Genomic DNA, 72,089 nt, shown 5'->3' with positions numbered 1-72,089 from the left:
GAAGGAAACAAGCAGTAATCAAGTTTGATCGCAAAGTGCGGTTTGATTAAACACGAGATAATCTTGAAGTGCATAAGGGGAATGGAATTTGATTGCAAAGTTGGCATGATTAGAATAAGTGCAAGTTGTCAGGACCTTCCTGGATAATAGGAAGTAGTTCATATACCCGAAAGTCAGGAGTCCGCCTAGAAAATAGAGACATATCATTCAGATTTTTAAGCAGTCAGGGGCCCGCCTGAAGAACGGAGGTGATACAATTCAAGTTTTTAGCTTCCCTTCAATCTCTTTGTTCATCTAGTAATCAGGAGTCCGCCTGAAGAATAGAGACATACAATTTAATTTTAGTAATCAGGAGTCCGCCTGAAGAATAGAGACATACAATTTAATTTTAGAAATTAGGAGTCCGCCTGGATAATGGAGGAGTAGTTTCAATTTTAGGTTCAAAAGTCAGGAGCCCGCCTGGAAAATGGAGGTGTTAAATATTTTAGCAGTCGAAATCAGGAGCCCGCCTGGAGAACAGAGGTGATATAATTCAATTTTAGTTTTCAATCAATCTCTTTGTTTATTTTGAAGACAGGAGCCCGCCTGAAGAATAGAGGCATGCGATTCAAGTTTCGGAAGTCAGGGAATCCGCCTGGAGAATAGAGTCAGGAGCCCGCCTGTATAACAGAGGAATACATACAGTTCAAGTTTTAGAAGTTAGGAGCCCGCCTGTACAACAGAGGAATACATACAGTTCAAGTTTTAGAAGTCAGGAGCCTGCCTATATAACAGAGGAATACATACAGTTCAAGTTTCAGAAGTTGGGAGTCCGCCTAAGGGAATGGCAATATGGATTTTTATCGAGAAAGAACAAGACAATGAGGCAACAAGGAAACACAAGACAACAAGGCAACAAGGAAGTACAAGAGCAAGTTTGAAGAATTTAGATAGGATTTTTGGTAATTCATAGAGCATAGTTGGTTTAGTTTCTTTTATCTTTGACAGGATGTAATAAGGGAGGTCAGCAAGCAGTAACAGCAGCAGTAACAGCAGCAAGCGCAGTGCAATCACAGTTCCTGGTAGTCCCAGCTACCAGACACTCCCGAACTATACTGACCTGATTCCTGTTTAGCCCAGGATATGTAGGCAACCTCCGAAGCAGGATGCGGTCAAACTTTTCAAAAATGCTTCGCACGGGATTTTCAAACGGGCAAAAATCGCTCGTATTTGCTCACTTGTCTTTGCCCGAAAACCTTTCGCGTTTCCGAGCAAAGAGGGGCAGCTGTGAGCACGTGATTTTTGCCCTATATATGAATAATTCCCAAAATTCCAACAAAATAATTTTTCTTTATTTTTACAATTCTTGTGAATTTTGGTGGCATTTTGTGTTAATTATTGGCATCTTATTTGTGCATGTTAATTCATATAAAACACAAAGAGTATGCATTTGCATTTAGGTTTTAATTTTTATATTTAGTATCAATTAAGGGATAATTTGTTTAGAACAAAAGCATGAAAATCACAAAAAATAGTTCACTTTTGCATTTTTAATGATTTTTATTGTGAATTTGTCACGAAATAGTTTTTGAACAATTTTAGGAATTAATTAGTCTTTGTTTTAAAACAATCAGGATTTCATGTTAGTTTTACATCTTTATAAAAATTATAAAAAATTATTATAAAAATTGTAAAAGCAAGAAAAGAAAATAAAAAGAAAATAAGATTAGAAATTTGGTCTTAATAAAAGACCCAAATTTGGGCCAAATTAAAGGAATTTCTCAGGCCCAAACGCCTCAAAATCATTGCAATTCAGTCCAGCCCAAGTCCCTACCCGGTTTGCCCCCCTTCTAAATCATTGCAAAATCATTGCAAACGCCTCAAAATCATTGCAATCATTGCAATCTCATCAATCCAACGGTCCGGATCTAACTAGGTTACCTGTATTTAAGTGTCCGAAACTTCCCCCCCCACCCCTATTTGCCTAGTCTTCCTTACCCCACCCTTCCCATCAACAAACCCTAGCCCGTGCCGCCATCAAACCCCTCGCCGGCGGTGAACACAACCTATGCCGTTCACTCCGAGGTTAACACCACATATCCCCCTCACCCTCCTCTTTCCATTGCACCCACTGGTCCACCTCGAACAAGGCCGGAACTCTTCGAATCTTAGTTTGAAGTTTTCCGGCCAAGTGACAAGTTCATCCAAATCAGTCCAAAATCACACCCCACAACCCCCGGCCCTTCCTCAACACTAATCCATGGTTGTTTTCCTTCAAATCACTGTGAAACGGCCCGAATCTTAGATCTAAGAATTTCTGGCCAAACCCTAAAACCAAATCCGTTTGATTTCGAACCGTAGTATCCTTAACCATGTGTTCTCTTGTAAGAACACATGGTTAGGGATGTTACGCGTCAAAAATCTGAAAGGATTCAGACGTTTCTGACTGGCCGGAGTCCTTTGTGCCTCTGTGAGTTTTACTGCTTCCTTTTGCTCGCACGTTTGAAGTGTTATTTACAGTTGTTTCATTAATTGTTCTGTTAAATTTATGATTTAATTGTATTAGTTTGAGTTCTGTTAATTACTGTTGATTCTGAGTTTGATATTTGGTTGAATGATTGTAAGTTCATGGTTTAAGAATTAGTTTAAGTTCACTTAATATTGATCATATTAGCTTAAGCTCAGTGTAATTTCCTTTAGCTTGATTGAGTTGGTATCATCGAACAAATTGGTTTTGTCAGTCTGATTAGTTAGTTTCTGAATGCTAATTAATTAATTTCAGTTAGTTTTAGATTTAAATTAGGGTATTGGTTATAGCTGTTAAGGGTGAGGGTAGGTTCAGTAACTTTGAGGGGTTTTTAGGGGTAATCTGGGTATGGAAAAGGGTAGTTCTGATGAGAATAGTAATATCAAGATATAGGGAATGGCACTATAGGTATTGTATGGGTAGAGGAATACCCTAGGGCCTTCTAGAATGGGGTACAAGTGTAGATTTTAATAAATGTAAGGCATTTACTTGTTTAGCAAGTTAGGAATAGAGGGACCAAACTGAAAATAGGGAGGGACTGATTGGAAAATCAGAACCTGATCTATTCCCTTTGGGGTTGCCTATAAAAGGGTATGAAATGCCTTGGGAAAGGGGGTTCTCTTTTTCTTCTGCCTTGAGCCCTGAGTTTCAATTTGAGTTTTCATTATGGCTTTTGATTTCAGTTAGCATTTTAATTCCAAAACTATTCAGAAAACAAAAACATCAAAAAAATGGAGAAATCCGAAACAACTTCACAGTTTCATTACTAGTTTTTGGACTTCAGCTGGGTTTTGGGGATAAGTAGTATCGCAGGTCTGTTTGGTTTCAGCTGTGAGGGTCAGGAGTATATTTGGAGTATGGGTTGAATTGATCTGTGGGGGCTGCATGTATTTCTGATTTTCAAAAGTGTTTTCTGGCCTGTCTTGTGGTATATATTGCTGAGTTTACTGCTGTTGTTGTTGCAAGTAGCTGACTCCTCTCCTTCTCTCTACTTACATTTCAATTTCTAGGTATTCATTCTGTAGCTCTCAAGTTTATGGAATTGAAGTAAACATGCTGTCTGAAGTTGATCTCTGAATTTTTCATGTTTTTTTGTTTAACTTAGTATATAAAACAGTTAGCTCACTCATGTCCTTTAGGTAATAGATTAATCCTGGTCTGGTTTGTATAATTGGGATTGATGAACTGTCAAGCATGAGTTTGATCATTTTAATTAGTATGTGGGCACTTTTGTATTTAGATTCATGTATGTAATCAGGGCTGTGGACTGTTTAGACTGTGCACTTCATGTTTATGCAATTGTAGTTTTCAGTTTGTTTAAGTTCCACAGTCTGCTGAAGTTAAGCTGCAAAGTTGTAATTGATTTTGAGTTCAATACGCATGACTGCTTTTAATTTTGGGCTAACATGAATTGTACAATCAATAGCCTCATACTGGGCCAGTTTTGGGCCTGGCGTACTAGCAGGTAGCCCAGATTTCTGGTTAGGTCATAAATCAAATTACGGCCTAGGTGCATTAAGGCTTGAGAAGTTAGTTAAATCAAAAGGTGCCCAAGGATTCGATCCCTGGGCTGTACGTGCAAGTTAAAATTTTGGGCCTGCCTTATACCCGACGCCTAGCGCTCTAAAGGCTTGTGCCTGCAGCATGTGCAATGGCATGATTTTGGGCCTTAGGGGCTCAGAGCCCATTTGCTTGGCATTTCTACCTGGATGTTCACATTCAAATTCAACAAAGTACTGGCTTTAATCAATTAGAACCCTTAAGTGCTTAGTAGCATAATTATCTCACCGTCTAAAGTTGGAAAGGTTGTGTTAGTGAATTTCACCATCCTCCTCAAAGTAACAATGCGTTAGAATCTTTAAGCGCGATTTTAATTATAATACCTTCTTAAAACTCGGGTGTGCATTGATGTGACCCAAATCTAAATCTCGACAAAGTCAAAATGTGTTGACAATCACGGGTGCATTGATTGTGACGTGGTTCGAAATGCGTTTTCACGACGTCGTAATTCTTGTAAAATAAATGATGATAGAAAAGAGGTTCACAAATTGAGACGAGCCTCACCGCACAAAAATAATTAAATGTGGGGCCCTCAATAAATAATTATCGAAATAGTTAGAATTTGGGATGGCCGTTTAGCGAACTTCATGGTTTTTTCCCCAAAATAATACTACGTTAGCATCTTTAGGCACGATTTAATTAAATTACGTTCTTAAATTCGGGTGCGCATTGATGCGACCCAAATCCAAATCTCTATGAAGTCGAAATGTGTCAACAACCACGGGCACATTGATTGCGACGGGGTTCAAAATGATTTTTCACGACATCGTAATTCTTATAAAATAAATAATGATAAAAAGCGGTTTACGAATAAAAGGCACATAAACTAGAATGTATTAAAATCAAATGAAATCAAATACAACATTTAAGCGACCGTGCTAGAACCACGGAGCTCGGGAATGCCTAACACCTTCTCCCGGGTTAACAAAATTCCTTACTCGGATTTCTGGTTCGCGGACTGATAACAGAGTCATGAATTTCCTCGGTTCGGGATTCAACCCGTGACTTGGGGCACCATTAATATCCCAAGTGGCGACTCTGAATAATTAATAATCAAATCCCGTTCCGATTGTCCTTTAATTGGAAAAACTCCTTTACGCTCCTCTTGCGGGGTGTAGGTAGAAAAAGGAGGTGTGACAGTGTGTACTGTTCGATTCTGATCATTAGCTATTGACTATATATGTTGTAATTCATATAGTCGATTGGATAAATGTCGTCAATTAGTTTTAACAGGTTGGGATGTTAGAAACCTGCAAATTGTTCAGTTTTAATGGTCTGTCAGTTTAATACTAATATACCACTAAGCTAATGAATAAAATAGGGATCAATAGTGGGAGTGATAATATGTTAAGTGCTTTTAGTGGCTGGAAATCAGAAATAGCATGGGGTTTAATTTTAAAAATAGAAATGGCCAGTTAAAAAACTGACAGGTTTTTGAATAAACTAGTGAAAAAGGTACTACTTGAGTTGGCTTAGTGACTTTACTAGTGGGAAATCAGTAAAAGCATGGGTTTAATGATAAAAAGGTAGAAATGCACATGAAGAAGGAATAAAACAGGCTGAAAGTGAAATGTTTGAATAAAAGAATGGCCAATTCTAGTCTTTAAATAGACTGGATTTTGGACAAGAAAGGGGGAGAGAGTGGACTGAATTTTGAAAAATCAGAATTTGAGAGTAAAAAAAGAAAAGAAAAGAAAAAGAGGCTGAACTTTTACTTTAATAATATCAGGCTGCTTTTCTTTGAGTGTTGTTCAAAAATCAGTAAACTACTATTGTCTTGTACCTGTCTCTCTTCTGCTTTGACTGTGATTGCATTTTGGTGTTGCTGGGTTTCAATCGGTTACTGGGTTATTCTACTGATCATTTACTGGATTCTGCTGGTTTTGCCGTGTTGCTGAACCTGTTGTTGCTGTGTATTTACACTACTGCTGCTTCTACTGATCTTCATCTTCTTTCCTTGCTTTCCAAATACCAGGTACACAAACTGATACACTGGTACATCTTGTAAGCTACTCGAAGCATGAATGCAAAAATGGGAAAGATTTGAAGCTGTAGTTTAATGTAGTCTTTTCTTTCTTTTACTGTCTGTACTTAGAACATTCTATGCGCTGCCCATGTAAACTCTGGTTATATACTGAATCTCGGTTGTATATATGTTAGCTAGTTGCCTTCACTAGAATCAGGTAGTTGTTGGTTATGTATAACATGGGCACTATCCTATAGCAGTTTAAGTTGTAAACTTCTTCCCCGTAGGCTTTTAGTTTAAAAGGACTAATAGTGTAGTTGTAACATTCTGCTAGTTCAATTTGTTCGATTAAACAGCATGTTCCGAATACACATCAAGCCTTAGGTTGATTACTCAATAGTTCAAACTATTTTAGTTAACAACTTGCTCATCTAAATTCGTAAAAACGGGTTTCATTAGGTATCACTTTCATTTCGGATTCTTAAAGTTTGAACATGTGTAGAATCATTTAGCTAAGCCCAACATCTGAATAAGGATGGCACAGGTCCAGTTTTACCCCTTATACATTGGACCTGGGCCCATAATTGTTAACCGACTGCCCTTATTGTATCGTTTTCAGATTTAACGACTCACTTTCGAAACTCAACTATAATAACTCGTGAGCATGTAAATAAGTTAGAACTCTTTTTCTTTCATTATAGAGATGAACGAAATAGAAAACATAGTCACTATAGGTCAATCCTTTTAAAATAAAAATGAGGCGTGCCTTGCCAAACAAAAATGCACAAGCTGCGGGGGCCTCTATACGTGTTTGTAAAGTTGCTTAGACTCCGGGACGGGCCGTTTAGCAAAGTTTCACGGCCTTGCCCAAAATAACGATACGCCAATCGCTTAGGGCGCGTCTTTAATAAAATTACTTCCCTAAGTATGGGTGTGCATTTATGCAACCCAAATCCAAATCTCAACAGAGTCGAAACGTGTCTATGACCACGGGTACATTGATTGTGACGAGCTTCGAGATACGTTTTCACGACGTTGCAATTCTATTAAAAAATAATAATAAAAGTGGTTTAAACTTAATAAAAGCACACAAGTTATAACATGTATTAAAATCAGATATTTAGCAATTATAACAATTTAAGCGACCGTGCTAGAACCACGTGATCCGTGGGTGCCTAACACCTTCCCTCGGGTCAACAGAATTCCTTACTTAGAATTTCTGGTTTGCAGACTTCATTTGGAAAGTCGAAAATTTCCTCGATTTGGGATTCAAGATAAACCGGTGACTTGGGACACCAAAAGCCAAACATTTCCCAAGTGGCAACTCTGAAATAAATAAATAATCCCATTTTCGAATAATGTCACTTAAAATGGAAAAACTACCTTACGCATTTATCTTTCGGGGCAGGTGCACAAAAAGGAGGTGTGACAGCTCTGGCGACTCTGCTGGGGATCGAACCCAGAACTTCGGTTCAGGGTTCAAGAATTCGAGCTTAGAATAACTATTATAGTTGGCTTGTTTTATCTGATTTTTACATGTTGAGCCTAATGTGCTAAATGCCGCTTTTACCGCTTTGATATTGTTTGGACTGTATATAATTTGCTACGAAACCTTCCTCTCTCTGAGTCTTCTAAATCATCTGGGAAGTGTGCACTCCGTGTGACTTCTTTTCTGTTAGAGTCTTATCCCAATATTAGAACGAGGTTCGGACAAGTTGCAAAGCCGGTGAAGCTTCTGTATTCCCGGTACGCTGCCCCCCTCGGCTCGAGCTGTCCGCTCGGGTAAGCCAGGTCTAGAACAATAAACCCAGGTTTTTAAACCTAGTATAACAAGCCTCATGCCGGATCCCTAGTAGGAACGTTTGTTTGCATCATGTGCATTTGACCTTGGAGACTCAACACAGGGGTTGGGTCTGTCTAGGACAGGTACCCAAATGAAAAAGACCATCCTGATGCATCTTACGTGCTATTTGCGCATTTGTTTGTTTCGGCTTGCATGTTGACCGGCTTTGTAGAACAAAAAAATCAAGAAAAAATAAGAAGAGAAAATCAAAATAAATAATAATAAAAATAAGTAATAATAATATAGGAATGAGAGGTAGGTATTTAGAGATTTCCGAAATCTCCAAATGAGCCAAATTTTTTAACTGCCATGTTCTGTCAAAACTGGCGAACTACACTAGTTTGATTCTCACCGAATGTGGGATACGTAGGCAACCCCCATCGGGTCCAACTTCATTTTTGTAAAAAATAGCCCAAAAAGAATAAAAAAAATTGTTTTGATTTGTAAATAAGAAGGTGGTGTCATTCTTGTCTAAAATAGTTGAATGTCCACAAAAGGGCGCCGGAAGGCCGTTTTTGCAAGAACAACCACTTTTAGTATTTTTTTTAGGTTTTGGCCGTTTAGCAAACACAGCCTTAAAATCTTCTTCCCCGAAGTGCTGAAAGTCCGTATTTGTAAAGCCAGATTTTTATGATTTTTTTTTAAAAAAAAATAAAAAATAGTGATAACCTTTTCTTGAGTCAAAATGAGTCATAACCTTTTAAATTAAATCACCCTAATAAATGTGCAGGATGAGCACAGATGAAAATGAACCCTTCTTAACTCTTGAAGAGATCCCCTTACAACTCCACATGTGGTGGAATGACCTAGGAAAAGGTAGCCGAGGAACTGTGATAAAAGTTTTGGGTGGTCTTGTCGGACTTTTTAACATCAAGCCAAGATTGGACGTGATTGAAGCCTTGATACCTTTTTGGGATCCGACTCGCAATGTGTTTCGCTTTTCTGATTTTGAGCTCACACCCACGCTAGAGGAAATTGCGGGTTACGCCGGCCTTAGCGGAAACTTTAGAAGTCGGTACCCGGTGTCACCGAGACCAGTATCTCCTCACAAGTTTCTGGATATGTTGAGTATTAGCCGGGATATTCAGGATGGGAATTTATCTGAAGGGTTTTGCACTTTCCAGTTCCTGTACCAACGCTATGGCGATCCCCAAGGTTTCGAAGCACCAAATACTGGTCTGACCCATGCCGGAAATAAAGATAAATGGGAGGCAAGGCGGGGTTTGGTTTTTATAGTAGCATTCTTGGGTGTTATAATATGTTCGCGAAAAGACGGCAACATAGAATAGGGCCTCGTGGGAATGGTTGATGTCGCAATCAAGAAAGCTAATGGAACATTAGTTCCCCTAATCTTATCTGAGATTTACTGAGCCTTGACCATCTGTCGAGAAGGGGGAAAATTCTTCCAAGGCTGCAACTTACTACTACAACTGTGGATACTGGAACATCTCTGCCACCGTGTCGGGTATATGAACTACGGCATGACCGGTTTAGATTGTATCAAAGAATTTGAAAGCCGAGTGGCGGGGGTTGAATTTCCAGAGGGTACCGAAGCTTGGTTTGCCCATTTGAGTTCTTTAACTTCGGATAAAATTGAGTGGACGTTTGGATGGCTCCCTGCCACCGAAGTCATATACATGTCAGCTAAAGTGTGCTACTTTCTCTTAATGGGCATCCGAAGCATTCAACCATATGCTCCTCACAAGGTTTTGCGCCAACTGGGAAGATTTCAAACCGTCCCCCATGACGAAGATTTGAGTATACATGTTGTCGAATTGGGCCCTAAGGCTGTATTTCCAGAAGGAGGAGTTCACCAAGTTTGGAATGAGTGCAGATTTCTCGAACCCAAGACTATGGTGCGGGATCTAGCTAGAGGTGAGGTGGACCCCAATTATATGGTTTGGTTTGGCAAAAGATTTCAAATTCCTCGAGAGCCCGAGAGACCTGCTAAGAGACCTCATGTCCAACAATTCACTAACGACTCGCAGGAGCAGTGGGGCTGGTTGGCAAAAGAAGAAAGTTATAGGGTTAAGATAAGTAAATTAGAGGGACAAATCAGGGACCTCAAATTTGGCCACAGTATCCAAGTTGTCACAGATGAAGGGGAAAAGAAAAAGCTAACTCAGGAAAACGAAGCTCTCAAGGCTCAAATCCATAAAATGAGAATAGCTGCTAGAAACCCGGAAAGAAGCTGGGCAGATGAAAGGCTTATAAGCGGTCTGAGAAAGAAGGTACTCGAGTGTCAAGATGACCTAGAAAAATCTTAGGCTAGTCTAGCAAAAGTCCGAGCACAGTTGGCAGATAATGCAGAAGGGCGGGCAGAGTTTGCGCGACAAATGAAAAGAAAATATGAGGGGACAATCGCCAACCTAAAGAGAAAGCTAATCACCCTTGAAAATGAGGTAGACAAACAGGCCAGGAATTTTAAAGCTGATAGGGAACATTGTTATGCTTTGATGGCCCAAATGGACAAAGATATCCAACAATTACGGAATCAAAATCATCATGACACTCAAGTGTTGGAAGCCCGGAGTCAGCAAATCGGGTGTTTACTTCAGGAAAAGGGTATTGTCCGAGAGAGGGTTAGAGCCATTGCCGACTACATCGTCATAAAATGTCACGCATGTGAGGATATGACTCAGACCACTTTCTTCGCTGCTGCAATGACATTTGTCAGCCAGATAATGAATAATTTGAAGCGGCTTCAAGGGGATCTTGCACGTAGGCCCGTGAGACCAAATGATGTCCCACGGGCCCCAGGAGTCGAAGCATTGATGTATTCATAATTTTTTCACTTATTGAGTCTGTATTTTGGAAATTATTTTATTCTATTGGTAGTTTTAAAATTCCAAGAAAATGAGTAATTTGAAGTCTTTTGTAATAGAGAGTTTAGGAGTTTTTATTAATGAAAATTTGAAAATTCTCAAAAATTGTTTATTTATTTTCCGCACTTGTTTTTCTTGAACTATGAAATAATCTGATTCACGCGGCGTAGTGATACGTAGGCAATCCTCATCGGATCCGGTCACGTTTTTGTAAATAATTTCAAATAAGAAAAAAAAAGTGGAAAGAAAAAGAAAATTGGGAAAATAAGCAGAGCCGGGATGAAACATGCAGCCGTTGCGAAACATGTAGAAACATATTTAACTGTATAGGTGCATCACACCCCAACGTGCGATTTCCTATGTGTTAATTGCTTCAAACTAACTGGTTTGTTGTCTTCCAATCCAGAGGTTCTATAGTAAGGTGGTTGGTTATGTGGTAGTCTGGCTTCACATTCATACTTCACAAGGTCAAAAGGAAGCGTTGAAATGTCTTCGGAAATTCCTCTACCAACAGTTCCTATTCCAGAGGATAGTCCGATCTCGGCCATCACAACTTCTGAGTCAGCAACGGTTGAGGAAAATAGAATTCTGCGTCTCTGCATGATGGAAATGTGGGACGCCTGGGTAGGGCTGTATTTTGTCCCGGGCCCGGGCCTTAGTGGGCCTAACGGGCCGGGCCTCGCGGTCCCGGGCTTCGTGGTCCCGGGCTCTGGCGGTCCCGGGCCTGGCGGTCCCGGTCTTCGTGGGCCTAATGGGTGGAACCGGCCCGTGACGGGCCTAAGCCCACATGGTCCTGTGCTTAACGGGCCGGGCTCGTGGGCTTCGCGGGCCTAGCGGGTTTTTTTTTTTTTTTTTAAAGACAATTTCTTGTAGTATCATGGCTATATTAATATGTAGTATATATGTATATCTAATTATTAAAGTGCTTGACGAAAAAGAAAATAACAAAACAATAGTAAAACACTAAATTGTCATGCATAAATATCACTTCTTGATATTATATTGTATCTTATGTATATATATTCTCTTATATATTTTCTTTTAGTATATATATTGTATCTTATGTATATATTGTAGCTTATAAATATATTTTCTTGTAGTATATATATTGTATATTATGTATATATTGTAGCATAATATATTTTCTTGTAGTATATTATATTGTATCTTATGTATATATATTCTCTTATATATTTTCTTGTAGTATATATATTGTATATTATGTATATATTGTAGCATAATATATTTTCTTGTAGTATATATATTGTATCTTATGTATATATATTCTCTTATATATTTTCTTGTAGTATATATATTGTATATTATGTATATATTGTAGCTTATAAATATATTTTCTTGTAGTATATATATTGTATATTATGTATATATTGTAGCATAATATATTTGCTTGTAGTATATTATATTGTATCTTATGTATATATATTCTCTTATATATTTGCTTGTAGTATATTATATTGTATCTTATGTATATATATTCTCTTATATATTTTCTTGTAGTATATATATTGTATCTTATGTATATATTGTAGCTTATAAATATATTTTCTTGTAGTATATATATTGTATATTATGTATATATTGTAGCATAATATATTTTCTTGTAGTATATTATATTGTATCTTATGTATATATATTCTCTTATATATTTTCTTGTAGTATATATATTGTATATTATGTATATATTGTAGCATAATATATTTTCTTGTAGTATATTATATTGTATCTTATGTATATATATTCTCTTATATATTTTCTTGTAGTATATATATTGTATCTTATGTATATATTGTATCTTATAAATATATTTTCTTGTAGTATATATATTGTATATTATGTATATATTGTAGCATATAAATAATTCTAAGTATAGACAAAGAAATATTGCGAAAAGAAGCTCATGGGTAGAAGCAATAAATTTTATTACCAAAAAATGACATATCTTTCTTAGTCATCCTTCCCCCAATGGAATGAGCACAACAAGGTACTAATACCACCATTAGAAGGAAAAAACTAAGGAAGATGTGCCAAAATACAAGTTACATATTATTCTATGTATTATCTCTAACAAATCTCATAAATCCTTCAAGGTTCGGAGGAGGTTGCGTTGGTGGTGGTGGAAAAGAAGCTTGTTCATCACCACTTCCGGGCGAAGCCGAATCCTCCGTAAGTTCCGCTATCATTTCTTCATAAGCTTCATCTATCGCCGGTTGTGCTTCTGCAATTCCAAAGTTTCTTCTTTCCGAGCGGATCCAATCTCTAAACAATACTGATTTTTCCAAGCTATCCCTCATAGACGCTCTATGATCACCTATTTGCAGTCTTGCTTGACTGAAAGCGCTCTCTGATGCAACAGTTGAAGCTTGAATTGATAAAATATCCCGAGCCATCCTTGCAAGAACAGGAAAATGTTTTTCCCTTGCCTTCCACCATTCCAAAAGATCAAAAGAGCCGTCTGGATTCTCCTTTTCAAGTCCCTGAGACAAATAAACTTGAAGCTCATTTAGATGTGAAGTTTCATCATAATTTTCACCTTGAGACCCCTGAACTCCGTCCAAGATTTAAGAGCTTTTAAGCCCGCAACTCTTTTAGAGGATTGTGAGCTAGACGAAGTAGGGGTTGGAATAGTTGGCCTAGCATGCTCTAAGGCAAGTTGATAAGCATTATAAACTGTTTGAGCGTTAATCTTAATTGAAGCTTTTGCATCTGCAAGTGTCGCAATTTCCTCATTTGAAAGATCTAAAGCCTTATAAATATTTGAATACCAAAAATGAGGACCTCCCAATTTCATTGTAGGATTTAGCATTGCAGCAAGACCATAAATAGGAGGGATAGGAAAAAAATATTTTTTAAACTTTTGTTTCATTTCATTTATAGCAAGTTCATAAATATCCCCACCCTCACTAAATTCAACAAACAAATCAGATAGTGCTGCAATATAAACTAAACAGTTTGAAATAGTAGGATAATATTGCCCAGAAAATGCATTTGTTGCAATTTGAAAATGTTCTAAAAAATCTAAAAGAATTTTAACATTAGTCCAATCTTGAGTGGTAAGCATTTCATCATCATCTTCACCACCTACCCGAGAATTAAACGTTGCATTAATTGGGTTTCTATATTCATATGCTACTACTAAACTTTCGTACATACAATTCCATCTAGTCGGGCAAGGTTTAGGAACCTTTCTTTCTCTAAGGCCATATTCATCACATTTTTTAAAATACTCTCTAAGTCTACTTCTACGGTTTGAATAAAAAAGCCAATTAAGAGCCATTCTAACCTTTTCAATTTCTATGTTTAATATTCGCATACCATCACCGACAATTAAATGATAAATATGACAAATACATCTAACATGGAAAATATTAGTAAATGCAGGATTTAGTGTTGTTGTAAGCATGCCTATAGCACTGGTGTTACTAGAAGCATTATCCATTGAAATTGCCATTATTTTATCGCTAAAGCAAAAATATCTACAAATATCTGCAACAGTGTTAGCTATAAATTTACCTGTGTGACGCGAATTAATTATTCTATATGCAATTATGCGTTTTTGCATTATCCATTCTTCATCTATCCAATGACTTGTAACAGTTAGGTAATCACAATCATTACCACTTCTACCAATATCAGTAGTAATAGAAATCCGATTAGGTATATGAGTAAATAAATAACGCAAATATTGTTCATATTCATGTTTGAATTTATAAATATCACTCTTAACTGTTGCGCGAGGCCAACCTTTATAAGTAGGATTAAACACTCTTCTAATATAATGAACCCAATTAGGATTAGAAGCAAAAGTATAAGGTAAGCACATAACAGTAATCATCTTTGCTAATTCTTCACGATCTCTATTTGGATCGTAATATAAAATACCTCCAGTGACAGTGTTAATTCCTGGTTGAACTAGATTTGAACCTGTACTAGGGTTAATCGCAGAATCTACACTTGTCCCCTCTAGATGCGCTTTCATTTGAAAAAATCTAGCCTTATCTCTAGGGTGTGTTTTTATGTGCCTAGTCAAACTACCTGTGCCGCTACGGTCTCCTACATATTTATGCGACATTAATTTCCCACAAGTTTTACACTTAGCCTTATTTTTTTCTCTTACTTGAGTAAAAAAATTCCAAACTAATGATGTTTCTAAGCGTTTAGCAGGTTCTCTATTAAAAGTAGGAGTTTCTACAGGTGGGTCGACCGGTGCATCACTTGGGTTATTAAGAGGACTAGTAGGTGTATCATCTAAATCCGGTGCTTGAGTTTCATCATCATCCTCATTTTCCTCATTATTTTCTAAGATGGTTTCATTAGGATAAAGAGCATTCATAATTTCATCATCTAATCTATCACCTGGTGCAACATTATGATAAAATTCACTATCGGTAAATTGAAAACAAGGGTGATCACTATCAAGAATTACGGAAGGAGGAGGACGTCTAGGTTGGCGACTACTTTCAACTTGCTTATCTTTTCTAGGTCGGGGAGCCGGGGGAAGGGTAGTTGGTTGGCCACTACTTTCACCGGTTTTATCTTTTCCTTTACCAAACATTTTTTTCAAAGTAAATGCCATATTAATTATAATTATGCAAACTAAACCACACAAAAATATATTATAAAAACGTAAGAGTTGAAACGAGTTTACCGGATTGCCGAACAACTTCTTGAAAATTGAAAATCGTTGAACACTTGAAAACTTCAATTCAACAACTTCACAATTTTTCACGAAATTTCAACAATAAATTAAGTAATTGTAGTAGAGAGATTGAGAGAGATTGAGAGATATTGAGAGATATTGATGAATTGGTGAATAAAAATGAAAGAATGAGGGGGTATTTATAGTTGAGAAATGGGGAAAAGTGTAATTATATAAAGTTTGGGGTTAAAATAAAGTTTGGGGGCCAAATGGCCATTTTTTTAACTTAAAAAACGGTCATATTTTCAGCCCAAACGGCTAGATTTTAAATATGGCCGTTTGATTTTTTTTTTTTTTTTTTTTTTTTTTAAAATAGCCGTTGGGCCCGCCAGGCCCGCCAGGACCGGCCCAGGCCCGCCTGCCGGTCCCGGGCCAAACGGTCCCGGGCTCGTGGGCTCAACCATGGAGACCAGCCCGTGACGGGCTCAGAGGCCCACCAAGACCGGCCCACCCAGGACCGGCCCACCAGGCCCACCAGGCCCGTTAGGACCGCGGGCCCGGTCCGGTCCGGTTCAGGCCCGGCCCACCGAGCAGCATTACGCCTGGGCCAATGGAAAAGAACCGCCAAGTGCGATCCCTGGATTCCCTGAGCTTTTCCCCAGGACAAATGAGACCTCCAAAATCCCCATAAGTTATCCAAATACCCCACTGGGATATCCCACCATTTTAGCCCACTTTGCTGGAACACCTTCTGAGTCTCGCCCCCAGGTTTTAGCTTCAAGCGCGGCTTCAAACATATTCACCGCGCCACCTTGTTCAGCTACGGCACAACCTGCTTTACCTAGGCCTAACTTTGATTCATCTTCCTTCACATTTCAAGCACCATCTTTCCATGTGGAACCTCCTCAGTTTCCTACTTATACTTACCCTCAACCACCCCAATTTGAGTTCCCTGCGGGGCAGGAAAGACCACCAAAACTCCCGAGCAAGAAGAGATTGTGAGGAAGATGAGGAGTATGGAACAGAGTCTCAAAAGCATAGAGGGTTTGAGCGGACAGAAAAGTGTATCCTAAGCCGATTTATGCATGTTCCCTCATGTGCACCTACCATTGGGATTCAAAACCCCAAAATTTGAGAAGTACGATGGCCATGGTGATCCTATTGCCCATCTCAAGAGATATTGCAATCAGCTGCGAGGAGCCGGTGGAAAGGAAGAACTACTCATGACCTATTTCAAAGAAAGTCTGGTTGGCTTCGCATCTGAGTGGTACATGGACCAAGATATATCCCGATGGCACATCTGGGACGATCTTGCTAGAGATTTCGTCAGGCAGTTCCAGTACAACATTGATATTGCTCCAGATAGGAACTCATTGACAAACTTGAAAAAGAAATCCTTAGAAAGCTTCCGAGAGTATGCAGTTAAATGGCGTGAGCAGGCATCCAGGGTAAAACCTCCGATGGATGAAGTTGAAATGGTCACAGTTTTCCTTTAAGCTCAGGAAGCTGACTACTTCCAGAATATGATGTCCGCAATGGGTAAACCGTTCGCTGAAGCTATCAAGATTGGTGAAATGGTTGAAAATGGGCTAAAAACTGATCGAATTCTAAGCCAATCCGCTATCAGAGGTACCTCCCAAGCCATTCAGGGTGGGTCTAGAGGAATAGCAAAGGGAAAGAAAAGGGAAGAAACATTCATGGCAGCGTCGGGTACAAGGAGAAACTATGCTCCCAGATCCCTTTTCTCTGAAAGGACCCCGCAACACTATTACCCTCACCAAGATTTGGCCTATACTCCTCATCCATACTCGGTCATGAATACTCAGCCTTATGTCCGGCCACAACAACAAGCCAACAGAAATCAAGCTCCATTTCCTAGAAACCAACCTCCTTACCAAACCCACTACAAACCCCGTCTTCCACAAAATAATTTCCACCCTCATGAACCGCCCAAGAGACCAAATTTCACACCAATTGGTGAAACCTACTCCAGTTTGTTACCGAAGCTTGTTCAAATGGGTCTGCTACAGCCTGTTCCTCAAACCAGGCAAAACCCAGCATCACCCGCTTACAGAGCCGGTACCCGATGCACCTAACACTCAGGGGCAAAAGGGCATGACATAGATGATTGCTGGACTCTGAAGAGAGCCGTGGAGAACTTGATAGAACAAAGGAAGATAGTGTTGAGGGATGAAGAGGTTCCCAATGTGACCAACAACCCACTTCCAGCCCACAACAACGGGCCGGTAATTGGAATGATTTGTGAGGATGAGGAATTTGACCCAGCATTGAAGGCCATCATTGCCATTGCTGGCAAAGAAAAGAAACCAAAAGTTTCCTCGAAGCAAGATAAAGGGGAGAAAAAGAAAGAAACTACCCCTCCAAAGTCAGAGAAGAACATGGAAGTTGAGACAGGGGCAACGCCTCTCAAAGATGTTGTTCTCTACGTTCCTCAAGGCCGTAAAGAAAAGCAGATGACATTGAGTCCTCCCAGGAGATTCGAGCTGAACAAAACAACCCAGATGTATGTGCCCAAGGGGGTTTATATGATGCGGGGGCCAATTAAACCATCAAGGCTGAATGAGCCCGTGGTTATTGGATGCGCGCCACAGAAGCCCATGAAAGATCCTACTACTGTGCTCTGGAACTACAACAAAACGGTGGTGACCTATAAAGGCGAAGAAATCCCAGGAAAAGTTCAAGAAAATAACCCTGTTGAAAAGTATTCCAATTTAGAAGAGGTAAACAACGCTACTAGAAAGCGCTTCCCACTTAAGAAGCCTGTGAGTGCCGAAGAAGCGGAGGTTTTCTTCCAAATCATGAAAATGGCAGATTATGAGGTGATTGACCAGCTTCAAAAATTTCCCGAACAAGTCTCCCTGTTGGCTTTGTTGATGAATTCTGCCGAACATCAGAAGGTATTGATCAAGACCCTTAACGAAGCATATGTGCCTGTTGACATTTCTGTAGAGCAGTTGGAGAGAATGGCGGAAAGATTTTTCGCAATCAACCAGATCACTTTCAGCAAAACTGATTTACCCTCAGAAGGGGCCGCACATAACAAAGCCTTGCACCTAACAGTCAAATGCGAAGGGCACTACGTGAAAAGGGTGATGTTGGACGGAGGCTCTGGAGTAGACATTTGCCCACTTTCAACTCTACAGCGCATGGAAATTGGGACCGAAATAATCCGACCTAACAATGTCTGTGTACCTGCCTTCATTGGCATCAAAAGGGACACAATTGGAGAAATCGATCTAATCCTGACCATCGGCCCAGTAGACTTTGAAGTAACCTTCCAGGTTCTAGACATGGACACATCTTACAACTTTATTTTGGGGAGACCATGGATTCATGCAGCAGGGGCTGTACCCTCCACTCTTCATCAGATGGTGAAGTTCGAGCATAAGGACCAAGAGATCGTGGTCCACGGAGAAGATGAGCAATCAATTTATCGGGACCCATCAGTCCCATGTCTTGAAGCAAGAGAGGGGAGTGAGCATATAGTTTATCAGGCTTTTGAAATTGTGGTTGCAGACCAGTACAAAGAAGGAAAACTTTGCCCCCAACCTTTCCTTTCTAATGCATCAATCATGGTGGCCAAAGAAATGATCCGACATGGCTTCAAAATATGGAAGGGACTTGGGAAATCATTGCAAGGGATAGTTGAACTTATCACCCTGCCCACCAGTGAAAAGTTCTTCGGGGTAGGCTTCCGACCCACTCCAGCTGATAGAAGATGGGCAAATGATAGAAAGAAAGATGGTTGGGTTTTGCCTCAGCCGGTTCCGTATCTTTACAGAACATTTGTCAAGCCAAAATACCAGAAGAAAGAAGAAGATGAGGCCTTTACTGCCGAAGAGATTGAGGAGATCTGTGGGGCAATGAGGAAGATACTATATGAAACCCACATGGTCCAGCTAGGGGAGGGCTCAAGCACCACTGAGGTGCTATATATGGGACCCAATGCCAAGCTGCAGAATTGGAAGGCTACCCCATTCCCAATCAGGCGGGAGTCCCGGTAGACCTGTCCTGCCACTTTTTCTACATCCCGAGTTATGTCAGGGTGTAACTCGGATGTTTTCTTTCTTTAGTTTCTTGTCTTTTAATTACCTATGTGAACCATGTTATCTTCAAAATTCAATGAAATGAAATTAATATTTCATCGTTCATCTCTCTTCATTCTTTCTGATTTTGTTACTTTTTCTTATTTCTTCCTTCAGTTCTAATAATGCAGCTTTAAATAACATGACATGCTTGCGGACTTCATGCCCAGATCCAAACACGCTGTCTAACTGCGAAATAATGAACCAAGAACCGGAATATGATGAAGAAGAGGCTTTTAAGGAAATAAATCGAGAATTGGAAAAATTTGAGAATAAACCTAAACCAAACTTAAATGAAACCGAGCTAGTTAATTTGGGTAGCTCGAAAGAGGTCAAAGAAACCAAGATAAGCATTCATACAGATGAAAGAACCAGGGATGCATTGATCCAACTTTTGTTTGAATTCAAAGATGTGTTTGCTTGGTCATACGATGACATGCCAGGATTAAGTGTCGATCTAGTGGTCCATAAATTGCCAACATACCCCGACTATTCCCCTATCCAGCAAAAAACAGAAGTTTAAAGTTGATATCAGTGACAAGATTAAAGAAGAGGTCACAAAACAATTGAAGGCGGGAGTGATCCGAGTGGTCCGATACACCACCTGGCTGGCTAATATAGTCCCTATGCCGAAGAAAGATGGGAAAATCCGGGTGTGCGTTGACTACCGAGATCTGAACAAAGCAAGACCCAAGGACAATTTTCCTTTACCAAACATCCACATCCTTGTTGTTAACTGCGCCAAACAGGAAATACAGTCTTTTGTGGATTGTTACGCAGGATACCACCAAGTGTTGATGGATGAAGAAGATGCAGAAAAGACAGCTTTTACCACACCTTGGGGCATTTACTGTTATAGAGTCATGCCATTTGGTTTGAAAAATTCCGGGGCAACCTACATGAGGGCCATGACTGCCATTTTTCATGATATGATGCACCAAGAGATAGAGGTGTATGTGGACGATGTAATCATTAAATCCAAAACCCAGGACGACCACGTTCGGGACTTGAGAAAATTCTTTGAGCGGTTGAGCAAATATGATTTGAAAATGAACCCAGCCAAATGTGCATTAGGAGTACCATCCGGCAAACTCTTGGGATTCATAGTCAGTCGGAGGGGCATCGAGTTAGATCCAACAAAGATAAAGTCTATTCGGGATTTGCCTCCTCCAAGAACCAAGAAAGATGTTATGAGTTTTTTGGGAAGATTGAATTACATCAGTCGTTTCATCGCTCAGTTGACCTCCACGTGTGAACCCATATTTAAGTTGTTAAAGAAAGATGCAACAATCAAATGGACAGCTGAATGTCAAGAAGCTTTTGATAAAATCAAGGAATATCTGTCGAATCCGCCGGTCTTGGTCCCACCTGAGCCAGGGAGGCCTCTGTTCTTGTACCTGACCGTCATGGAAAATTCTTTTGGTTGTGTCCTCGGGCAACATGACATGACCGGAAAGAAAGAGCATGCCATTTACTATCTGAGCAAGAAGTTTACTAGTTATGAAGCCAAGTACACTTTATTGGAAAGAACTTGTTGTGCTTTGACATGGGTCGCTCAGAAGCTGAGGCATTATTTGCAAGCTTACACTACCTACATCATAACCAGGTTGGATCCTTTAAAGTACATATTTCAGAAACCAATGCCCACTGGGAGATTAGCGAAGTGGCAGATCTTGCTCACGGAGTTTGACATAGTCTATGTCACTCGCACGACAATGAAAGCCCAGGTGTTAGCAGATCATTTGGCTGAGAACCCGATTGATGATGAGTACCAACCTTTGAGAACTTACTTCCCAGATAAAGAAGTAAATTCAGTTGAGGCGATATCTGAAGACGCTCATGCTTGGAAGATGTTTTTTGATGGGGCTGTATACATCAAAGGTGTAGGAATTGGGGAAATCTTGATCTCACCCACTGGTCAACACTATCCGGCTACAGCTAGGCTTCGTTTCTTTTGCACGAACAATACAGCTGAATATGAAGCCTGCATCATGGGCATGAATATGGCGATCGATCAAGATGTTGAAGATTTGTTGATTATGGGGGATTCTGATCTGATTATCCGGCAAGCCCAAGGTGAATGGGAAACTCGAGATGTCAAGCTTATTCCTTATCGGTAGCACGTGGAGGATCTCGACAAGCGATTCAAATCAATAGAGTTCAGGTATATCCCGCGGTGTCATAATGAACTAGCCGATGCACTTGCCACCTTAGCTTCAATGTTACCTTATCCAGGCAATGCCCACATCGATCCCTTGGAAATCTAAATTAGGGAAAGACGCGGTTACTGTAATGTAATCGAGGCGGGACCAAGTACCCAGCCATGGTACCATGATGTTAAGAGGTTCTTGAAAACACAAAAATACCCCGAACATGCTACTGGAGATCAAAAGAGAACTATTAGGCGGCATGCGAGTGGATTCTTTTTGAGCAGCGAGGTATTGTATAAAAGAACCCCAGATCTCAACTTGTTAAGATGTGTTGACGCCGAAGAAGCAGGAAGAATCATGCATGAAGTACACGCAGGAGTGTTGGACCTTATATGAACGGGTATGTCTTGGCAAAGAAAATCCTTCGAGCCAGCTATTATTGGATAACTATGGAGAAAGACTGCTTCAGCTTCGTCCGAAAATGTCATCAGTGTCAGGTGCATAGAGATCTGATTCATGTACCTCCAACAGAGCTACATCCTATATCGGCATCGTGGCCTTTTGTCTCCTAGGGTATGGATGTCATTGGTCCAATTGAGACGAAAGCTTCAAATGGGCACAGATTCATATTGGTCGCTATTGACTACTTCACAAAATGGGTCGAAGCTGTCACTCTCAAATCGGTCACTAAGAAAGCCGTGGTGGATTTTGTACATTCAAATCTTATCTGTCGTTTCGGTATTCATGCAACTATTATCTCAGATAATGCGGCAAACCTGAATAGTCACTTGATGGAGGATGTATGCGAACAGTTCAAAATAAAGCATAGGAACTCCACTCCTTATCGGCCCAAAGCCAATGGCGCTGTTGAAGCGGCAAACAAAAACATCAAGAAGATTTTGAGAAAGACAATCCAGAGTTCCAGACAGTGGCATGAACAGTTACCTTTTGCCTTGCTGGGATATCGCACTACAGTGCGCACATCAGTAGGCGCAACCCCATACTTGTTGGTTTATGGGACCGAGGCTGTGATACCGGCATAGGTAGAAATTCCTTCGCTCCGGACCATTGTCGAAGCAGAGATTGAAGATAGCGAATGGGTTAAGACTCGATTGGAGCAGTTGAACTTAATTGATGAAAAACGAATGGCTGCGGTCTGTCACGGGCAGTTGTACCAACAAAGAATAGCCCGTGCTTACAACAAGAAAGTGCGACCCAGGAATTTTGAAGTAGGTCAACTAGTGTTAAGGCGCATTCTTCCACATCACCAGGAAGTGAAAGGAAAATTTTCTCCTAATTGGAAAGGTCCGTACATCATCAGGAAGATATTACCAAGAGGAGCGTTATATCTGGGTGATATTGAAGGAAATGATCCTGAAACAGCTGTGAATGTGGATGCAGTCAAAAGGTACTATGTCTGAGTTTACTTCGGTGATGTCTTGGCACATTTGAGATGATGAAGGCTTTTATTCCCGCTACCTAGACACTATCAACATTTTTTTTATAAACCTTTTGAGCCGGTTACATTTCTTTAGCTAACTTCTTTGGAATCCAAAAACACCGTTGAACCCAAAAAAAACAAAAACAAAAAAACAAAAAAAAATGTTTTCTTGAACTACGTCTGACTTGATTCCGAAAGGATACGTAGGCAGCCTCTCTCTAGGGTTCAGTCATACCAAAATAAAAATCCAAATTCCCTCAAAAATGAAATTGGGGCAGATGTTGTAATGGTCCCGCGGTAATCCCGTTTGAATGGTTCCAAAGTTGTAAATCAATCCAAATCATTTTTTTTACCCAAATCCTTTCAAGTCCTTTAGATCAATCAATGAGAATGTTCAAGGATCAGAGGACACAGCTACTTGGATCTGATGCAATAAAAATGAGAGAAATAAAATGAGAGAGTCTTATTGGTGAAAACCCACACGGGCACCATAAGGCGACGGTGAGCAGAAAAACTGAAAATGAGAGAGCATGTTTAGTGAAAACTCGTAAAGAGTGCTATCAGGCGACGATGAGAAGAGAAATGAGAGAGGTCGATTGGCGAAAACCCGCAAAGGGCGCCGTCGATCGAAAAGAAGACACCCCCCACCACGGAAAGAGTCCTGGCCAGGTTTCTCGATTTGGAGATGTGGTTCACAATGAGTTGGATAGTTGGGAATATCGGGTATCCAGTCTAAGAAGCATGTTATGTCTATTGAAGTCTGCATGCACCCCAGATAAGTCCTTCTTTCCCCCAAAAGGGACGTTTCTCCTTAAATTAATTTTTTTTTCTTGTCCTTTCTTTACTTTTCCTTGAATCCTTTTCGGTCTAACTCTATTCCGAAACTAATACGAAGAAAAGGTGGCAAGATTGGTTTTATAGGGTTTTGATTAATAAAGCCAAGTTAAAAGAAAAGTACCCAGCCTTAGTGGGTGCATCAAGTCGATCCCAACTGGCCATGATAGCCGATGCTCTGAAATCAGAGTTATTGAAAATGAAAAGAAATCCAAAGTCAAATTCCCCTAGAAGCAGATTAAAATGAAAGGGCCAAAGCCATATACGGGTGAGCCGTCATGATAAATTTTGAAAGTTGAGTTTCCTCGGTTTTAGGAGAGAGACCAATCTTTAAGAAAAGCCAGCAAGCGGCAGAGGTTCTCGCCAAAAGAGTTGGGCCGAGATCAAGTGATCAAAAATAATGAAGGCCACAAAACCGACCACCGTTTCAAACTAACAATTGTTCTTTGTTTGAAAATTGAAACAGGTGCAATCCAAAGCAACAGTACAAGAAGCAGGTATAACCAAAATGGAAAAAGAAATGTGCAAGTGCTAGAAATAGCTTAGCAACAATAATCAACCCAAAAGGGAAGTCTCCTCCAAATTCTTTCCTGCATTTTTTTTACTAAAAAATGAATCGAAAGAAAATAGATAAGAAGAAAAAAAAATGGTAGTTTAGAAGCCCCAAAATCAATCTTTTACGCATTTTGCCAACATTAGGGCTCTAATCCCTGAGTTGAGCTTTTTTAGACATAGGGCCTCCATTCCCTAGTCGTCTTTACCAATATTAGGGCTCTAATCCCTAAGTTGAGATTTTAGACATAGGGCCTCCATTCCCTAGTCGCCTTTACCAATATTAGGGCTCCAATCCCTAAGTTGAGATTTTAGACATAGGGCCTCCATTCCCTAGTCGCCTTTACCAATATTAGGGCTCCAATCCCGAAGTTGAGATTTTAGACATAGGGCCTCCATTCCCTAGTCGCCTTTACCAATATTAGGGCTCCAATCCCTAAGTTGCGATTTTAGACATAGGGCCTCCATTCCCTAGTCGCCTTTACCAATATTAGTGTTTCAATCCCTAAGTTGAGATTTTAGACATATGACCTCCATTCCCTAGTCACCTTTACCAATATTAGGGCTCCAATCCTTGAGTCGAGAAATTTTCCTTAGCCAACATTAGGGCTCCAATCCCTGAGCTGAGCGACTTTCTTTAGCCGACATTGGGGCTTCAATCCCTGAGTTGAGCAATTTTCCTTTAGCCGACATTAGGGCTCCAATCCCTGAGTTGAGCAATTTTCCTTTAGCCTACATTAGGGCTCCAATCCCTGAGTTGAGCAATTTTCCTTTAACCGACATTAGGGATCCAATCCTTGAGTTGAGCTATTTTCTTTTAGCCAACATTAGGGCTCCAATCCCTGAGTTGAGCAAGTTTCCTTTAGCCGATATTAGGTCTCCAATCCCTGAGTTGAGCGATTTTTCTTTAGCCGACATTAGGGCTCCAATCCCTGAGTTGAGCAATTTTCCTTTAGCCGACATTAGGGCTCCAATCCCAGAGTTGAGCGATTTTCTTTTAGCCGACATTAGGGCTCCAATCCCTGAGTTGAGCAAGTTTCCTTTAGCCGACATTAGGGCTCCAATCCCTGAGTTGAGCAATTTTCTTTTAGCCAACATTAGGGCTCCAATCCCTGAGTTGAGCGATTTTCTTTTAGCCGACATTAGGGCTCCAATCCCTGAGTTGAGCAAGTTTCCTTTAGCCGACATTAGGGCTCCAATCCCTGAGTTACGCAATTTTTCTTTAGCCGACATTAGGGTTCCAAACCCTGAGTTGAGCAATTTTCCTTTAGCCAACATTAGGGCTCCAATCCCTGAGTTGAGCAAGTTTCCTTTAGCCGACATTAGGGCTTCAATCCCTGAATTGAGAGATTTTTCTTTAGCCGACATTAGGGCTCCAATCCCAGAGTTGAGCGGTTTTCCCTTTTTAGCCAATATTAGGGCTCCAATCCCTGAGTTGAGCGTTTTGCCTTTTGCAAATATTAGGGCTCCAATCCCTGAGTTGCGCCTTTTAGACTTGAGGTTTCCAATCCCCTCATCAATTCTGTAGATTTTTATGGCAATTAACTCACAAAATTTTCCTAGTGAAACTGGGGCAGAAAAATTTCGTTCGTTTGTTTGTTTTGTTGTCTGAGCAAGTTTGACCTCGAGGGACAGGGATCGAGATGACCTATGGGTTGAGTCTCAATCCAGAATAAAGAAAGGAAGAAAAGAACAAAAAAGAAGATGAGCCCAAATACTGGAGCAAACAAGTGCAGATCGCTCAAAATCTGATTGAAGTCACGAGCTCCGCAATTCCCGCTTCACTCAATGCTGCAGAAATAAACAAGCGCCTACAATTTGCGAGCATCAAGATTCAGATCGAAGTCTACAAGCAGAATCAGCTAAACTCAAGATCAAGTTGCGAAAGAATTATAGATAGGAATCTTGTAACTAGTAGTTAATAGGCATAGCTAGCTTAGCTTTGATTTTTCGTTTTAATGTAATAAGGAGGTCGGTGAGTAGTAGTAGCAGCAGCAACAACAGTAACAGTAAACTCGCAGCGTCATGGTAGTCTCAGCTACCAAAACTTCCCGAACTACATTGACCTGATTCCTGTTTAGCCCAGGATATGTAGGAAACCTCTGAAGCAAAGGTTCGGTCAAATCTTTCAAAAAAAATGCTTCACACGGAGTATTCCAACGGGAAAAAATCGCTCGTATCCGCTCACTTTATCGGGGAAGCTGTGAGCATGTGATTTTTGCTTCACGGAAATTACTCCAAAAGAAATCGAAAAAAACAAAACAAGTTACCTTTGGGTACAATTTTGAGAATTTACGTGACATTTTGGTAATTATTTTGTCCGTAAATGTTTACCTTGTTGTAGTTAATTAAAAAATACAAAAATACAGGTCGCATGCATATTTAGGATTTAATTGTGCATTTAGGAATTAATTAAACCATAATTTGGTTTTGAAGGGGAAAATCACAAAAATATGCATTTTTATTCTATCTGTCGTCATTGTGTGATTTTATTTTAACTAAATGTTTTAATTTGTGTGTTAATTATTGTTGAAAGTTAATTAATATTTGTGTAGTTTAATTTTGGTTTTAATTTAATTAGGAATTTTTGTTTAAATTAAAAGAATGAAAAGGGAAGAAAATACCGGATTTGGGCCAAAAATTCAATTGAAAATCAGGCCCAATCCATTACATTGACCTAGTCCATGACATGGGCTTCCAAACGACGTCGTTTAGGTGTATTTGATCTGAGCCGTTCATCTCACTTCATCTAACGGCTCCAGGCTTTCCCAGATACCCGACCCATTTCACCCAAAGACCGACCCAGTCTCCACGCGAGACCAAACGACGTCGTCCCCTTAAGTGAAAAGATCAAGGTCGTTGATCATCAATGATCCAACGGCCAAAATTTAACTCCCCCGTCCCGTATATAAACCCTCATCTCTCACCCCACGCCCCCGTAACCAAACACCCCCATGCACCCCTTCGTCTCTATCAACTCAGAGACGAAACCAATCAGCAAACCCTAGCCGCCGTTGAACCCCTAAGCCTGAAACCCGGCGGAAACGATGCCGGTGACCACCAAATTAACACCCCTAGTGCACCTTGACCCCCTGGACACGAATCTATAAACCGTTTGGCTCGAATCAACCTATATCATCTCGAATCTTCATCTGAAGATTCGAGCCAAACCTCAACCTATACTAACCAACCCCAAATTCACACCAGTTACTCCCCTGACCTCCCTCGTGACCAAACCAAGCCTGGTTTGGTTCGAATAGAACCAGAAAAGCTCAAACCCCTAATCGAAGCCCCAAGAACCCTAGAAATCCAAGAACAAGGAATTTGTCCAAATTAGCAGAGGGTGTGGGGTCTAATAGACCTTAGTCGAAGTGTTCTCCGTTGAGAACACTTGATTAAGGTCCATTCGACCACAAAAAGGTCGAGTTTGAGTTCAGACTTGGGTCATCTAGTTTATTTGAGGTATTCTTTTTCCCTTTCTGTTTGTTCTATTTTTTGTTTGTTTTGTTATCCGTTTGTGTGGTTAGAATGATTTTATTTCCAATTTATGTGCTTTTTTCTTTTTCTTCTCCAAATCAGACCTTTTATTTGGTCGAAATTTTCGTCTGTTCGTTGTTAAGTGTATGTGTTAAACTATATAATCGATTGGAATGAGTTTTGTCGATTAATTAGGGTAATTCCATGTTTTGTCAGTACAACTTGAATCACCTGTGTGTACTGTTCGATTCTGATCATTAGCTATTGACTGTATATGTTGTAATTCATATAGTCGATTGGATAAATGTCGTCAATTAGTTTTAACAGGTTGGGATGTTAGAAACCTGCAAATTGTTCAGTTTTAATGGTCTGTCAGTTTAATACTAATATACCACTAAGCTAATGAATAAAATAGGGATCAATAGTGGGAGTGATAATATGTTAAGTGCCTTTAGTGGCTGGAAATCAGAAATAACATGGGGTTTAATTTTAAAAATAGAAATGGCCAGTTAAAAGACTGACAGGTTTTTGAATTAACTAGTGAAAAAGGTACTACTTGAGTTGGCTTAGTGACTTTACTAGTGGGAAATCAGTAACAGCATGGGTTTAATGATAAAAAGGTAGAAATGCACATGAGGAGGGAATAAAACAGGCTGACAGTGAAATGTTTGAATAAAAGAATGGCCAATTCTAGTCTTTAAATAGACTGGATTTTGGACAAGAGGGGGGGAGAGAGTGGACTGAATTTTGAAAAATCAGAATTTGAGAGCAAAAAAAAAAAAGAGGCTGAACTTTTACTTTAATAATATCAGGCTGCTTTTCTTTGAGTGTTGTTCAAAAATCAGTAAACTACTATTGTCTTGTACCTGTCTCTTTTCTGCTTTGACTGTGATTGCATTTTGGTGTTGCTGGGTTTCAATCGGTTACTGGGTTATTCTACTGATCATTTACTGGATTCTGCTGGTTTTGCCGTGTTGTTGAACCTGTTGTTGCTGTGTATTTACACTACTGCTGCTTCTACTGATCTTCATCTTCTTTCCTTGCTTTCCAAATACCAGGTACATAAACCGATACACTGGTACATCTTGTAAGCTACTCGAAGCATGAATGCAAAAATGGGAAAGATTTGAAGCTGTAGTTTAATGTAGTCTTTTCTTTCTTTTACTGTCTGTACTTAGAACATTCTATGCGCTGCCCATGTAAACTCTGGTTATATACTGAATCTCGGTTGTATATATGTTAGCTAGTTGCCTTCACTAGAATCAGGTAGTTGTTGGTTATGTATAACATGGGCACTATCCTATAGCAGTTTAAGTTGTAAACTTCTTCCCCGTAGGCTTTTAGTTTAAAAGGACTAATAGTGTAGTTGTAACATTCTTCTAGTTCAATTTGTTCGATTAAACAGCATGTTCCGAATACACATCAAGCCTTAGGTTGATTACTCAATAGTTCAAACTATTTTAGTTAACAACTTGCTCATCTAAATTCGTAAAAACGGGTTTCATTAGGTATCACTTTAATTTCGGATTCTTAAAGTTTGAACATGTGTAGAATCATTTAGCTAAGCCCAACATCTGAATAAGGATGGCATAGGTCCAGTTTTACCCCTTATACATTGGACCTGGGCCCATAATTGTTAACCGACTGCCCTTATTGTATCGTTTTCAGATTTAACGACTAACTTTCGAAACTCAACTATAATAACTCATGAGCATGTAAATAAGTTAGAACTCTTTTTCTTTCATTATAGAGACGAACGAAATAGAAAACATAGTCACTATAGGTCAATCCTTTTAAAATAAAAATGAGGCGTGCCTTTCCAAACAAAAATGCACAAGCTGCGGGGTCCTCTATACGTGTTTGTAAAGTTGCTTAGACTCCGGGACGGGCCGTTTAGCAAAGTTTCACGGCCTTGCCCAAAATAACGATACGCCAATCGCTTAGGGCGCGTCTTTAATAAAATTACTTCCCTAAGTATGGGTGTGCATTTATGCAACCCAAATCCAAATCTCAACAGAGTCGAAACGTGTCTATGACCACGGGTACATTGATTGTGACGAGCTTCGAGATACGTTTTCACGACGTTGCAATTCTATTAAAAAATAATAATAAAAGTGGTTTAAACTTAATAAAAGCACACAAGTTATAACATGTATTAAAATCAGATATTTAGCAATTATAACAATTTAAGCGACCGTGCTAGAACCACGTGATCCGTGGGTGCCTAACACCTTCCCTCGGGTCAACAGAATTCCTTACTTAGAATTTCTGGTTCGCAGACTTCATTTGGAAAGTCGAAAATTTCCTCGATTTGGGATTCAAGATAAACCGGTGACTTGGGACACCAAAAGCCAAACATTTCCCAAGTGGCAACTCTGAAATAAATAAATAATCCCATTTTCGAATAATGTCACTTAAAATGGAAAAACTCCCTCACGCATTTATCCTTCGGGGCAGGTGCGCAAAAAGGAGGTGTGACAGCTCTGGCGACTCTGCTAGGGATCGAACCCAGAACTTCGGTTCAGGGTTCAAGAATTCGAGCTTAGAATAACTATTATAGTTGGCTTGTTTTATCTGATTTTTACATGTTGAGCCTAATGTGCTAAATGCCGCTTTTACCGCTTTGATATTGTTTGGACTGTATATAATTTGCTACGAAACCTTCCTCTCTCTGAGTCTTCTAAATCATCTGGGAAGTGTGCACTCCGTGTGACTTCTTTTCTGTTAGAGTCTTATCCCAATATTAGAACGAGGTTCGGACAAGTTGCAAAGCCGGTGAAGCTTCTGTATTACCGGTACGCTGCCCCCCTCGGCTCGAGCTGTCTGCTCGGGTAAGTAGGTCTAGAACAATAAACCCAGGTTTTTAAACCTAGTATAACAAGCCTCATGCCGGATCCCTAGTAGGAACGTTTGTTTGCATCATGTGCATTTGACCTTGGAGACTCAACACAGGGGTTGGGTCTGTCTAGGACAGGTACCCAAATGAAAAAGACCATCCTGATGCATCTTACGTGCTATTTGCGCATTTGTTTGTTTCGGCTTGCATGTTGACCGACTTTCTAGAACAAAAAAATCAAGAAAAAAGAAGAAGAGAAAATCAAAATAAATAATAATAAAAATAAGTAATAATAATATAGGAATGAGAGATAGGTATTTAGAGATTTCCGAAATCTCCAAATGAGCCAAATTTTTTAACTGCCATGTTCTGTCAAAACTGGCGAACTATGCTAGTTTGATTATCACCGAATGTGGGATACGTAGGCAACCCCCATCGGGTCCAGCTTCATTTTTGTAAAAAATAGCCCAAAAAGAATAAAAAAATTTGTTTTGATTTGTAAATAAGAAGGTGGTGTCATTCTTGTCTAAAATAGTTGAATGTCCACAAAAGGGCGCCGGAAGGCCGTTTTTGCAAGAACAACCACTTTTAGTATTTTTTTTTTAGGTTTTGGCCGTTTAGCAAACACAGCCTTAAAGTCTTCTTCCCCGAAGTGCTGAAAGGCCGTATTTGCAAAGCCAGATTTTTATGAATTTTTTTTTAAAAAAAATAAAAAATAGTGATAACCTTTTCTTGAGTCAAAATGAGTCATAACCTTTTAAATTAAATCACCCTAATAAATGTGCAGGATGAGCACAGATGAAAATGAACCCTTCGCAACTCTTGAAGAGATCCCCTTACAACTCCACATGTGGTAGAATGACCTAGGAAAAGGTAGCCGAGGAACTGTGATAAAAGTTTTGGGTGGTCATGTCGGACTGTTTAACATCAAGCCAAGATTGGACGTGATTGAAGCCTTGATACCTTTTTGGGATCTGACTCGCAATGTGTTTCGCTTTTCTGATTTTGAGCTCACACCCACGCTAGAGGAAATTGCGGGTTACGCCGGCCTTAGCGGAAACTTTAGAAGTCGGTACCCGGTGTCACCGAGACCAGTATCTCCTCACAAGTTTCTAGATATGTTGAGTATTAGCCGAGATATTCAGGATGAGAATTTGAATTTGACCGGTTTAGATTGCATCAAAGAATTTGAAAGCCGAGTGGCGGGGGTTGAATTTCCAGAGGGTACCGAAGTTTGGTTTGCTCGTTTGAGTTCTTTAACTTCGGATAAAATTGAGTGGACGTTTTGATGGCTCCCTGCCACCGAAGTCATATACATGTCAGCTAAAGTGTACTACTTTCTCTTAATGGGCATCCGAAGCATTCAACCATATGCTCATCACAGGGTTTTGCGCCAACTGGGAAGATTTCAAACCGTCCCCCATGATGAAGATTTGAGTATACATGTTGTCGAATTGGGCCCTAAGGCTGTATATCCAGAAGGAGGAGTTCGCCAAGTTTGGAATGAGTGCAGATTTCTCGAACCTAAGACTATGGTGCGGGATCTAGCTAGAGGTGAGGTGGACCCCAATTATATTGTTTGGTTTGGCAAAAGATTTCAAATTCGTCGAGAGCCCGAGAGACCTGCTAAGAGACCTCATGTCCAGCAATTCACTAATGACTCGCAGAAGCAGTGGGGCTGGTTGGCAAAAGAAGAAAGTTATAGGGTTAAGATAAGTAAATTAGAGGGACAAATTAGGGACCTCAAATTTGGCCACAGTATCCAAGTTGCCGCAGATGAAGGGGAAAAGAAAAAGCTAACTCAGGAAAACGAAGCTCTCAAGGCTCAAATCCATAAAATGAGAATAGCTACTAGAAACCCGGAAAGAAGCCGGGCAGATGAAAGGCTTATAAGCGGTCTGAGAAAGAAGGTACTCGAGTGTCAAGATGACCTAGAAAAATCTGAGGCTGGTCTAGCAAAAGTCCGAGCACAGTTGGCAGATAATGCAGAAGGGTCGGCAGAGTTTGCGCGACAAATGAAAAGAAAATATGAGGGGACAATCGCCAACCTAAAGAGAAAGCTAATCACCCTTGAAAATGAGGTGGACAAACAGGCCAGGAATTTTAAAGGCGATAGGGAACATTGTTATGCTTTTATGGCCCAAATGGACAAAGATATCCAAAAATTACGGAATCAAAATCATCATGACACTCAAGTGTTGGAAGCCCGGAGTCAGCAAATCGGGCGTTTACTTCAAGAAAAGGGTATTGTCCGAGAGAGGGTTAGAGCCATTGCCGACTACATCGTACTGAAATGTCACGCATGTGAGGGTATGACTCAGACCACTTTCTTCGCTGCTGCAACGACATTTGTCAGCCAGATAATAAATTATTTGAAGCGGCTTCAAGGGGATCTTGCACGTAGGCCCGTGAGACCAAATGATGTCCCACGGGCCCCAGGAGTCGAAGCATTGATGTATTCATAATTTTTTCACTTATTGAGTCTGTATTTTGGAAATTATTTTAGTCTGTTGGTAGTTTTAAAATTCCAAGAAAATGAGTAATTTGAAGTCTTTTGTAATAGGGAGTTTAGGAGTTTTTATTAATGAAAATTTGAAAATTCTCAAAAATTATTTATTTATTTTTCGCATTTGTTTTTCTTGAACTACGTAATTATCTGATTCACACGGCGTCGTGATACGTAGGCAATCCTCATCGGATCCGGTCACATTTTTGTAAATAATTTCAAATAAGAAAAAAAAGTGGAAAGAAAAAGAAAATTGGGAAAATAAGCAGAGCCGGGATGAAACATGCAGCCATTGCGAAACATGTAGAAACATATTTAACTGTATAGGTGCATCACACTCCAACATGCGATTTCCTATGTGTTAATTGCTTCAAACTAACTGGTTTGTTGTCTTCTAATCCAGAGGTTCTATAGTAAGGTGGTTGGTTTTGTGGTAGTCTGGCTTCACAATCATACTTCACAAGGTCAAAAGGAAGCATTGAAATGTCTTCGGAAATTCCTCTGCCAACAGTTCCTATTCCAGAGGATAGTCTGATCTCGGCTATCACAACTTCTGAGTCAGCAACGGCTGAGGAAAATAGAATTCTGCATCTCCGCATGATGGAAATGTGGGACGCCTGGGCCAATGGAAAAGAACCGCCAAGTGCGATCCCTGGATTCCCTGAGCTTTTCCCCAGGACAAGTGGGACCTCCAAAATCCCCATAAGTTATCCAAATACCCCACTGGCATATCCCACCATTTCAGCCCACTTTGTTGGAACACCTTCTGAGTCTCGCCCCCAGGTTTTAGCTTCAAGCGCGGCTTCAAACATATTCACCGCGCCACCTTGTTCAGCTACGACACAACCTGTTTTACCCAGGCCTAACTTTGATTCATCTTCCTTCACATTTCAAGCATCATCTTTCCAAGTGGAACCTCCTCAGTTTCCTACTTATACTTACCCTCAACCACCCCAATTTGAGTTTGCTGCGGGGCAGGAAAGACCACCAAAACTCTCGAGCAAGAAGAGATTGTGAGGAAGATGAGGAGTATGGAACAGAGTCTCAAAAGCATACAGGGTTTGAGCGGACAAAAAAGTGTATCCTATGCCGATTTATGCATGTTCCCTCATGTGCACCTACCATTGGGATTCAAAACCCCAAAATTTGAGAAGTACGATGGCCATGGTGATCCTATTTCTCATCTCAAGAGATATTGCAATCAGCTGTGAGGAGTCGGTGGAAAGGAAGAACTACTCATGGCCTATTTCGGAGAAAGTCTGGTTGGCATCGCATCTGAGTGGTACATGGACCAGGATATATCCCGCTGGCACATCTGGGACGATCTTGCTAGAGATTTCGTCATGCAGTTCCAGTACAACATTGATATTGCTCCAGATAGGAACTCATTGACAAACTTGAAAAAGAAATCCTCAGAAAGCTTCCGAGAGTATGCAGTTAAATGGCGTGAGTAGGCATCCAGGGTAAAGCCTCCGATGGATGAAGTTGAAATGGTCACAATTTTCCTTCAAGCTCAGGAAGCTGACTACTTCCAGAATATGATGTCCGCAATGGGTAAACTGTTCGCTGAAGCTATCAAGATTGGTGAAATGGTTGAAAATGGGCTAAAAATGGGTCGAATTCTAAGCCAATCCGCTATCAGAGCTACCTCCCAAGCCATTCAGGGTGGGTCTAGAGGAATAGCAAAGGGAAAGAAAAGGGAAGAAACATTCATGGCAGCGTCGGGTACAAGGAGAAACTATGCTCCCAGATCCCTTTTCTCTGAAAGGACCCCGCAACACTATTACCCTCACCAAGATTTGGCCTATACTCCTCATCCATACTCGGTCATGAATACTCAGCCTTATGTCCGGCCACAACAACAAGCCAACAGAAATCAAGCTCCATTTCCTAGAAACCAACCTCCTTACCAAACCCACTACAACCCTCGTCCTCCACAAAATAATTTCCACCCTCATGAACTGCCCAAGAGACCAAATTTCACACCAATTGGTGAAACCTACTCCAGTTTGTTACCGAAGCTTGTTCAAATAGGTCTGCTACAGCCTGTTCGTCAAACCAGGAAAAACCCAGCATCACCCGCTTATAGAGCCGGTACCCGATGTGCCTATCACTCAGGGGCAGAAGGGCATGACACGGATGATTGCTGGACTCTGAAGAGAGCCGTACAGAACTTGATAGAACAAAGGAAGATAGTGTTGAGGGATGAAGAGGTTCCCAATGTGACCAACAACCTACTTCCAGCCCACAACAACGGGCCGGTAATTGGAATGATTTGTGAGGATGAGGAATTTGACCCAGCATTGAAGGTCATCATTGCCATTGCTGACAAAGAAAAGAAACCAAAAGTTGCCTCGAAGCAAGATAAAGGGGAGAAAAAGAAAGAAAATACCCCTCCAAAGTCAGAGGAGAACATGGAAGTTGAGACAGGGGCAACGCCTCTCAAAGATGTTGTTCTCTACATCCCTCAAGGTCGTAAAGAAAAGCAGATGACATTAAGTCCTCCCACGAGATTCGAGCTGAACAAAACAACCCAGATGTATGTGCTCAATGGGGTTTATGTGATGCAGGGGCCAATTAAACCATCAAGGCTGAATGAACCCGTGGTTATTGGATGCGCGCCACAGAAGCCCATGAAAGATCCTACTGTTGTGCCCTGAAACTACAACAAAATGGTGGTGACCTATAAAGGCGAAGAAATCCCAGGAAAAGTTCAAGAAAATAACCCTGTTGAAAAGTATTCCAATTTAGAAGAGGTAAACAACGCTACTAGAAAGCGCTTCACACTTAAGAAGCCTGTGAGTGCCGAAGAAGCAGAGGTTTTCTTCCAAAACATGAAAATGGCAGATTATGAGGTGATTGACCAGCTTCGAAAATTTCCCGAACAAGTCTCCCTGTTGGCTTTGTTGATGAATTTCGCCGAACATCAGAAGGTATTGATCAAGACCCTTAACGAAGCATATGTGCCTGTTGACATTTCTGTAGAGCAGTTGGAGAGAATGGCGGAAAGATTTTTCGCAATCAACCAGATCACTTTTAGCAAAACTGATTTACCCTCAGAAGGGGCCGCACATAACAAAGCCTTGCACCTAACAGTCAAATATGAAGGGCACTACGTGAAAAGGCTGATGTTGGACGGAGGCTCTGGAGTAGACATTTGCCCACTTTCAACTCTACAGCGCATGGAAATTGGGACCGAAATAATCTGACCCAACAATGTCTGTGTACGTGCCTTTGATGGCATCAAAAGGGACACAATTGGAGAAATCGATCTAATCCTGACCATCGGCCCAGTAGAATTTGAAGTAACCTTCCAGGTTCTAGATATGGACACATCTTACAACTTTCTTTTGGGGAGACCATGGATTTATGCAGCAGAGGCTGTACCCTCCACTCTTTATCAGATGGTAAAGTTCGAGCATAAGGACCAAGAGATCGTGGTCCACGGAGAAGATGAGCAATCAATTTATCGGGACCCATCAGTCCCATGTCTTGAAGCAAGAGAGGGGAGTGAGCACATAGTTTATCAGGCTTTTGAAATTGTGGTTGCAGACCAGTACAAAGAAGGAAAACTTTGCCCCCAACCTTTCCTTTCTAATGCATCAATCATGGTGGCCAAAGAAATGATCCGACATGGCTTCAAACTAGGGAAGGGACTTGGGAAATCATTGCAAGGGATAGTTGAACTTATCACCCTGCCCACCAGTGAAAAGTTCTTCGGGGTAGGCTTCCGACCCACTCCAGCTGATAGAAGATGGGCAAATGATAGAAAGAAATATGGTTGGGTTTTGCCTCAGCCGGTTCTGTATCTTTACAGAACATTTGTCAAGCCAAAATACCAGAAGAAAGAAGAAGATGAGGCATTTACTGCCGAAGAGATTGAGGAGATTTGTGGGGCAATGAGGAAGATACTATATGAAACCCACATGGTCCAACCAGGGGAGGGCTCAAGCACCGCTGAGGTGCTATATATGGGACCCAATGACAAGCTGCAGAATTGGAAGGCTACCCCATTCCCAATCAGGCGGGAGTCCCGGTAGACCTGTCCTGCAACTTTTTCTGCATCCCGAGTTATGTCAGGGTGTAACTCGGATGTTTTCTTTCTTTAGTTTCTTGTCTTTTAATTACCAATGTGAACCCTGTTATCTTCAAAATTCAATGAAATGAAATTAATATTTCATCGTTCATCTCTCTTCATTCTTTCTGATTTCGTTACTTTTTCTTATTTCTTCCTTCAGTTCTAATAATGCGGATTTAAATAACATGACATGCTTGTGGACTTCATGCCCAGATCCAAACACGCTGTCTAACTGCGAAATAATGAACCAAGAACCGGAATATTATGAAGAAGAGGGTTTTAAGGAAATAAATCGAGAATTGGAACAATTTGAGAATAAACCTAAGCCAAACTTAAATGAAACCGAGCCAGTTAATTTGGGTAGCTCGAAAGAGGTCAAAGAAACCAAGATAAGCATTCATACAGATGAAAGAACCAGGGACGCATTGATCCAACTTTTGTTTGAATTCAAAGATGTGTTTGCTTGGTCATACGATGACATGCCAGGATTAAGTGTCGATCTAGTGGTCCATAAATTGCTAACATACCCCGACTATTCCCTTATCCAGCAAAAACAGAAGAAGTTCAAAGTTGATATCAGTGACAAGATTAAAGAAGAGGTCACAAAACAATTGAAGGCGGGAGTGATCCGAGTAGTCCGATACACCACCTGGCTGGCTAATATAGTCCCTATGCCGAAGAAAGATGGGAAAATCCGGGTGTGTGTTGACTACCGAGATCTGAACAAAGCAAGACCCAAGGACAATTTTCCTTTACCAAACATCCACATCCTTGTTGTTAACTACGCCAAACATGAAATACGGTCTTTTGTGGATTGTTACGTAGGATACCACCAAGTGTTGATGGATGAAGAAGATGCAGAAAAGACAGCTTTTACCACACCTTGGGGCACTTACTATTATAGAGTCATGCCATTTGGTTTGAAAAATGCCGGAGCAACCTACATGAGGGCCATGACTGCCATTTTTCATGATATGATGCACCAAGAGATAGAGGTGTATGTGGACGATGTAATCATTAAATCCAAAACCCAGGACGACCACATTCGGGACATGAGAAAATTCTTTGAGTGGTTGCGCATATATGATTTGAAACTGAACCCAGCCAAATGTGCATTTGGAGTACCATCCGGCAAACTCTTGGGATTCATAGTCAGTCGGAGGGGCATCGAGTTAGATCCAACAAAGATAAAGTCTATTCGGGATTTGCCTCCTCCAAGAACCAAGAAAGATGTTATGAGTTTTTTGGGAAGATTGAATTACATCAGTCGTTTCATCGCTCAGTTGACCTCCACGTGTGAACCCATATTTAAGTTGTTAAAGAAAGATGCAGCAATCAAATGGACAGCTGAATGTCGAGAAGCTTTTGATAAAATCAAGGAATATCTGTCGAATCCGCCAGTCTTGGTGCCACCTGAGCTAGGGAGGCCTCTGTTCTTGTACCTGACCGTCTTGGAAAATTCTTTTGGTTGTGTCCTCGGGCAACATGACGTGACCGGAAAGAAGGAGCAGGCCATTTACTATCTGAGCAAGAAGTTTACTAGTTATGAAGCCAAGTACACTTTATTGGAAAGAACTTGTTGTGCTTTGACATGGGTCGCTCAGAAGCTGAGGCATTATTTGCAAGCTTACACTACCTACCTCATAACCAGGTTGGATCCTTTAAAGTACATATTTCAGAAACCAATGCCCACTAGGAGATTAGCGAAGTGGCAGATCTTGCTCACAGAGTTTGACATAGTCTATGTCACTCGCACGGCAATGAAAGCCCAGGCATTAGCAGATCATTTGGCTGAGAACCCGATTGATGATGAGTACCAACCTTTGAGAACTTACTTCCCAGATAAAGAAGTAAATTCAGTTGAGGCGATATCTGAAGACGCTCATGCTTGGAAGATGTTTTTTGATGGGGCTGTATACATCAAAGGTGTAGGAATTGGGGAAATCTTGATCTCACCCACTGGTCAACACTATCCGGCTACAGCTAGGCTTCGTTTCTTTTGCACGAACAATATAGCTGAATATGAAGCCTGCATCATGGGCATGAATATGGCGATCGATCAAGATGTTGAAGATTTGTTGATTATGGGGGATTCTGATCTGATTATCCGGAAAGCCCAGGGTGAATGGGAAACTCGAGATGTCAAGCTTATTCCTTACCGGCAGCACGTGGAGGATCTCAGCAAGCGATTCAAATCAATAGAGTTCAGGTATATCCCGCGGTGTCACAATGAGCTAGCCGATGCACTTGCCACCTTAGCTTCAATGTTACCTTATCCAGGTAATGCCCACATCGATCCCTTGGAAATCCAAATTAGGGAAAGACACGGTTACTGTAATGTAATCGAGGCGGGACCAATTACCCAGCTGTGGTACCATGATGTTAAGAGGTTCTTGAAAACACAAGAATACCCCGAACATTCCACTGGAGATCGAAAGAGAACTATTAGGCGGCATGCGAGTGGATTCTTTTTGAGCGGCGAGGTATTGTATAAAAGAACGCCGGATCTCAACTTGTTAAGATGTGTTGACGCCGAAGAAGCAGGAAGAATCATGCATGAAGTACACGCATGAGTGTTGGACCTTATATGAACGGGTATGTCTTGGCGAAGAAAATCCTTCGATCCGGGTATTATTGGATAACTATGGAGAAAGACTGCTTCAGCTTCATCCGGAAATGTCATCAGTGTCAGGTGCATGGAGATCTGATTCATGCACCTCCAACAGAGCTACATCCTATGTCGGCATCGTGGCCTTTTGTCGCCTTGGGTATGGATGTCATTGGTCTGATTGAGCCGAAAGCTTCAAATGGGCACAAATTCATATTGGTCGCTATTGACTACTTCATAAAATGGGTCGAAGCTGTCACTCTCAAATCGGTCACTAAGAAAGCCGTGGTGGATTTAGTACATTCAAATTTTATCTGTCGTTTCGGTATTCCTGCAACTATCATCACAGATAATGCGGCAAACCTGAATAGTCACTTGATGGAGGATGTATTCGAACAGTTCAAAATAACGCATAGGAACTCCACTCCTTATCATCCCAAAGCCAATGGCGTTGTTGAAGCGGCAAACAAAAACATCAAGAAGATTTTGAGAAAGACAATCCAGAGTTCCAGACAGTGGCATGAACAGTTACCTTTTGCCTTGCTGGGATATCGCACTACAGTGCGCACATCAGTAGGCACAACCCCATACTTGTTGGTTTATGGGACCGAGGCTGTGATACCGACAAAGGTAGAAATTCCTTCGCTCCGGACCATTGTCGAAGCAGAGATTGAAGATAGCGAGTGGGTTAAGACTCGATTGGAGCAGTTGACCTTAATTGACGAAAAATGAATGGCTGCGGTCTGTCACGGGCAGTTGTACCAACAAAGAATGGCCCGTGCTTACAACAAGAAAGTGCAACCCAGGAATTTTGAAGTAGGTCAACTAGTGTTAAGGCGCATTCTTCCACATCACCAGGAAGCGAAAGGAAAATTTTCTCCTAATTGAAAAGGTCCATACATCATCAGGAAGATATTGCCAAGAGGAGCGTTATATCTGGGTGACATTGAAGGAAATGATCCTGAAACAACTGTGAATGCGGATGCAGTCAAAATGTACTATGTCTGAGTTTACTTCGGTGATGTCTTGGAACATTTGAGATGATGAAGGCTTTTATTCCCGCTACCCAGACACTATCAACTTTTTTTTACAAACCTTTTGAGCCGGTTACATTTCTTTAGCTAACTTCTTTGGAATCAAAAAACACCGTTGAACCCAAAAAAACAAAAAAAATGTTTTCCTGAACTACGTCTGACTTGATTCCGAAAGGATACGTAGGCAGCCTCTCTCTGGGGTTCAGTCACACCAAAATAAAAATCCAAATTCCCTCAAAAATGAAACTGGGGCAGATGTTGTAATGGTCCCGCGGTAATCCCGTTTGAATGGTTCCAAAGTTGTAAATCAATCCAAATCATTTTTTTTACCCAAATCCTTTCAAGTCCTTTAGATCAATCAATGAGAATGTTCAAGGATCAGAGGACACAGCTACTTGGATCCGATGCAATAAAAATGAGAGAAATAAAATGAGAGAGTCTTATTGGTGAAAACCCACACGGGCACCATAAGGCGACGGTGAGCAGAAAAACTGAAAATGAGAGAGCCTGTTTAGTGAAAACTCATAAATTGTGCTATCAGGCGACGGTGAGACGAGAAATTAGAGAGGTCGATTGGCAAAAACCCGCAAAGGGCGCCGTCGATCGAAAAGAAGACACCCCCACCACTTAAAGAGTCCTGGCCAGGTTTCTCGATTTGGAGATGTGGTTCACAATGAGTTGGATAGTTGTGCATATCGGGTATCCAGTCCAAGAAGTATGTCATGTCTATTGAAGTCTCCATGCACCCCAGATAAATCCTTCTTTCCCCCAAAAGGGACGCTTCCCCTTAAATTCATTTTTTTTCTTGTCATTTCTTTACTTTTCCTTGAATCCCTTTCGGTCTAACTCTATTCCGAAACAAATACGAAGAAAAGGTGGCAAGATTGGTTTTACAGGGTTTTGATTAATAAAGCCAAGTCCAAAGAAAAGTACCCAGCCTCAGTGGGTACATCAAGTCGATCCCAACTGGCCATGATAGCTGATGCTCTGAAATCAGAGTTATTGAAAATGAAAAAAAAATCCAAAGTCAAAAGCCTCTAGAAGCAGATTAAAATGAAAGGGCCAAAGCCATATACGGGTGAGCCGTCATGATAAATTTTGAAAGTTGAGTTTCCTCGGTTTAAGGAGAGAGACCAATCTTTAAGAAAAGCCAACAAGTGGCAGAGGTTCTCGCCAAAAGAGTTGGGCCGAGATCAAGTGATCAAAAATAATGAAGGCCACAAAACCGACCACCGTTTCAAACTAACAATTGTTCTTTGTTTGAAAATTGAAACAGGTGCAATCCAAAGCAACAGTGCAAGAAGCAGGTGTAACCAAAATGGAAAAAGAAATGTGCAAGCGCTAGAAATAGCTTAGCAACAATAATCAACCCAAAAGGGAAGTCTCCTCCAAATTCTTTCCTGCATTTTTTTACTAAAAAATGAATTGAAAGAAAATAGATAAGAAGAAAAAAAAAGGTAGTTTAGAAGCCCCAAAATCAATCTTTTACCTTTTTGCCAACATTAGGACTCCAATCCCTGAGTTGAGATTTTTTAGACATAGGGCCTCCATTCCCTAGTCGCCTTTACCAATATTAGGGCTCCAATCCCTAAGTTGAGATTTTAGACATAGGGCCTCCATTCCCTAGTCGCCTTTACCAATATTAGGGCTCCAATCCTTAAGTCGAGAAATTTTCCTTAGCCAACATTAGGGCTCCAATCCCTGAGTTGAGCGACTTTCTTTAGCCGACATTGGGGCTCCAATCCCTGAGTTGAGCAATTTTCCTTTAGCCGACATTAGGGCTCCAATCCCTGAGTTGAGCAATTTTTCTTTAGCCGACATTAGGGCTCTAATCCCTGAGTTGAGCAAGTTTCCTTTAGCCGACATTAGGGCTCCAATCCCTGAGTTGAGCGATTTTTCTTTAGCCGACATTAGGGCTCCAATCCCTGAGTTGAGCAATTTTCCTTTGGCCGACATTAGGGCTCCAATCCCTGAGTTGAGCGATTTTCTTTTAGCCGACATTAGGTCTCCAATCCTTGAGTTGAGCAAGTTTCCTTTAGCCGACATTAGGGCTCCAATCCCTGAGTTGAGCAATTTTCTTTTAGCCGACATTAGGGCTCCAATCCCTGAGTTGAGCAATTTTCCTTTAGCCGACATTAGGGCTCCAATCCCTGAGTTGAGCAATTTTCTTTTAGCCGACATTAGGGCTCCAATCCCTGAGTTGAGCAATTTTCATTTAGCCGACATTAGGGCTCCAATCCCTGAGTTGAGCAATTTTCTTTTAGCCGACATTAGGGCTCCAATCCCTGAGTTGAGCAATTCTCCTTTAGCCGACATTAGGGCTCCAATCCCTGAGTTGAGCAATTCTCTTTTAGCCGACATTAGGGCTCCAATCCCTAAGTTGAGCAATTTTCTTTTAGCCGACATTAGGGCTCCAATCCCTGAGTTGAGCAATTTTCCTTTAGCCGACATTAGGGCTCCAATCCCTGAGTTGAGCGATTTTCTTTTAGCTGACATTAGGGCTCCAATCCCTGAGTTGAGCGAGTTTCCTTTAGCCGACATTAAGGCTCCAATCCCTGAGTTGAGCAAGTTTTCTTTAGCCGACATTAGGGCTCCAATCCCCGAATTGAACGATTTTTCTTTAGCCGACATTAGGGCTCCAATCCTAGAGTTGAGCGGTTTTCCCTTTTTAGCCAATATTAGGGCTCCAATACCTGAGTTGAGCGTTTTTCCTTTTGCAAACATTAGGGCTCCAATCCCTGAGTTGCGCCTTTTAGACTTGAGGTTTCCAATCCCCTCATTAATTCTGTAGATTTTTATGGCAATTAAATCACGAAATTTTCCTAGTGAAACTGGGGCAGAAAAATTTTGTTCGTTTGTTTGTTTTGTTGTCTGAGCAAGTTTGACCTCGAGGCACAGGGATCGAGATGACCTACGGGTTGAGTCTCAATCCAGAATAAAGAAAGGAAGAAAAGAACAAAAAAGAAGATGAGCCCAAATGCTGGAGCAAACAAGTGCAGATCGCTCAAAATCTAATTGAAGTCACGAGCTCCGCCAATCCCGCTTCACTCAATGCTGCAGAAATAAACAAGCACCTACAACTTGCGAGCATCAAGATTCAGATCGAAGTCTACAAGCAGAATCAGCTAAGACTCAAGATCAAGTTGCGAAAGAATTATAGATAGGAATCTTGTAACTAGTAGTTGATAGGCATAACTAGCTTAGCTTTGATTTTTCTTTTTAATGTAATAAGGAGGTCGGTGAGTAGTAGCAGCAGCAGCAACATCAGTAACAGTAAAGTCGCAGCGTTATGGTAGTCCCAGCTACCAAAACTTCCCGAACTACATTGACCTGATTCCTGTTTAGCCTAGGATATGTAGGAAACCTCTGAAGCAAAGGTTCGGTCAAATATTTCAAAAAAAAAAATGCTTCACACGGAGTATTCCAACGAGCAAAAATCGCTCGTATCCGCTCACTTTATCTTTGCACGAAAACTCTTTGCGTTTTCGGACAAAGAGGGGAAGCTGTGAGCACGTGATTTTTGCTTCACGGAAATTACTCCAAAAGAAATCGAAAAAAACAAAACAAGTTACCTTTGGGTACAATTTTGAGAATTTACGTGACATTTTGGTAATTGTTTTGTCCGTAAATATTTACCTTGTTGTAGTTAATTAAAAAATACAAAAATACAGGTCGCATGCATATTTAGGATTTAATTGTGCATTTAGGAATTAATTAAACCATAATTTGGTTTTGAAGGGGAAAATCACAAAAATATGCATTTTTATTCTATCTGTCATCATTGTGTGATTTTATTTTAACTAAACGTTTTAGTTTGTGTGTTAATCATTGTTGAATGTTAATTAATATTTGTGTAGTTTAATTTTGGTTTTAATTTAATTAGGAATTTTTGTTTAAATTAAAAGAATGAAAAGGGAAGAAAATACCGGATTTGGGCCAAAAATTCAATTGAAAATCAGGCCCAATCCATTACATTGACCCAGTCCACGACCTGGGCTTCCAAACGACGTCGTTTAGGTGTATTTGATCTGAGCCATTCATCTCACTTCATCTAACGGCTCCAGGCTTTCCCAGATACCCGACCCATTTAACCCAAAGACCGACCCAGTCTCCACGCGAGACCAAATGACGTCGTCCCCTTAAGTGAAAAGATCAAGGCCGTTGATCATCAATGATCCAACGGCCAAAATTTAACTCCCCCGTCCCGTATATAAACCCTCATCTCTCACCCCACGCCCCCGTAACCAAACACCCCATGCACCCCTTCGTCTCTATCAACTCAGAGACGAAACCAATCAGCAAACCCTAGCCGCCGTTGAACCCCTAAGCCTGAAACCAGGCGGCAACGATGCCGGTGACCACCAAATTAACACCCCTAGTGCACCTTGACCCCCTGGACACGAATCTACAAACCGTTTGGCTCGAATCAACCTACATCGTCTCGAATCTTCATCTGAAGATTTGAGCCAAACCTCAACCTATACTAACCGACCCCAAATTCACACCAGTTACTCCCCTAACCTCCCTCGTGACCAAACCAAACCTGGTTTGGTTCGAATCGAACCAGAAAAGCTCGAACCCCTAATCTAAGCCCCAAGAACCCTAGAAATCCAAGAACCAGGAATTTGTCCAAATTAGCAGAGGGTGTGGGGTTTAATATACCTTAGTCAAAGTGTTCTCTGTTGAGAACACTTGATTAAGGTCCATTCGACCTCAAAAAGGTCGAGTCTGAGTTCGGACCTGGGTCATCTAGTTTATTTGAGGTATTTTTTTCCCTTTCTGTTTGTTCTATTTTTTGTTTGTTTTGTTATTCGTTTGTGTGGTTAGAATGATTTTATTTCCAATTTCTGTGCTTTGTTCTTCTTCTTCTCCAAATCAGACATTTTATTTGGTCGAAATTTTCGTCTGTTCGTTGTTAAGTGTATGTGTTAAACTATATAATCGATTGGAATGAGTTTGGTCGATTAATTAGTTTCCAGGGTAATTCCCTGTTTTGTCAGTACAACTTGAATCACCTGTGTGTACTATTCGATTCTGATCATTAGCTATTGACTATATATGTTGTAATTCATATAGTCGATTGAATAAATGTCGTCAATTAGTTTTAACAGGTTGGGATGTTAGAAACCTACAAATTGTTCAATTTTAATGGTCTGTCAGTTTAATACTAATATACCACTAAGCTAATGAATAAAATAGGGATCAATAGTGGGAGTGATAATATGTTAAGTGCCTTTAGTGGCTGGAAATCAGAAATAGCATGGGGTTTAATTTTAAAAATAGAAATGGCCAGTTAAAAGACTGACAGGTTTTTGAATTAACTAGTGAAAAAGGTACTACTTGAGTTGGCTTAGTGACTTTACTAGTGGGAAATCAGTAACAGCATGGGTTTAATGATAAAAAGGTAGAAATGCACATGAGGAGGGAATAAAACAGGCTGAAAGTGAAATGTTTGAATAAAAGAATGGCCAATTCTAGTCTTTAAATAGACTGGATTTTGGACAAGAGAGGGGGAGAGAGTGGACTGAATTTTGAAAAATCAGAATTTGAGAGCAAAAAAAGAAAGAAAGAAAAAGAGGCTGAACTTTTACTTTAATAATATCAGGCTGCTTTTCTTTGAGTGTTGTTCAAAAATCAGTATAGAAGAATTTTTGGTTTTATTCAAGTTGGAGTAAGGATTTGCCTGCAATTGTTTATGTTTCATAAAAATTTTGATCTTTACTTCATTTTGTTTAGTATGTTTGTGAGTGTATTTCTATGCTTCAGTCCCTTTTTAGTAGAAATTTAGTATTAGATTTTAGAGAATATTTTCCCTTTAGCAGTAAATATTTGAATAAAATACGTGATGCCTAGTGTTGTGCTTCTCTTTTAAGTGGAATGATGTGTTCTATCTTGTTGTAAAGCTATCCTAGATGAAAAGTTTTATTGCTGTTGAAAATGACATTGTCGGTACTAGTTAAATCTCTCTTGCAACTAGTGTGTTACTTGGCTTAAAAGTTGTGTTTTAGCTACAACTAGTCTCAATTAGTAAATATCACTATTACAACCTGTAAGACTTCTCTCAATGGGCGAACATCTAATAATTAGACTATGACAACTAGTAAGATTATCTTAATGTAATTTGCGGTTGTTGGCTTACATTTTTATTTTAGCTTTTCACTGTAAGTGCTATATTAAATTTTTGGTCTTTATTGGACTGAAGAGGTACAAATTGCTTAATGTGTTAGTAAGTTTAAAAAAATTGTTTAATGTAATATTTAGCTAGTTTTTCTCGACTTCTCTAACTTTTAGTGAACTAGTCTAGAATGTATTGGTTTACTTTTAGAATTCTTTACTGTTACTTTTTATTGCATTCAACTTCTGGAGTATTTGTGGATAACCAAACAAAGTGAGAACTAGAAACTTTATTTTCTATCAACCCTTTTTTAGTTTTAATTTTATAAATTCAGTTAATAATTGTTAACTCTAGCTAAATGTTCTGGTATGAATGTACTCCTAATGGACCAGAGAAATTGTTAAGGAGTAATAAGTACACTAGTTGATGAGTGTTAAATAGAAGAATTGTGTGTTATGTCTATTTTAACAATTAATTTGTATCTTATCTCATTCTAGTGATTTACTTTTAGTTTTAGTTTCTTAAATGCATCAGTTTTTCTGGATAATTAATCTTAACTTCTTGTGGCTCATGACACTTTGTTTCTTACATAAATCTATATTACAGTTATATAATTCCTAAAAGGTTATGTGCATCTTACAGTACTTTCATTATCCTATATTTATTTTCTAATTTGATTCTTATGTAACCTCCAAGGTTATGGCACCTAGTAATCAGTGGATGCAACTTGTTGATAATCGACTTGATGAAGCCTACTTAAATGAGGTGCAAAGTTTTTTGGATTACGTATTTAAAAGAACAGGAGAAATGTGTGAAATACCATGTCCATGTATCAAATGTTGTAACACAACTTTAGGAACACGTCAGATTGTAGATGCACACTTGAAAGTATATGGAATAATTCAAAATTATACTTTTTTGTATCATCATGGAGAAGTTTTTGGTGAGCCTCAATCGGAATGTGAAGATGAAGATGAAGATGACAATGAAGTAGAGGAGTGTGAGAGTAATGATGAAATACGAGAAATTTTGAGTGATTTATATCCAAATATTGATGGAGGCACTACGGACATTGGTTCTGGTGATTTACTTGAAGAAAAATCGAATATTGAAGCAAAAAAATTTTACGGCTTATTGAAGGATTTTGAGCAACCACTATATCAGAATTCTAAATATTCAAAGCTTTCTACTTTGATTAAATTGCTTCACATAAAAAGTATTGGTCATTGAAGTAATGAGTCATTTACAATGTTATTAAAAATGTTAAAGGATGAGTTATTGCTTTATGGAGTTATTATTGTCTGCATCTACAAAGAAAAACTCATTTGTTCCTAGGAAAGAGCAGATGCAAACTAAGACTTCATTTTCTCCACCCACTGATCAAGTTATGCAAATAGTTGAAACATGTATGGTTTGACAATTTTATGATTGTAAATTTACTTGAGATATACAATATTTTTAGATATTACTAAATCGTGCAATGCAGGTTTAGGTACTACTGAAAAGGTAAAAAAATTCGAGGAAGGAACAAGTGTAAAGAAGTTGCATCACTTGAAGTTGGGGATAAGTTAAAAGTAACATTTTACAATAATCGAACTGTTGGAAAGAATAGCACTCTATTTTTTAGGCACTTGGGAATAATAGTTCGTGATCGTAATATGTACCCATTGGGAGTATCATCACGGGATGATATTAAGATGAAAAGTTAAATCACATGTGGGCAGCTATTGAGGTAATAAATGTGTCCAATTTACTTATAAGCTATTTGCTACAACCCAATATACATTTTCAAAACCTTACAATTTTTATTTTGCTAAAGTAGTTTTATGATTTTCTTTTCTATGTTCTATCAAACCTGAAGGTTTTATCATTTCTTTGCTAAAGTTCTTATGATATGTTTAAATTATTGTAGGATAAATTTGAGAGCGATGGCCAAGATATTCATCACAATCATATTTTGGGATGGATGAAAGAATTGTGGAACAAATAGAGAGGACAATTGCATGCAAAGTACGTGAAGGGTAAACCAATCCAAGAGGCTCTTAAGCATATACCAAAGGGGGTAGACAAGAAACAATGGGAGTGGTTGGTAAAAGAACATTTTTGTAGAGAAAGTTTTCAGGCAAAAAGCAACAGGAATGCAGCAAACAGAGCTAAGTTGAAGATGCCTCATCATATCGGTAGCAAGCCTATTAGAGAAATTATTTATCTAAAGGTATTATAATATCTGCTCTTTTTGTTTTTCAAATATTGAGAAGGCATTATTTGACATTTTTACTTTAATGTGAAGGGCAGAAAGGATGGCAATCCACCAGATTTGGCAACTATTTTTTTTGAGACTCGCAAGAAGAACAACAAGCTTGTTAAATCTGAGACAATTATAAAACATGTGTGTTTCATCAATTAAGCATGTAAAAACTTTTAGTTGTTAGTTCTAATGGGAGTTTTTCTTAAAATATTTTGAAGGCTCAAATCCAAGAGTTGGTGCAGTCCAAACCATCTCTTCCTAATATATAGATTGTGAAAAAATACTTTGGACCTCAAACTCGTAGTCATGTATTTGGTTTTGGGGGTGGAGTAAAAGCAAAAGACTCAAAAGATGGTGGTTCCTCAAAGGACGAATTAAGATCCGAATTACGTTCGGCTCTAGACCAAAACGAGTCATTGAAGGATCAGTTGTCTACTGTAGAAAATGAGGTGAAAGAACTGAAGGAACTAAAAGAATTTTTCTTGAGCCAACAGTCTAATGTCCAGCCTCCGGTGGCTCAACACGCTAATGTCCAGCCTTCGGCATCACCAATTAGGAGAATGACCATTGATGAACATACCAAGTTAGTAACAACTTACTCATTTCAAATATCATTTAGTTAGTAAATATTTGAATGCAATACCTGATGTCTATCATCGTGTGTCACAACCCCAAATTGGACCCGGTCGTGATGGCGCCTCTCATGAAGACAAGGCCAGCCAATACAATTCCCAAATTTATTTTTAACAATTTTAATAAGTCAATTTAAGTCATTGATAAGAAATAAATCCCAAAATTTAGCGAAATAGAACAAGTGCGGAAATAGATACAGCCCGACATCGGGGTGTCACAAGTCACGAGCATCTACTAAGGTTTAAATACAATAGAAAATCTAAAATTTTACTAGATGCAGTCTAATGAAATCAAGAGGGAGAAAAGCAATGCTGCTAACATCGGGAAGCTATCAGCTAAAACATACCTGAATCTACACACAAGGTGCAGGGAGTAATGTGAGTACTCCGACTCAGTGAGTAATAAAGATAAATGAAAGCTGAGCAGTAAGAAATCACGTAAATCACGTCAATACGCTACAACAAATACAGGATATTTCCAACACAGTACATAAATCATTTACTTCATAAATCATGCTTAGTTTAGGTGAAAACCTTTTAAAAACAATTTTCAACAGTTTCAAATGAGTGATAAAGCAGTGAGTAAACATAATAGAAACAAAAAAAGCCATTCGGCAAAACATGTACCATAAACCGCCCCTCGGGCATAATATCAACATAACCAGCCCCTCAGGGTACCTCATAATCACTCGTAATCATCCCATCAGGCATAACATAAATCAAGAACAACCCCTTGGACAATAACATGGAACAACATCAGCCCCTCGGGCTATATCACATAACACTCTAGGTACCCGCGCTCATTGGAGGTGTACAAACTCCGGGAGGGGCCCCTTACGGCCCAAGCGCAATAACAAGTCAACTCGTGGCATAATCAATAGGCTCTCGGCCTTATATCAACAAGCCACCTCGTGGGGTACAATCTCAGCTCTCGGCCTCGTAATCATAAATCAGTATATCACTGTTGCGGTATGCAGCCAAAAGGTATCCTTACGACACATGTCATTGGCCTTACTCAGTCAGAATCTCAGAAACCACTTGGGCAACAGTAAAACATGACGCTCAGCCCAAAATATCATTTAATGAGTTAAAATAGAGTAAACATGGTTGAGCTTTGAAAACGGTATAATATAGAATGAATACAAATATTAAAACCAAAACCCTGAAGAAATAGCAGTAAAATCCCCTAAGGGTCCAAATAGTTGGCACGAGGCCCAAATATGGCATTCAGCCCAAAACATGATGATAACAAATAGTCTTCAATCAAATATGCGGTAAAACAGTCATTCGGGATGGACTAAGTCACAATCCCCAAAGGTGCACGACCTCATGCTTGCTATCTATCGTGTGCGTCACCTCAACATAGCACAACGATGTGAAATCCAGAGTTTCATACCCTCAGGACAACATTTACAGTCATTACTGACCTCGATCTGGTCCAAACTCTAGTACACGATGCCCTTGCCTCTCGACTCGGACTCTGAATTCTCCAAATCTAGCCAAAAGCAGATTCATACCATCAATATATGCTAGGGGAACAAAGCCCACTCGAAAATATCTAATTTATACCAAAAATTCTGAAATTGACCAAACCCGCCCCCCCGGCCTACATCTTGGAACTCGATAAAATTTATGCCAAAATGATCCTCATCCTCCCACAAGTCTATACATATCAAGAACACTAAAATCGGAGTTCAATTGACCCCTCAAATACCCATTTTAAGGTCTCTTAATCTCAAGCCCTAATTACCCATTTTATACTAAATTTTCCCCAAAATTTCACCACTACTTATGCATTTAATCACATATAAACGAGTTATGAAGTCAAGAATCTTACCTCCAAGAGATTACCCATTGGCCCCTCTTCAAAATCTCCTAAAAAGCTCCAAAACCGACTTGAAATGGTGAAGAACAACTCAAAAATCGTGAAGGAATTCTTTTATATTTTCTGGCCTAGGCTTCTCGTACCTGCGGCCAATTCCTCGCTCCTATACAACCGCTTCTGCGGTCCGAGCATCGCTTCTACGGTCATCACTTAAGGCCCTTTTCGCACCTGCGACTAGACATCTGCTTCTGCGGGCCCGCGGGTGCGATTTATATCCCGCATCTGCGGTTTCACTTACTTTGCCTTTGGCCGCATCTGCGGCTCCCAACTCGCTTCTGTGAGACCGCACCTGCGGTTCCCTAACCGCAGGTGCGGTTATGACAGCAATGGAACATCTTTAGCTGCAAAAACCAAACTCAACTCTTCCGTCAACCATCTGAAATCGTCCCTCGGGACATTAACCAAAAGCACAAACACATCATATACCACTACCCAAACTTATACCAATCTTCAAAACACCTCAAACAACATCGGATTGACCAATTCACATCGAAATCAAGCCTAAGATTCCAAAATCTTCCGAATTCCGCTTTCGATCAAAAAGTCTACAAAACCACGTCCGAATGACCTGAAACTTTGCGCACACATCCCAAATGATACAAAGGACCTACTGCAACTCCTGGAATTCCATTCCGGCCCCTATATCAAAATCTCACCTATCAACCGGAAAATGCCAAAATTCCAATCTCGCCAATTCAAGCCTAAATCTACTCCGGACCTCCAAAACACATTCCGATCATGCTCCTAAGTCCCAAATCACCTAATGGAGATAACCAAATCATAAAAATTCCGATATGAGATCATATAACAACAAGTCAAAACACGGTGAAATCTTCAAACTGAGGAATGTTTTTCAAAATTCATTCCAATTATCCTTGCCACGACCCAATTCCATTATAGGTCATGATGGCGCCCAACATCCTTGTCAGGCAAGCCAATGCAGAAGTGTTAACAAGTTCTCATTTTCACTTTACTAAAAACAAGTACATAAATTTCTAAATTTGCAGTTAAAAGCATGTGATAATTAGTAATGTACAAAAAAAATAGTTATACAATCCCCAAAAGAATAGTCTACTAATGTGTGTGTCAAGACCTGGTGTCACAAGTTTACGGGCAACTAGTAGAATATACAAAAGAATAAATCTATCCTACTGTCTGAAATAGAATAGACAACCAAAATAAAGAGAGACTCAATCATGCTGCTGAACAACACAGGAAAGGAGCAGCTCACCGTGGAAGTCTCGGAAATTGATCAAGAATGCGCACCAGACTGGTAACCAGATGTACCTGCCTCAGATCCTATACAATTAAGTACAGAAGTGAAGTATGAGTACATAAACAATATGTACCCAGTAAGTATCCTGTCAAATCTCGAACAAGTAGAGACGAGAGGTCGACTTGACACTTACTAGAGTCTAATAATATGAGAAATGAAGTATACTAAGCACGGATAGAACAAATAATTAACAGTTTATAGCAAGAAATATCAGGTCCTCTCCTAGATAATATCACAGTTGGCCACTTACATTTCAGGGCAAATAATAAAGCTCAATTCATGGAAAAATACTGAGTAAAGCATGCGAAAGTAGTTCCGAGGTCGTACGACCCTATCCAACATAAAAGTAAATTGTGCATTGCCGAGGGTCGAACGGCGCGAACAATTCTATTACCCCGCTCGTGAATAAAACATGCGACGTGGTCAAATGTAATTAAACACAACAACAAGCAGACATGAATATATAACTGGGGAGCAATCACTCACAGAAATATCAACTTCTCTTTAAAAGGCCAAGAAAGATAATGTTCCTCTTACTAGTCTCATTTACCATAATCACCATGATTTAAACAATCCAAATTAAACATAAAGTTGCAAGAATATTACATAAAACATGTTTTTGGTTCCTAAACTACCCGGATTTAGCATAGTAGTAGCTACGCACGGACTCTCGTCACCTAGTGCATACGTAGCTCCCGCATTTAATGGCAAATTATTTGATTGCATCACCTCTTACAAGGTTAGATGGGAGACTCACCTCGCTCCAAAGCGTACTTCCAAAACCAAGAACGAGCTCAAACTCTCAATTTGGAGTCGAACGATCCAAAACTAGATAAACGGGGTAGGAACTAGTCAATACAAGCTCACAATATCGCATTCGAACTATTTAAGCAATTTCCCATCTTAAACAAAAGTTTCCTAAAATCCGCCCCCGGGCCCACGTGCTCGGATTCCGAATTTTTTCGAAGAAAGTTGTTCTTTATAATTCAAGGATCAATAATATATGATTTCTAATTCATTTTATAAAATATTTCGTGGTCAAATCAAAATTTTGTCAAAACCCTAGGTTTTGCTCTAACCCCATGATTTTACCTGGCCTGCCTTGGCCGCATCTACGAGTGGACGACCGCTTCTGCTGTTTCGCACCTGCGGCTCACCAACCGCATGTGCGATTATGACAGCAACCTAAAGCTTCAGCTCTTTTCAAATTTCTTACTTCACCCGCATGTGCGGTTATGACAACAACCTGAAGCTTCACCTCTTTTCAAATTTTCTTACTTCACTCGAGCCTCGTCCGATTGACGCTCGGGGCTCCCGGGCCCCGCCCGAACATACCGACAGGTTTGAAATCATGAAACAGACCCGCTCCGGAACCAACATACGAGCCCGATACAAACATGATCAATCATTATTTAGTTTCTTTAAATCCATAGAATTTTAGTTTAACAATTTCTAATAAAAATTCATTACTCGGGCTAGGGACCTTAGAATTCGATTCCGGGCATATGCCCAGGTCCCATATTTTCTTACGGACCTTCCAGGACCGTCAAAACACAAATCCGGGTCCGTTTGCTAAAAATGTTGACTAAAGTCAAACTTAGCCTTTTAAGAAAATCTTAAGGAATCAAATGAGCCTATTTCAACCCAAACTCTTCCAAATCCCGAACCAATCATCCCCGCAGGTCATAAATTAGTTAAAGCAAGTGCGAGAAGTTTTATTTAGAGGGATGTAGTTCTAAAAAGAAAAACAACTAGTCGGGTCGTTACATTCTCCACCACTTAAACAAACGTTCGTCCTTGAACGGACATAGAAAAGTACCTGAGGTTCTGAATAAATGTGGATATCTACTCCGCACGTCCTCCTCGAACTCCCAAGTCACCTCCTCGACTGGTTGGCTCTTCCACTAGACCTTCACTGCTAAAATCCTCTTGGATCTTAACTGGCGATCCTATCTATCAATAATGGCAATTGGCTCCTCCTCATAACTCAGACTCTCATCCAGTTGAATAATATTGAAGTCTAACACATGGGACAAGTTGGCATGATACCTCGGAACCATAGACACGTGAAAAGCTGGGTGAACTCCCGATAAACTAGGGGTAAGGCAAGCTCGTAAGCAACATCCCCAACTCACCTCAACACCTCAAATGGGCCAATAAACCTTGGGCTCAACTTGCCCTTCTTCCCGAACCTCATGACATCCTTCATTGGCGAGACTTTCAAGAGGACCCTCTCGCCAACCATGAATGATACATCACGCGCCTTCTGATCCGCGTAACTCTTCTGTCTGGACTGAGCTGTACGAAGCCTCTCCTGAATCAAATTTACCTTGTCCAAGGCATCTTGCACCAAGTTTGTACTATATAACTTAGCCTCACCAGGCTCAAACCACCCGATAGGAGAACGACACCGCCGACCGTATAAAGCCTCAAATAGAGCAATCTCAATGCTGGACTGATAGTTGTTGTTGTAAGCAAACTCTGCCAAAGGCAAGAACTGATCCCACTGTCCTCCAAAGTCAATCACACATGCTCTGAGCATGTCCTCCAAAATCTGAATTGTCTGCTCTGACAGCCCGTTGGTCTGAGGATGGAATGTTGTGCTAAGCTCTACACGGGTCCCCAACTCACTCTGAACGGCTCTCCAAAAATGGGAAGTGAACTGAGGGCCTCTATCTGATACAATAGAAATAGGCACATCGTGCAACCTGACTATCTCCCAAATGTAAATCTGAGCCAATCTCTCTGAAGTGTAAGTAGTCACAACCGGAATAAGTGCGCCGACTTGGTCAACCTGTCAACAATGACCCATACTGCATCAAACTTCCGCAAAGTTCGGGGCAACCCAACTATGAAGTCCATAGTAATGTGCTCCCACTTCCACTATGGTATAGGCATCTGCTGAAGTAGGTCACCCGGCCTCTAGTGCTCAAACTTAACCTGCTGGAAATTTAAACACTTATCCACATACTCCACTATGTCCTTCTTCATTCTCCGCCACCAATAATGCTGTCTCAAGTCACGATACACCTTCGTCGCACCCGGATGAATGGAATACCGCAAACTTTGTGCCTCATCTAGTATCCTATCCCTCATACCATCAACATTAGGAATACATAAGTGACCTTGGAGTCATAAAACACCATCCTCGCCAATAGAAACCTCATTGGCACTACCTAAAGCACTGTCTCTCTGAGAACCGCCAAATGTGGATTATCGAACTGTCGGGCCTTGATCTGCCCCAATAATGAAGACAGAGCAACAACGCACGCAAGAACTCGGCTGGGCTCTAAAATATCCATCCTCACGAGTCTGTTAGCCAAGGACTGAATGTCCAAAGCTAGTGGCCTCTCCTCTGCTGGAATGAATGTCAAGCTACCCATACTCTCTACTTTCCTGCTTAAGGCATCCGCGACCACATTTGCCTTGCCCGGATGATAAAGAATGGTGATGTCATAATCCTTAAGTAACTCAAGCCATCTACGCTGCCTCAAATTGAAATCCCTCTGCTTAAAAAATGCTATAAGCTGCGATGATCAATATAAACCTCACATGACACCCTATACAGATAATGCCTTCATGTCTTAAGAGCATGAACAATTGCGGCCAACTCCAAATTGTGCACAGGATAATTCTTCTCATGGATCTTCAACTGATGCGAATCATATGCAATAACTTGCCACTCCTACATCAATACACATCCCAATCCAATGCGTGAAGCATCGCAATATACCGTATACATCCCTGAACCATAAGGCAACGCAAGAACAGGTGTTGTAGTCAAAGTTGTCTTGAGCTTCTAAAAGCTCACCTCACAATCATCGGACCAACGGAAAGGAGCACCCTTCTGGGTCAATCTAGTTAGAGGTGATTCAATAGATGAAAAGCACTACATGAATCGTCTGTAATAGCCTAGTAACCCCAAGAAACTCCTGATCTCGGTCACTGAAGTAGGAGGTGGCCAACTCTGAACTGCCTCAATCTTCTTAGGATCTGCCTTAATACCTTCTCCTGACACAACATGCCCCAAGAATGCCACTGACTCTAGCCAAAACTCACACTTGGAGAACTTAGCATATAGTTTTTGCTCCCGCAAGGTCTAAAGCACTACTCTCAAATGCAGCTCGTGCTCCCCAGGCTATGTGAGTATATCAAGTTGTCGTCAATGAAGACGATGACAAAGGAATCAATATAAGGTCTGAAAACCCTGTTCATCAAGTCTATAAATGCTGCTGGGGTATTAGTCAAACCAAAAGATATCACCAGAAACTCATAATGGCCATATCTAGTTCGAAATGCAGTCTTTGGAACATCCGAGTCCTGAATCTTCAACTGATGGTACCCTGACCTCAAGTCGATCTTAGAGAACACCTTAGCACCCTGCAACTGGTCAAAAAAATCATCGATACGAGGCAATGGTACTTGTTCTTGATGGTGACTCTGTTCAACTGGCAGTAATCAATGCACATCCGCATAGTCTCATCCTTCTTCTTCACAAATAATACTGGTGCACCCCAAGGTGATACACTAGGTCTAACAAACCCCTTTGCTAACAACTCCTCAAGCTGCTCTTTCAACTCCTTCAACTCCTTCGGAGCCATACGGTACGATGGGATAGATATAGGCAGGGTGCCTGGAGCCAAATCAATACAGAAATCAATATCACGAGCTGGTGGCATGCCAGGAAGATCAGAAGGAAACACGTCGGCGAACTCCCAAACTATTGGAACTGAATCAATTGTCAGAGGCTCTACGGTGGTGTCCCGAACATAAGCCAAATAAGCAAAAAACCCTTCTCGACCATATGTCGAACCTTCAGGAAAGAGATAACCCGACTAGATGTATCAACTATGGAACCCTTCCACTCCAACCTTGGCAACCCTAGCATTGCTAATGTAACAGTCTTGGAATGGCAATCTAGGACGGTATGATATGGAGATAACCAATACATGCCCAGGATGATCTCAAAGTTGATCATATCAAGTAACAAGAGATCCGCTCTAGTCTCAAAACCATAGAATGTGACCACACAGGACCGGTAGATCCGATTCACAACCATAGAATCGCCCACAGGAGTGGACACATGGACAGGAGTGCCCAAAGGCGCAGGAGGAATAACCAGGAAACGAGCAAACAGAGATGATATATACGAATAGGAGGACCCTATATCAAATAATACCGAAGCATCTCTACCGCAGACGAAAATAATACCTATAATGATGGCACCTAAGGCCAATGTATCTAGCCTAGCCGGAAGGGCATAGAATTTGGCTGGAGCGTCGGCTGGCTGGCCTCCACCTGACTGAGCAGTAGTTGGCTGACCTCTCTTTGCTTGGCCTCCACCTCTAGGACGGCCTCTACCCGTCTTTCCCTGCCTATGAGAAGCTGAGCAACCGGTGCTGAGAACATAGGCTGCTGACCCTGTTGTACTCCCTTGCCCCAAAGTCTGGGGCAGGTCCTCGTCATGTGACCCAGATCTCCACACTCGTAGCAACCCCTCGGCACCATAGCCTACTGCCTTGAAGTCTGAGCCTGCTGATCCGAATATCCACTAGAAGAACCCTGAATGGCTGGTGGGCGATATGAACTCTCTGGCATGGTACTAAAGTAAGCACTGGAAGAACCCTGATGACCAGAATACTCGTTGGAGGAATCTTGAATAGCTGGTGGACGGTAAGAACTCTCCGTCATCTCACTAAAATAAGGTCTCACTAGAGCACCTCGGGAAGGTGCTGGTGGTGTTGAATATGGGGGCCTGCTGAGCTAACCCCTCCCGGAGTGCCCCTACCCCTAGCTGGGGCACCTCAGAACTCTCCGGAAAATTGGGCCTTCTTGTCATGCTGAAATTGCTCTCTACCCCTTTGACGATAACCCTCAATCCTGCGAGGAATCTCCACTACAAGATGATACTTAGTATCTGTGAGTACGTGATTTTTACCCTATGTGAATCACTCTCATATATTCAAGAAAAATAAATATTTACCATTATCTTCAATTTCGTAGATTTTTGTAGCATTTTATTAATTGTTTGCATTTGTCTGTGCATGTTTAATTTCATTTAATTCATGAAAATACAAAAAATACATTGCATTTGCATTTAGGATTTATCTTTACACTTCCAGATTAATTAGTAAATTAATTTGTTTTATGAAATATGAAAAATTTATAAAAATAGTTCATTTTGCATTTTTAACTCTTTAATTTGGAGTTTTATAGTTTTTCTTTAAATTTAGGATTTAATTAATTGTAAATACTATGTTAAGTAATTAATATAATTTGGTAGGTTAATTTAGTTTCAAGAGTTAATTTAGGTTTTAATTTTAATTTGAAAAGAAAAGATTTTGAAATTGAAAAAGAAAAAGAAAAGAAATTGAAAGAGAAGTCTGATTTTGGGCTCTTTTTATTAGATCTCCCCCAGCCCAAATCGTTTTCCCTGAAACCCGTTCAACCTGGCCCAAACCCGCGTCCCAACCCGGTCCGCTTTGTATATATTCAAACGACGATGTTTTAGTCCCTCCTCATCTGAGCCGTCGATCTTACTTGATCGAACAGTTTGGAACTGGCTTACTTAAAAGTATTTAACTGTCCAAATGGTTCCTACCCCCCCCCCCCCCCAATGTCATCTCTCTTTAGTCCTCACCTTCTTCTTCAGAGAACGGAACCCTAGCGTCGCCCTAACATTCTCCAATCCATTCCAAAATCACACCCCAAAACCCACATGGCCTCCTCATACCAAATTCAGTACCTCTTTCCTTCGAATCATCACAGAACCTTTCGAATCTTGAATCAAAGATTGAAACCCTAAAATCCCAAAATCCCCAAATCGTCAAATTTCACCGAAGGATTAGTGTCCAAATTGATGTTATTCGTGTGTTTCCAACGGGAACATATGATTAATGTCAATATCGGCTAAAATCAAAGGCATTGAAGATCTTTTCAAATTTTTACTGTCCAACCGTCTCTTAGGTACTTTTTCTTTTTCCCTTTTCAGTTTGTTTATCTTTTCTTTACTTTTTATTTTTATTTGTAGTTCTTCATCTTCTTCTGCTTCTTCTCCTTTTCTTTCCATTTTATTTTTAGAACCTTTTCCTGCATGTCTGTTAATTCTAGCTCATTAGTTAGTTTTTTTAAAAAAAGAAATCAGTCATTTAGTTAGATTTTTGGTTTTGAAATTGTCCAAATTGCTTCTTCTTTTGTTTCTCCTTAATAACTAAATTGATGTCTGATTTTGGTTCGGGTCTTGGGTCATTTCTGACCCTTTTTCAAGAGCAACCCGTTCATTTAGGTTTAAGTTATTGGGTCAACTTGACCCATACCTGGTAGGCTGGGGTAATTGGCAGAGGTTTAAGGGGTAGTTTAGGGAATTTAGGTAAAGGAATCATTTGTAACTAACTCGGGAAGCTTTGGAAGGTGGGTTTGGGGTTGTTTTGAAAAACTGATTTTTAAACTAAGGTTATAGGAGCAAAACAAAAATTCAAAAAGGAGTAAAGGGCAAAAATTGAAGTTTATTTCTGCTGCCCTAAAACTTCACTATAAAGGTTTGTTGCTTCACTCTCAAGTCAGAGTTTTAGAGACTGAAAAACACTGGAAAAAAAACTTTAGAAACTACTGAGATTTCAAATGCAACTATTCTGAAAAATTGCTGAAAATTAGCTTGATTTTTGGTTCTTTTGTTTCCTTCAGTTAATTAGAGCTTCTAAATTTCCAAATCGAGTATCTGGGGTTCTAAATTGGTTGAGTTGGTTTGAAAGTTTGATTGATTTGCTGCGTTGGTACTGTTACATTGCTGTTATTTTGCTGCTGCTGCTAATTCTTCATTCTCTCTATTTTTCTCTTTGACTTCTAAGTATTTCTTCAAACTATGAACAACATGTGAGGTGTGAATCTGTGATTCAAATGCGAAACATGACTGAATACAAGCTACTTCTGAGTTTTACTGACGTTGCTTCTTCCCTTTTAGTAATTTGTAATAGCTTAATCTTATGCTTGTTGTATTAGCTCCCTCATGTTATGGATATGGTATAAGTTGAACTACTGCTGGTTCTTTCTATTTGATTATGCTGAGAGTATAATGTAGCTCTTAGACTCAAGTCAGTTGTACGATTAAGCTTGTGAGATATTTTGCTATTGTTTTGCATTAGAGAAGGGTTTGATCACGGTTTAAATTCCATAGTCTTTAAGTTAAGTGGAAAACTCTCTTTATTAGGAATCGATTGTACTGGTTCAGGCTGTTATTCATTTAAAGGCTATAACTAATTAATTTATGGTTCTTACCCCTTTTATATGTTTGATTTGGTACATGAACAAATTCAATAATATGCGAGGTATTTTGATTTCCAGTTGGATGCTTAGAATGTTACTGTAAAAGTCGCTATGTAGGAAATCATGGCATTAATTTCAGTTGTTTTAACAAGCAGTACTTAAATTTTCGTTTCTCTGAATAATTGCACTTTAACTAGACAATGCACTTCATGTTTGCCTTGCTGAAATTGTTCAAGTATAATTGGGTTTGGACCACTGAAAGTCAATTTAGAGCTCAAGGCTCTTGAGGTCCAAGTTTATTTGGTTCTATGGGGATTTGAACTTCAGTCTCATGCCTTTACATTGAATTCGAGATCTGTTTTGGGCTTAAATTTGAGGCCACTCAAAATGGGAGATTTGAGGCCTGCAGTTTTCTTTGGGCTTATATTCAAGCCCAATTCCTCTCTTGCTTTGATGCGGATGCTTTGCAAAAACAATTGGGCTTGCTGCCAGATTGTTTTTTTTTTAAATAATCAAAGTGCTGATTTCTTTTAACACCAAGCCTTATTTTATTAGTTTAGTTTGGACATTAGCTTAAAAACAAATTAGAAATGCCCTTAGTCTTTTAATTAGTTAACTAGGTCCATTAATTATTTGAGGTGTGTCATAGCAAACAACACCAATAGTTTATGGCCCTCATGATTAAAATAAGAAATCATGTAAACAATTATATTTGAGGCGTGCCATATTAAGTAAGATATAGTTTATGGCCCTCAAAAGATTAGTTCAGACATCCTTTAAAATTTGGACTCGAGGTGTGCCATGTCGAATAAAATCCCAAAACTCATGGCCCTGAATTAATTAATTTTAACTCTTTAGAAATCGAGGTATGTCATTAGTTGAATTTTTCATGGCCCTCGCAAACTTGAAAGTGCGTAGTTGCTTTATGCGTGATATTTAAATTAATTGCCTTAAACTCGGGTGTGCATTTTATGTGACCCAAGTCCAATTCTCAACAACGTTAAATAAAATGTGTTGTGGAGAGCGGGTGCATTTCATGTGGCGTGGCTCATGATGCGTTTAGATAACGTTGAATCTTCTTAAAATTAATTAAAAGTGGTTAATAAGTTAAAATGTACCATAGGTTAAAACATGTATTAAAAGCAGATAATAGTCCAATAATAACAGTTGAGCGACCGTGCTGAAACAACGGAACCTGGGAATGCCTAACACCTTCTCCCCGGTTAACAGAATTCCTTACCTTGATTTCTGTGTTCGCGGACTATAAACAGAGTCAATCTTTCCTTGATTCGGAATTTAAAACCGGTGACTTGGGACACCATAAATTATCCCAAGTGACGACTCTGAATCTAATATATATAATCCCGTTTCTATTGTCCCTTAAATTGGAAAAACTCCTTATCCCCTATCCCCTCGGAAAAAAGGAGGTGTGACAGCTCTGGCGACTCTGCTGGGGATAAGAACCCAGAATCTCTGGTTCAGGGTTCAGAATTCGAGCTTAGAATAATTGTTATATTTGGATTTATCTATTACCTGATTTTATTCACATATTTTGAGCCTAATGTGCTAAATGATGTTTTTTACCGCTTTGATATTGGTGAACTGTATATAAATTGTTACGAAATCCTTCTTCTCTCTGAGTCTTCTAAATCATATGGGAAGTATACTTCGTGTGACTTCTTTTCTATTAGAGTCATATCCCAATTTTAGAACAAGGTTCGGACAAGTTGTAAAGCCGGTAAAGCTTTTGTATTCCCGATACGCTGCCCCCCTCGGCTCGAGCTATCCGCTCGGGTAAGCCAGGTCTAGAACAAATAAACCCAGGTTGTCAAAACCTAGTATAACATAGCCTCATTCCGGATCCCTAGTAGTAGTGCTTGTTTGCATCGTGTGCATTTTGACTTTGGGGACTCAACACAGGGGTTGGGTCCGTCTAGGACAGGTGCACCTAAAATCAAAAGACCATTCTGATGTATTTTGCTTGCTACTTGCGCATTTATTTGACTCGGATCGCATGTTGACCGGCTTCTAGAATAAGGGAAAAATTGAGAAAAACCAAATGGAGGTGAGAGAGGAAATTATCCGCATGTGAAAAACCTAGTGTCCAAAATACTCTGAAACTCTACCGAAATTTTCAGAAAAAAAAAAAGTCGTTTTAGAAGTTTGTGTTTCTGTTGCGTCAAAATTGGCCGAACTACGCAAGTTTGATTCTCACCGGATATGGGATACATAGGAAACTCTCATCGTGTCCAACTACTTTTGCAAAAATAACCCAAAAATGTGAAGTGGGACTGTTTTGTCATAAATAAATTAGGTGGTGCCATTCTTGTCCAAAATAGCCAAAAATGCCTCAAAAGGTGCCGGAAGGCTGTTTTTGCAAGAATAGCCACCTAGGGTCCTTTTTCAAAATTTTGGTTGGTTATCAAAAATAGCCCTAAAATTGGTTTTTATTATTATCTTGAGGTGCTGAAGGTCTGTATTTGCAAGAATGTTTTGTTTTAAATTTTGTGAAAATAGGTGTTTTTCTTTTGAGTCAAAATATACCACAGTTCATTAATCAATCACCTTAAATAAATGTGCGGGATGAGCACAATTGAAAATGAATCTTTCACAGTCCGCGAGGAGATCCCATTAGAACTACATATGTGGTGGCATGATTTGGGAGAAGTCAGCAAAAAATTGTGATAAAATCTTTGGGTGGTCTTGTTGGGCTTCTGAAGATTAAGCCGAGGAAGGATATAATTGAGTCTTTGATGCCCTTATGGGACCCAGCACATAATGTGTTCCATTTCGCTGATTTCGAGCTAACTCATATGCTTGAGGAAATAGCAGGCTACGCTGGTTTTAGTGGGAATCTCAGAAATCAATACCTGGTGGCACCTAGAACAGTAACTCCTCATAAGTTTCTGGATCTGTTAAGTATCAGTCGGGAAGTTTAGGACGGAAATTTGGCCAAAGGATTCTGTACATTCTATTTCTTGTAATGTTACAGGAATCCCCGCGGTTTTGAGATGCCAGATACCGGTTTTACTCACTCGGGGAACAAAGATAAGTGGGAAACTCGGCGAGGATTGGCTTTTATAGTAGCATTTCTAGGTGTCTTGATTTGTCCCAGAAAAGATGGAAACATAGAGTTGGGGCTTGTGGGGATAACCGACTTCATGACTAAAAAGGCAAATAGTATCATTGTACCGATGATCTTGGCGGAGATTTACCGAGCTCTAACTGTCTACCGAGAAGGGGGGGAAGTTTTTTGAAGGATTCAATATGCTTTTACAACTCTGGATGGAGGAACACCTTTGCCACCGTTCGGGGTACATGAACTGTGGCGTGAGCCGGTTTTGAATGCATTGAAAAAAACGAACAACGGGTGGAGGGCTATGAGTTCCCGGATGGTACGGAATCTTGGTTTGCGCACTTGAGCTCCCTGGCTGCAAACAAGATTGAATGGACATTCGGGTGGCTCTCGGTCAGTGAAGTCATTTATATGTCGGTTGAGGTGTGTTTTCTTTTATTGATGGGTCTCCGAAGCATTCAGCCTTATGCCTATATAGAGTTCTACGCCAGTTAGGCAGGTACCAGACTATCCCACACGATGAGGATTTGAGTCGGCGGGTTATTGAATTGGAACCAAAAGCTGCTTTCCCAGAAGAAAGGATGCGTCGAATTTGGCATCAATGTAGGTTCTTAGAGCCAAAGACTCAGGTACGAGATCTATCCAGAGGCGAGTTGGATCCTAGTTACACAGCTTGGTACGGTAAAAGGTCTCAAAGCCATCTAGAGCCCGAACGGCTTGCAAAAAGGCCCCATGTCTAACAATTCACTGATGGAGCGCAGGAGAAATGGGATTGGTTGTCAAAAGAGGCAAACTACAGAGCCACCATAAGCAAATTGGAGGGATAGATCCAGGATCTTAAATTTGACAAAAGTGTGCAGTCCATGGCCGATGAAGGGGAAAAGAAGAAATTGGCTCAAGAAAACAAGGCTCTTTGAGCACAGATCCGAAAATGAAAATAGTTGCTGAGAATCAAGAAAGGAGCCGAAAGAATGAAAGACTCATAAGTGGTCTCAAGAGGAAAATAGCTGAGGGTGAGGATGATCTGGAAAATTTCAAGGGTAATCTAGCGAGAGCCCGGGCACAGTTAGCGAAGAACGCAGAAGGGCGAGCAGAGTTTGTCCAGCAGTTGAAAAGGAAATACGAGGGAGTAGCCACCAATTTGAAGATAAGGCTAACTACCCTCTAAAATAAGATGGCCAAGCAAGCTAAAAACTTCAAAGTAGAAAGGGAACATTGCTATGCATTAATGTCCCAGTTGGAGGAAGATGTGCAACAATTGTAGGGTCAAAACCATCATGATGCCCAAGTGCTAGAAGCTAAGACTCAACAAATAAGGAATTTGCTTCAAGAAAAGGGTATCATCAGGGAGAGGGTTAGAGCCATTGCTGACTACATCGTCATGAAGTGCCACAAAAGTGAAGACATGACTAGAACCACCTTCTTCGTTGCGGTAATGACTTTTGTTCGCCAAATAATAAGTGACCTGGAGCGCTTTCAAGGGGATCTGGCGCATAGGCCCGTGGCGAGACCGACTAATGTCCCGCGAGCCCCTAGAGCAGTTGAGGCATTGATGTATTCATGATTTTTATTCGAGTCTGTATTTGCACTTTCTTTGTTGGAGTATATTAGTCTGTTTTCGAGTCTGTATTTTCATCTTTTTGTTGGAGTCTATTAGTCCCCTTGTCAAGTCTGTTAGTTTAAATTCAATAGGATGAGTCGTTGTAGTCAAGACGCTTTTATTTTATGAAAATTTGAAAACCCCAAAATGATTGTTTATTATTATTTATTTTTACACTTATCTCCCAGAACTACGCGTGGTCTGATTCATACGGCGTCATGATACGTAGGCAATCCCCATAGGATTCGATCATAACCAGAAAAGAAAAGAGAAAAAAAAGAGAAAAAAAATAAAAAAAAGAGAGAAAAAAAGAGATAAAATAGGAAATTGTGGGAAGGAAACAATGGCAAAACAAGATAGAACAAATGAAGGAATAAAAGAACAACGAGAAATCAAGCAAAGAGAGGCAGGAGTGAAAAAGAGAGAAGTTGTAAAATGGAAATTAGGGAAAGTCGGAATGATGCAAGAGACCGATCAAATGCATAATAGAAATGGTTAACTGTTTAGGTGCATTGCATCCCCAATGTGTGGTTGCCTATCTGTTAAGCTCTAATCGCTAACAAGTTTGTTGTTGAATCCAGTACAGGCAGGGTTAGTTTGTTTGGCATTCTGGCAACTCACCCATACAACACCAGGTCCAAAAACAAGTTGATCATGGCTAACCAAGAACTGGATACAAGTGTTATTGATTCGTCAAGAGAGGGGGAAGAGTCTAATGTTAATCTGAAAGAGGAGTTGTATAAGCTGAAACAACAGATGGCAGAGATGTACCAGGAATGGGTAAAAGGGTATCCACCACCATCCTACCCCTCCAACCCTACTTTCGTCCCACCGTTGGCTCAATCCCAGGAACCTCCCACTGTTGAGTCATCTCCAGGTTTTCCCATTTACCACTACTACCAAGGCACCACTTCCCAAACACCACAGCTCCACCACCCAAACCAGTTTCATACCCTCCTCCACCAGTCACCCCTATTTTTGTGGCTCCCCCACCCGCTACACTCCACCGATCCTCTAGTGAGTCTTTATTTCAGACCCAAGATAACCAATACTATCCCTCAGAGCCTACTTTCAAGGCCCCAGAACCTTACTCCTACCGATCCTCTTTTCGACCTCCCTGTTGAGACTGAAAAACCACCTACAAATCCAGAACAGGAGGACATGTTCAGGAAGGTTAAAAGCCTGGAACAGTCATTCAGAAATATGCAAGGATTGGGAGGCCAGGTGAGCGTGGCCTACAAAGATCTGTGTCTATTTCCCGATGTTCAACTGCTAGTGGGATTCAAGATGCCCAAATTCGATATATATGACGGGCAAGGAGACCTGGTGGCTCATTTGAGAGGATTCTGTAATAAAATGAGAGAAACTGATGGGAAAGAGGAACTATTGATGGCATACTTTAGCCTGAGTCTGAGCGGCGCGGCGTTGGAGTGGTACACTCGTCAGGATCACAATAGATGGTATACATGGGATCATTTGGCTCAAGCATTCGCTTATCATTTCCAATACAACCTTGAGATTGTTCCAGATCGTTTATCTCTGACTAAATTGAGAATAAGCCTAGTGAATGTTTCAGGGAGTACAATTTTCGTTGGAGAGAACAAGCGGCAAGGGTTGACCCTCCGTTGAAAGAGAGCGAAATGGTGGATTATTTTCTGCAGGCCCTGGAGCCCACTTACTACGGCCATCTGGCATCGTCCATAGGCAAGTCCTTCAACGAGGTAGTGAAGATGGGTGGCATAGTGGAAGAAGGGCTTAAATCAAACAAAATCATGAGTTCCTCGGCTATTAAGGCAACTACCCAAGCTATTCAGAACGGTACTAGGGGAGTAATCGGAAATAAGAAGAAAGAAGATGTGGCAACAATTGATTCAGGATCATGGTTTAGACCCAGGGGCCCGTCACACCATTATGCTCAGCCTCGACCCCACCACCAAACCTACACCCAAAATCCACCCCAACATTATTTCCCATCACCAGACCCTCATATTTCTGTCCACCACGCCCATACATATACTCAACCTCCTGCTTACGCACAATGGCGTACCCCATCCCCGCAAAACACCTACCCAGCTCCACAAAATGCTTACCCACCTCCACGAGCCTACCGAAACCCTGTCGGCCCAGGTTTCCACCCCAATCAAGCATTTAAAAACGAGAGGTTGCAGCAGAAGAAAACCTTTACCCTGTTGGGGGAGTCTTATACCAATTTGTTCCACAGATTGAGGCAATTGGATATGCTGAGGCCAATTGAGTCAAAATTGTCAAACCCTCCTCCAAAGAATCTTGATTACTCTATTAGTTGTGAATATTATTCTAGTACTTCGGGGCACGATACGGAGAAGTGCTGGCACTTGAAATATTCCATCCAAGAGCTCATTGACACAAACCGGATTGAAGTTCAAACTCCAGAGGCACCCAACATTAACCAGAACCCATTGCCAACCTACCAGGAAACAAACATGATCGAGATAGTACATAAGGGAGGGGAGCCCAAGAAGCCTTCACAAACCGTCATGATGATTCGGTCCAGTGAGGTCAAGCAGTCAAAAAACCAACAATTGAAGGATCAATGAACAAGTTGAGTGGGACAAATAGTGAACCATCTGCGGTAGTCAAGAAAGGGTTCCCAAGTGATGTTGTAGCAAAACAAGAAAAGTCAAAAATGGTTATGCCAGGAATGGCAAACAAGCCTATCATAATTGTAAAGAGTGCCAATATGGATCCTGTCATCATCAAGCCTGTAACCTAGTTGCCGATAGTCAACAACAAGGCTATCCCGTGGAACTATGAATGGGTGATAGTAACCTACAAGGGAAAGGAAGTGAAAGAATAAGTCAATGAGGCCCATGTATTAACTCGTTAGGAGAGATGCTTTGATCCATAAAAGTTAAGGAAATCTAAAACATCCCGAGATAACCCATTTCTAATGAAGAAAGTAGTGACTGAAAAAAAGGCAGAGGATTTTTTGAGAAAAATGAAGGTACAAGATTATTCCATCGTGGAGCAGTTGAGAAAGACGCCTGCTCAGATTTCACTGTTGTCATTGTTAATCCACTCAAACGAGCATCATCAGGCCTTGATCAAAATTCTGAACGAGGCTCACGTTCCCGACAAAATCTCAGTGAACCATTTGGAAAAGATCGCCAACAAAATATTTGAGGTAAACAGGGTCACGTTCTCTGACGATGAGTTGCCTGTGGAAGGTAACGAACACAACAGAGCTCTCTATCTTACAGTAAAATGTGAAGATTCTGTGGTTACCAGGGTATTAGTTGACAATGGGTCTAGTGCAAACATCTACCCTCTCTCTACGCTGAACAAGTTGAAAGTGGATGATAAGAGGATTCACAAGAACATCATCTGTATTCGGGGATTTGATGGTGGAGGGAAAGACTCAGTTGGTGATATAGTGCTTAAGTTGACATAGGACCGATGGAATTCACCATGGAACTCTAGGTGTTGGACGTAGCCGTCTCTTACAATTTGCTGCTAGGTCAACCTTGGATTCATGCCGCCAAAGTAGTCCCGTCCACTCTACACCAGATGGTCAAGTTCGAATGAGATAGACAGGAAATCGTCGTGCATGATGAAGATAACTTGTGTGCTCACAGTGATGCCTCTATCCCATTCATTGAGGTTGAAGATGACAAAGGGCCTTGGGTCTATCAAGTTTTTGAAACAGTGCCGGTGGAGAAGGTTCCAGAACGGAAATGTGTTCCAACCCCAAAGATAACCTCCGCATCAGTCATGGTGGCCTTTGAAATGCTGAAAAATAGCTTTGTGCCCAGTAAAGGCCTGGGTGCATCCCTGCAGGGTATCATACAGCTAGTGTCCCTCCCTGAAAACTTGGGTACGTTCGGTCTTGGGATTCAAACCCACAGTAGCAGATGTGAAAAGGGCTAGAAAGTTGAAATAGAGGGCGTGGGCACTTCCAAAGCCTATCACGCGTCTCTCCAGGTCTTTTGTCAAGCCCGGTGCTAGGAAACGCCCAGTGACAACAGTTCCAAGTTTTGTGGTTGACATTGATGAAGAGTTAATTGAAAGGTTCCAGAGGTTGTTCGATGATGTGAACATGGTGGAAGTTGGAGAAGGTTCTAGCAAGGCAGATGTGCAGTTTGTCGAGGGCTACTCCTCTCCCTACCCTGAAGGAGTTTTGGTAGTTTGTTTTGATTTTCTTTCAGTTTATCTGGATTATTCCATGGTTGTAATTCAGATTTTATTTTCCATCCGTTTGGTTGTACAAACCCTATTATCCTTTATTTTCAACGGAATGCAATTTCCCTTTTCCATCATTCCTAATAGTTTTATTTTGTTTTTTCTTTTCTTCTCTGTACAGTTCTTTTTATGTTGATTTCAATGACATAACATGCATGAGGAATCTTCGGCCCAACCTTAAAAGTCAATCTAATTCTGAAATAATAATTCAAGAAATAGAGTGTGATGATGAATCAGAATATGATGAGGATGAGGCCTTTGAAGAGATTAGTAAGGAATTAAATTATTTAGAAGAGAAACCCAAGCCTAACCTGAAAGATACGGAAGCAATCAATTTAGAGGACCCAGATAATGCCAGAGAAACTAAGATAAGTGTCCATCTTGAACCACAGATCAGGAAAGAAATAATCAAAGCACTATTTGAATATAAAGATATTTTTGCATGGTCATATGACGACATGCTGAGTCTAAGCACTGACTTGGTGGTTCATAAATTGCCCACTAACACGGCATTCCCTCCCGTCAAGCAGAAGTTGAGAAAGTTCAAAACTGACATGAGTGTGAAGATTAAGGAAGAAATCACCAAGCAGTTGGACGCAAAAGTCATTCGGGTCACACAGTATCCCACTTGGTTAGCTAATTATGTGCCAGTGCCAAAGAAAGATGGCAAGACCAGAGTGCGTGTTGATTACCGCGTTCTCAACAAAGCAAGTCCAAAGGATAACTTCCCACTTCCAAATATCCATATTTTGATCGATAATTGTGCCAAACATGAGATTGGATCTTTTGCGGATTGCTATGCAGGGTATCATCAGATTTTAATGGATGAGGAAGATGTGGAAAAGATAGCATTCATCACACCGTGAGGAACTTATTACTACCGGGAAATGTCATTCGGTTTGAAAAATGCTGGGGCAACCTACATGAGGACAATGACTACTGTGTTCCATGACATGATACACAAGGAGATTGAGTTTACGTGGATGATGTGATTGTAAAGTCAAAGCAGTAGGCCGACCACGTCGGAGATTTGAGAAAAACTTTTCAGAGGCTTCGGAGGTACAATCTTAAGCTTAACCCCACCAAGTGCGCATTTGGTGTTCCATCTGGAAAACTATTGGGATTCATAGTTAGCCGTCGAGGTATTGAATTGGATCCGTCAATAATCAAAGCTATCCAGGAATTGCCGCCGCCGAGGAATAAGACCGAGGTGATGAGTCTATTAGGGAGGCTGAACTACATCAGCAGGTTTATTGCTTAGCTCACGACAACTTGTGAGCCTATCTTCAAGCTGTTGAAGTAGGATGTTGCGGTCAAATGGACTGATGAGTGTCAAGAAGCATTTGATAAGATAAAGGGGTACTTGTTAAACCCACCTGTGTTGGTCCCACCTGAACTAGGGAGACCTTTGATTCTTTACTTGACAGTCCTGGATAACTCATTTGGTTGTGTGTTGGGTCAGCATGACATCACTGGTTAGGAAAGAGCAAGTCATCTACTATCTCAGTAAGAAGTTCACATCTTATGAGGTTAAGTACACCCACCTTGAAAGGACATGTTGCGCCCTAACTTGGGTAGCACAGAAGTTGAAGCATTATTTGTCATCATACACCACTTACCTCATTTCTCATTTGGATCCATTAAAGTATATCTTTCAGAAGCCTATGCCCACAGGGAGACTTGCAAAGTGGCAGATTTTGCTCACAGAGTTTGACATTATCTATATAACTGTGACTGCGATAAAAGCCCAAGCATTAGCTGATCATCTGGCTGAGAACCTGGTCGATGAAGAATATGA

Source organism: Nicotiana tabacum, chromosome 8 (assembly GCF_000715075.1).
Source record: "Nicotiana tabacum cultivar K326 chromosome 8, ASM71507v2, whole genome shotgun sequence".
In the NCBI taxonomy this organism is placed as follows: Eukaryota; Viridiplantae; Streptophyta; class Magnoliopsida; order Solanales; family Solanaceae; genus Nicotiana; species Nicotiana tabacum.
This window is presented reverse-complemented; position numbering follows the sequence as displayed.